We start from the raw sequence: 72,089 nt of genomic DNA on the forward strand, positions 1-72,089 counted from the left end.
TCTTAGCGTCCCTGTATCTATGAGTACATGATCCATGAGGGGTCGAGAAGGGTTTTGTAAAACTTATGTATGGCGATGTTGTGATGGCTTTATATATACTAGTAAGTAGCACGTGCTTTGCACGTTGCGACATATACAATTCTAAAATATATTTCCATATTCATTTATAATTATTTAGTGTGCGAGACGTTGATACCTTTTTTTTTTGCCAAAATTTGTCGCAAAGAGTGAAGTTTTGGGTTTCAAAAAATAAAACTCTCCCCATCCATAAAAAAATATGTTAGACTTTTCTAAATTTAGAAGTATCTAAACACTTGTATAGTGTCTAAATGGAGAGTAGGAGTGCATCCCATAGGAACGAATAATAACCTGAGACCGCTCCAGTCTAATGAAAGTGACACGGCTTTTTTACTTACATGCTTTACGTGCTATTTTCCACTGCATTATCTCTATATTGATGTTATACATTTTTTGAAATACATTTCTATGCCACAATTTTATAGCTGGTTTTTTTCAATCTTATTTCACACAACGTTACTTGTTTTTATCCAATCTTCTTTCCACTTATTTGTTCAATATACATGCTACAGTTCCACCTGGTAAAATATGTTTGTCAATGGTCCGCCTATAGTCGTCTCTGCATCTCTCTCTTGGGAAAAAGCAACTAAGAAAAATCCCCTTATCTATGTCTAGCAGACTGTGGCTAATTTCCAAATCTGTTGGCTCTCCCGTGCATCTCCAAAGATTGACGGGCCATGCTCTTGGAGGCGTGGCTTGACCAAAGCGGAGCAGCGGATATGGCGTTGCCCACGAGCAGGGCCGCAAGTCGCCGGAAGTCACCTTCGTTTATTGGAGTGGTTGGAGAGACCTTTCTGGTTGTGGCCGCCGCTGCGGTGGTGCATGGTGGCTGGCAGCTCGGCCAGCGTAGCCGAGCGCGCCTGCTCTGCTAGCAGGTCAATCTAAAGATTGCTCGTGGCGCCACCGGCTGTTTCCCAGCAAGCCTTCTCCTTGATTCCTTTGGGGAGGAAGGAGAACTTCACGAGGTGCGGGCCCTCTTTTTCCGCAGAATAGCGATAGGATGGTTCTACAATGACGCAAAGGCAGAATAGGACAGGATGGTTCTAGAATGGCATAGAGGCAGAATAGCGACAAGATGGTTCTAGAATGGTGCTGCCAGCTGTCCCCCTACAATCTACTGTTCATGCGAATCCCTTCAATCTTAGCCATTAGATTTAAAAGATCAACGGTTAAAAGTGATGCTCCAGTTTCAATTCAAAACTGGTGCATTATAGTAGTAGAGATAAAGGTGGACAAAGGGCCTTATGTTAAAGAAAAAGCCGGTGAGAGTATTAACTAATAAGTAAACGTGATCGATTACAACTAATTGAATGGTGCATACCCTACCTGCAATAGTGACCGTGCAGAGAGTATCACTATCGATGTCTGCACCGACAGAGAGGGCATGCGTGCGTTTCCATATAGGGCAATCGATCTCTCTTGTTCTTCAAGAGTCCCGGCCAGCAGGCAGCAGCTGCCTTCCATGTAAAGAATCCTTCTCACGGCAGCTAGCCTAGCTTCACAAGTTTTAGCAAGAAACACGTACATCCAGTTGATGATTAACAAAGATGATTGCTGCTGGGCGTTCACTGTTTGCTGCTACTCATATCACTACGTATCAATCACCTGGTGAATTGAAACTTCCTCCTCCAACGTACAAGCCACCTTTTGCGATGGATGCGACAATGGACAAACTTTATTTGGTGTTCCCTTCCTCCACACACAGCGGCATAAAGCTCAATTGACCCAGACAAACGGCCGGGCAGCGCCGTGCCTTGCCTGAGTCTCTGCGTGCGTGTGTGTACGCGTGAGAGTCTGAGAGAGATAGAGGAGGAGGAGGAGGAGGAGGAGGAGGAGGAGAAGGGCGAGTAGGCTAGCTAGGTCAGGCACAGGCGGCCATGGGGCACCACTGCTGCAGCAAGCAGAAGGTCAAGCGGGGGCTGTGGTCGCCGGAGGAGGACGAGAAGCTCCTCAGGTACATCACGGCCAACGGACACAGCTGCTGGAGCGCCGTCCCCAAGAACGCCGGTACGTCGTCCCTGAACCTTGATTACCCAGCTACGTCAATCCATCTATCTCGATCGCGGAGATCTGACGAATCGACGATTCTTCTCCTGACGGTCGTGTCGGTTCAGGGCTGCAGCGGTGCGGCAAGAGCTGCCGGCTCCGCTGGATCAACTACCTCCGCCCTGACCTCAAGCGCGGCACCTTCACGGAGCAGGAGGAGCGCACCATCCTCGACGTCCACCGCATCCTCGGCAACAGGTAATACTACATGTGTCTGCATGAATTATTCAGCTTGGTGCTAGCTTGAAACGCGGAGACAATTGAATTGACCCGACTGGTCGATCGCATGATCCATGGCATGGCAGGTGGGCACAGATCGCCAAGCACCTTCCGGGGCGCACGGACAACGAGGTCAAGAACTTCTGGAACTCCTGCATCAAGAAGAAGCTCATCGCGCAGGGCCTCGACCCCAAGACACACAACCTGCTCCCGGCCTCCAAGAACCTCCTCCATGCCCATGGCGGCAGCGGCACCGCCAACAACCCTAGCAACAATCATGCTGCCTCCCAGTTTCACTCCTCCAACGGAAACGACACGCCGCCGTTCACCATCAGCTCCCCGACCAAAGCGCCTGCCACGGTTGCGGTGCCGCCATCCATGGTGCCACCGCCGGGATTGTACGACGTCCCTAACCCTGGCATGGCGAATGGGCAGCATGACGAGCACGCTCACCACCATGCCGCGGTGGCGATGCAGCAGGGCTACCCGTACAACGACCACACCAACAACGGTGCTTTGCTCATGAGCTTTACGGATCAGAACAGCGCCGGCGTCCACGCCTCCATGGACTTCCTGAATGGCTCCTCTAATTCGTCCTCTTCCATGGAGCACGCCGCCGGCATGCCTAACGCCGGCAACGGCTTCAACCAGGGCATGGGAATGTCGGCGTTCATGGACGAGACGGCAGCAATGTGGGCAACCGTCGTTGAGCCTGATGGAATGGGTGGAGGGATCGAAATGTCGCACCAGCACCTGCAGCAGCAAGGGTTGGGGCAGGAGGAGGTGGTTGGGCCGCCGGCGCCAATCATGATGAACGGCGGTGCGGCAGCTGCCAAGGGCGTGGATATGATGGACGTCTCTTCGGCGGTGTACGGATCCGCCGTTGCCACCACGGCCTTCGACCTGGAGCTGATGGAGTCGTGCGGGATGTTTTACAGCGGCTCCGGCCATGGCATCGGCATAGACCAGCTGCAATGGGATTGCTAAGTCAGTTAGCTCGTTATCCTCAGTTCCTCTCACCCCCTAATTCGTTCGATCATTTCCATGTTTTAATTCGAGGCGTTCTAAATTCCTTTTTTGATGTGCACTTCCTGTCTTTTTGATCCAGAATTTGGTATATCGTACTTATTTTCGAGCAAGAAATGCATGCTAAGCTAAATTTCGAATTTGACTCAGATTTAATTGCTATATCAACGAATAAATATATTTATTTAAGTTTTTCCTATCTACAATACACATCGTCAGTATGTTGCATAAGGTATGTTCATTGTTTCATCCCAAAGATGATTCCACGCGGTACAAATAACGGTACATGTCTTAGCAAAGATAATTAATCCATTTAATTAACCAGATCCTTCTGCACACCCTTTTCTTGCAGTATTGCCAATCTTAATTCTCATGTGAACGAACAAGTTTGTCAGTTACTATAGCTTGCAGGCATGCACAAGCCCATACGTTTCACTCTTTGTAGTGCAAGACAAGTATTCAGCTTTGTCAATTTATGCAGAAGTAGACAAGTTTCTTCAACAAACACTGCACACTTGCATGCTTGCACAATATAACGCCTTTTGTCTATCTCAGAGAGGATAATCATGCCATCTGCAAAATAAAATCTCTCAAGCAATCTCCAACATATACTTTGCACAAACTTGTAGCTAGTAATTACACCTTTTGTCTTTAAGTTTACAAGAAAGAAAATCTTTCAGATCATGCACACGTGCATAGGGTAGTAGCAGGGGAACCAGTCCTATTTTGTGCCGAGAAGATATCCAATTTAGGAATTAAGCGGGGCAGATTAAAAGTATATTCTCATGCTAATTGCACCCTCTGTCCGGAATTACCCTGCATTCTAGGTTTGATCAAAGTTAAACTTTGTAAAGTTTGACTAAGCATATAGAAAAATACATCAATATTTATGGTAGTGGATACATGTAATCTGAAAATATATTTTATGATAATTCTAACAATATTTTTTACATATTTTGGGTATTGATTTTCTTTCTAAATGTTTAGTTAAAGTTACCAAATTTGACTTCATCTAAACCCGGAATGAAGGGTAATTATTGACTGAGGGATATCTCATCTCTTTTACTACCACAATTTAAAATATATTTATTTCAAGGGAGCATATAAAGAACATAAAATAATGCATATTTAATCGCGTGTAAGTTAGTAATATGACTACTATTGGATTGATGTACTAACCAAGTTTTCCAAAAGTACGAACTATTGGAAAGGGCTAGGCTATATATTTTAACATTCCCCCTCACGTTTAGGCTGGACAAGCGGGAAGACACTAGACATGGGTAATCACAGGTCGCAAGTATTTGGAGTAAATTAAGTAGTGCGTTGGGTAGGATTTGACCCCGAGACCTTGTGGCTCTGATACCATATTAGATTGATGCACTAACCAAGTTTTTCAAAAATCTGAACTGTTGGAAAGAGTTATCCTATATATTTTAACAACTACTAGTAGTAGACTACTCACAATGTGAGCAACTAAGGTAGTAACATGTAATAACTAGATGCATTGTCAATTAGACATTTTAATGGCATAACATATCATTAAATGAAGAGAGATGATTATGGTAACTAGCTACTACTTTGTAGACTTTTTCATGGAGGGGGGGGGGGGATATATATTCCACTTTGTTAACTTAATGCATATGACTATATGTAATCCGATATAATTTATTTCCATATATTAGAATTCCTTGTGCATAAATATATGTCCATGCGAACATATATACATGCATACGACATACACATATTGCAATGTTCGAGAATATACATGGACAAAAAATTATTTCTTGTAATTCATAGTAAGTGTTGTGGTTTTAGTATTTGAACGATTGGAGGGAGTATTTCAAACGATAACCTAGACGTGGAGGCTGAACAACTTACAAAAGAGCACACATGATTATCTTATCACAAGAAAACAGCAATCCAACACATACATACAAGAGAGCACACATGCTTCTAGTCAAACATTGTCAACAAAGATAGGGGTCAGAATCACTTTAGAATCATTTCAAAGAAAGTGATTCTAACTCAGAGGGTGATGTTGGTAAGATGATCATAGAGATGATCAAAAAGATAGAGGGTGGATATGGAATCTTCAAATAGATTTGGAGGCTGAGTTGATCACACAAATAAATAGACCAGATCTTGTTTTTGTCGTTGTGCATTGAAAAGTTGATTATAGCCAAGTGGGTTTTTGAATTAAAGATGTTACAATGGCATATATAAATCTTGGGTAATATCCCCATAATTTCTGAAGACAAGAATAACAGCAAAAAGATATTTTCCAATTTCTGGTGTTTTTTAAAAGAAGGAAAACGTTTATGAAAATACTTTTATAAAGTCATTTCTGAAATAAAATAGTGCACACATAGAGTGGCCTCATTTCTGGTATTTGACCTTGTGCTTTGAAAATTAATACGCCTTTCATAAGAGATAGACTTTTGGGGATTACAAAGGGTAAAACATTTAGAGGAAATTTTTATTTGTAGGAGTAGACAAAAAAACACTTTTGTAAACATGTCCCCACTTACTATAATATAAAGAGTTTGGTTTCAGTAGATTGGGACCATATGTCCACTTGTAGATCATAGTTACACAAACAACTCAATCACAGTCAAACAGAGTCACTTAAAGTCAACTCATCATATAGAGTCAATCAAGTCAATACCAACAGCTATCCAACATTTCAAGAAGCAACTGCCGAACAAGTGTTCAAAGTTGATCATGCCAGGGTAAAGTATTAACAAGGGCTTTAAGTAAGGAAGTAAAGCTTTTGTAGGTTTTATAGGAAATAGCTGAGATAGGAGCCTCTCTTTTTCTTAAAGCCTTTAAGAGGAGTTTGAAATCTAGTTATAAATGTTTTGTAAAATGATAGTTTTGCAAAATAGTGGGATCATACCAACTTATAGATCCATATAGATTTTATAGATACTTAGTTTAAATCCCTTTTCCAAAATAAATCTTGGCCCTATAGTTTTTTGGGGGGAAAGCCAAAATCAGTTGAATTAAGAGAGGTTTCAAAGATAATAGTTTTTGCAAATAGATAGTAGTGTTTTTATTGACATGATCACAGGGGCACAAGGCTTGCATTGGTTTACAATCTTGTTCAACAATCAACTCAAACTGACATGCAGATAAAAAAAATTCAAACAGACATGATTACCCAATAGTCAAGACAAACATGCATTAACACACTATCTCATGAGGTTAACACACACAAAATGGTGGCCCTCATTTTCGCATCATTAAACTCTTCTAAAATAAGGTTACAAAAGTTGGGGTATTACAATGTTTCAGTACTACATTAAAATAAGATTTAGGGTAAAGGGTCTGAGCTAGCATCACCATGACTACTACCATCACCACCGCATAGATTACAGGGGGTGTTAGTGGCGCAAACCTTAGCCGTTGCTTCGGACCTCCACCTCCACTCCCACTCCTCTCGCATCAACGGTGGCACCATGCAAACCTCTTGTAAGAAGTGGGTGTTGGCCCTAACCGATCTTTCTATGTAATGAGCATGTCTGGCGGCTACATGCTAGGGAAAGGGCTGAGGCCGCGTTGCGCTGGATCCTTCTCGATGCAGTGGGTAATGATAGCGGCGCAGCGATATATGAGGTGTGGCCTACTCATGATCTGATGTCGGCTTTAGTGGCGGTGGACTAGGACCAAGAGGTCAAGGATTATCCTCCTTTTAAATAATAATAAATATTTAGATGTGTGCATCAACCGATATAGGGCTCTAGCATTATCCTCCATTTAAAAAAAAAGAGCATCAACACGACATTTTCCTGGGTTGATGATTTTTCCTCCTATAGCCTACTTGAGGTAATTGAAACCAAAAATGAAAAACCCCGAACAACTAATTGATGAGTTTTCCTCCTAGAGCCTACACTAGTAGAAACCAGGGCATTAGCACCAGTTTGTAAGTCCCATTTGCACCGGTTGCCCAACCGGTGCAAAGGAATCGGGACTAAAGCCTCCCCCCTTTAATTAGCATCGGTTGTGTGGCGAACCGGTGCTAAAGGGGTTTCACGGGGGTCCGGGTCATGTGCTGCGCCTGGAGGACCCTTTAGCACCGGTTTGAGCCCCGAACCGGTGCTAAAGGTCTGGTAGAATTTCCACTATAAATTTTGGAAACAAAATTTTAAAAATTGATTTTTTTCCGGAATTTTTTAATTTCTCTATTTTCGGATATTTGAATTGTTTGACACTTTCCTCTCTAATCTCTAATCACCCATATTCTCATGTCAAAGAACATACTCATGGCAAAGTTCTCAATCGATCACCCATCCTCACACTGCTCTGCCCTTAGCACGCTTAACTTCTCCATTTATTCCCTACACACTTCGAAGACTGCACTCGCAACTCCTAATAGTATGCTACGAATTGTATTAACCCATATACTTTCATAACATATGATTTTATTTTTTGAATTCCAAATAATTTAAAAATAAGCAACAATGATTAATTAATAATAAGCAACAATGATTAATTAATAATAAGCAACAATGAATTTCAAATAATCTTTATGCATAATTCAATTATTAATTAAAAACTAGAAATATTTCAAAAAACAATAAAAAAAATTCAAAAACACTTACAATTTTGAAAAATTCCAAAATAACGTGAAACATTCGAAATAATAAAAAACTGAAATAATCAAAAAAAGGAATTCTAAAATTAAAAAAATCATTTTACTTTTTCTTTACAAAATCTAAAATCTTTCTGCTTTCATATTCCCTTTCGAATTTTGAGAAGCAGGATTTTGTGCGTAGATAGTTTTACGGATGTAACATTTCCGGACAACTTTTTTTGCAAAAAGGGTATCAAAATTCAAATTTTTCCTAAAATTTGGTTACGTGAGGTACATGCATGTCAAAGGATTTCCAAAGTTGAACTTTTTATCATTTTTTTGACGTATTTTCTACGTGGGGGTAGGCATGAGAGGAAAAAATGGGCGTCAACCCTTACGAACCGGTGCTAAAGGCCTGCGGGTTTCCTACGACGTCCTGGCCGCTCGAACCGGTGCTAGTACACCCTTTAGTCTGAGTTCGTAACCTAACCGGTGCTAAAGCTCCGGACAGCTCCAAACATAAGCCTTGTTTTCTACTAATGTACTTGAGGTTCCAACGATGAAGCTGCAAGAAACATCCTGCCATAGGCAGCTAGAGGAGGGTGAGGATGTGCAAAATAATCCTTACACCTCGCCAGCCAGCTAAAATTAGCTGTTCTGATTACACTCTTCCCTTCAGCTTGGTTAGGCGAGTTAATTATTTAAACCGCAGTTTACTGGAGGCCGATCACAGAGCCAGAGCTGAGAGCGACTCAAGATGTAAATAACCAAGAGCTAATCAGTAATTTGTAAGGGTATTGCCGAACACAGCTTAACATATATTAGGTAGGTTGGGATATCTCAATCCAAATGTTATAACCGGAGATGCAGCTGGATATTGCCATACATGCATTGCATGCAAGTGAAAATAAAAGTGTCAGTTGTAACTTAGTAGAAATGTGCATAAGAGTAGCTTGTGGAAGGCGAGCAATACAGACATCTTAACAACCTTGAAGTGAAACGTCTCGCCGTCGTTAGTTACCGACCGATTGCGAAAAGGGTGACGACTGCATCAAGGCCTAAAAAAGGAACGAAGAATCATGGATGTGATGCACCGACGATATTTTTTCTTTCTCAGGAGGAAAAAGAAAGATGGCTAGTAATCGTTTGGAAACTGCACTGTGTGACCTAGCTTGTTATTATGTTTCAAACCCTGCTCTTATGGGATTTTATCCCCTGCTTCATGAGTATGTATTTTGTGAATTATTGCTCAATTCCATGACCTAGCTTGTTGAGGGCCTTGTTAATTCAAAGTCGGACTCGTCGAAGTATGTGTACATTAGTTGCTGGTTAAATAATTAATTATTGATAGCTGTTCACTGTTGTTTTCTGATACTTTCCCAAGTGAGTACGTGCAAAAGCATACCTTCCTGCCACAAAATATGCAAGGTCCATGTACTTCTAGGTCCTCAATTTTGCCAACCAAATAAGTGTTACATGTGAAAATTTGATATCGATCATTGGATTCATATTTTAAAAAAAGTTCATAATAGTATTCTTTTTGGCATATAACCCAATTTTCTTGGCCAAATTTCAGACCTAGAAAATAACGTAGGGGCATTTTATAAGACCATAAAGTTGTTCATAAAGTGTGCTTATACCCAAATAACATCAATTCTACGATTGTCTGCATCTACCTCTTCAGCACAACCCTCCGTCCTCTAAATTCGATGCTCCAGATTCACCTGGTGATGTATCAACTAAAAAAACGTGTCACCCTCTCATTGTCTGCTTCGAAAATCTTGCTCGCAAACCACACTATAAAATGTTGCTCGCAAAGCGCTATGAAAAAATCATATTGGGTAAAACAAAAGGCTTTAAAGCACTACCTCTAACCCGTGTCGCCTCTGGAGCAAACCAATATAGCGAGTGCCCACACCATGTCCTTCACATCTCTGGCCTCATCGACACATGAGAAATCTCATGAGATCCCACTGCGCAACCGAGGATGGCAACGACAAGGCATTTCTCCTATATGGTGTGCCGTGGGGGTGATAGCATGTCTGTGCACCTTTGGTTATGACTAATTAAGCAGCGACTACAAGTGATGTGTGGTGGCATCAGCGCTAAGCTTTAGTGTAGCACGGTGCTCCGTGGAGGCATAGGTTGTGTGACCTAGCCACTTCCCACCCCCACCACCTCTCCTCACTGGCCTCGTCAACATATGAGAAAACTTGTGAGATCCCACTACACTATTAAGGACATCGATGATGAGGCATTGCTCATGTGGTGCGTTCTGGATGGGGGAGGGGTGCCAACAGGCCCATGTGGCTTTGGTTCTGACTAGCAGCGACTACGGTCGGTGTGTTGTGGCCACAGCGCTAACCTTTTGTGTAGGGAGATGGTGCATCATTGCAGGGGTAAGGGATTGAAGGGGGGGGGGGAATCCGGGCCTACATAGGGACGACCCCATGCACAAGTACATGTGGTGTCTCAGAGGAGGGAGAGGGTTGGTTGGATGCTAGAATGGTGACTCCGTGATAATAGGTTCACATAATAGTCCAAGTCCCATCAAAAATAAATATCTGGAACTTTGCCCAAGATATGGAAGAAGCCCCTATGTGCCGCTTATTATGCGAAATATGAAGGAATTACAAAATAAATAATCAATTTGGTAACTATGAAAATGCTCATTGTCGTGGTTTTAATCACGATAAATGCTACAGGGTGTAGCACTTCGTTGGTACGAGGCAAGGAGGATGAAGTCCTCTGCGGAGCCAGATTGCGCGAGAGCATGATTTTACCCAGGTTCAGCCCCTTTGGAGAGTAATAGGCCTATGTCCTGCTAGTTTCTATTGATCTTGAGGTTTATAGTGGGGGTGCTCGGCGAGTCGGATGAGGGCGATTGCGAGGTAGGGTGTTACAATGACGGCAAAATTGGATCCCTTCTAGGGTTTTGCCCGAGGGTTTATATGCGCACCCTTGGTTACCGTTTTACAAGGATAAGCATCGGGATTGGCACAAGCTAATAGGCCGGATGGGCCCTAACCTACTCTCCAAGGCAACTGACGCCATGGATCCTGGGCAAGTCGGCCGAGTGAACTCTTCCTGGACTTTGTCTCTTGAGCGAGTGAGCTTGGTGATGGGCCCCCAAGGGCATATCCCATCACTCATGTGTTGGAAAAGAGTTCAATAAATAATCACACATTCCACAATATGTTTGCATGTATCAAAAATATTGTCATGTAACTTTTAAAAAAAAATCATTGTATGTAAAAAAATCATTGCAAAAACAAAAATATCTTCACATACAACAAAAAAATCTTGAATTATTACACACAAAAATTCTGTTGTTTTTATTATAAAAATATGTTAATATTTTGAAAAAAAAATGTTGTCAAGTTCCCAAAAATAAGTGTTCAAGAGTCTCATAACAATTCACATGTTTCAAAAAAAATTCCATGATTCTCATAAAAGTGTCCATATATTTACCAAGAAAGAATAAAATAAAAAAATATGCTCATCTAAATATCTTCATGTGCTAAATATATATATATATATATATATATATATGTGGTCATGTATTTATCTTAAAAAATCAGAGAATGAAATAGAAGCAGAAAAATAGTGAAGACTAAAAATAAAAACGAAAAGGAAAAGGAGAAATATGAATGGGCCGGCCCAGCCTAGCACGCACGCAGGCGACCCTGACGGACTGCTGCTCGCAATAAGCGAGTACCCTCGGCTTCGTCTCCCTTCTGCCTTTCCGTATTTGGCCTCGTCGATCTCCCAATTCCCCATTCCAGCCTGCAGCTCTGCGCTAAAACCCTACACGGCCACTACCAATCAGGCCTCGCCGGAGCTCCCTCCCTTCCCTCGCCGCAAGGCTAGGCCCGCCATGTCGCCCGCCGCCACGGCCTCCGCCTCCGCGATCATCGCCGAGACGGCGAGCGGGTACCACCACCTCAAGATCCACGGCTACTCAAGCCTCACGGCCCTCCCCGTCGGTCATCGCCTCAGCTCCTGCCCTTTCACCGTCGGGGGCCATCTCTGGAGGATCGACTACTACCCCAACGGCGACCGCGAGGACAGCGCGGGCCACATCTCCGTCTACCTCGTCCTCCACGACAACGTCACCAACAATGTCACGGCGCAGTTCCGATTTGGTTTCGAGCCCAGCAAGAAGCGCGCGCTCTTCTTCCTCAACAACAACCACAACAAGGTCAAGCCACCGCCGCCCGCAACACCTTCGTACAGCTTCGCCAGCCAGGGTGCTCTGGGCTACCCAAAGTTCGTGCAGCTCGGCGCCTTGGAGAATTCCAAGTTTCTCAAGAACGATTCCTTCACGATCAGGTGCGACGTCGTCGTCATCGACAGGGTCCGCGTCGAGGGCAAGGGGAGCGCCGACAAAAAAGAAATTCCCGAGTTCGTCAAGGTGCCCCCGCCCGACCTGAGCCGCCACCTCGCCGGCCTCCTCCTCGCCGAAAGGGGCGCCGACGTGGTGTTCGAGGCCGGCGGCGAGACCTTCGCCGCGCACCGCTGCGTGCTCGCGGCCCGGTCGCCGGTCTTCAGCGCGGAGCTCTTCGGCTCGATGAAGGAGGGCAACACCGCCAACGGACTCGGCTCGGTCGTCCGCGTACACGATATGGAGGCGCAGGTCTTCAAGGCCTTGCTCTGTTTCGTGTACACCGACTCGTTGCCGGAGATGGAAAAGGAAGAGGAAGATGTCATGTGCCAGCACCTGCTTGTCGCGGCTGACAAGTACGCCATGGAGAGGATGAAGCTGGTTTGTGAAGACAGGCTGTGCAAGTACATCCATGTCAACACCGTGGCCAACATCCTGGCATTAGCTCAGATGCACAGCTGCGCTGGGCTCAAGAGTGCGTGCGTCCATTTTCTCACCTCTCCAGGGAATCTCAGGGCAGCCATGGACAGCGATGGCTTCCACCATCTTACCACAACCTGCCCCTCGCTCCTCAAAGAGCTCATCACCATGTCAGTTCCAAACTAGTGTGCAGCACCATGGTGCTATCCTCATGGTATATATATGAGTATATGACTACTATATATCTAATTATCTATACTAAATCTCCAAGGAGTCATCAGACATTACTTTTACTTTCCGTCGCCATCATTGCATATGCGCAATCTTGCCAAGAATCAGGAACGATACTCTTCATGTTACAGTTTGCTGGTTTAAACTCTACTATTAGACCTGCAATTTATCTGTCTCATGAGTAATGCAAAGCACCTGTGCCTCAACTGTTTCATCAGGAGATCATATTTATTTCATGTTGTTCATGGCATATCTACATGTATGCATCTTAATTCCAAGAAATGCTGTGTTCACAGATAGAAACTCCTGATATAGGGTAGTCCCTAGTGTTCAAGACGCTGCTTCATTTAGGGTAACCTCCCATGTCAAAACCCAGAATTTACATACCACAGCTGAAGAAAACTGAGATATCTTATTGACATTGCTTCTTAAGAGGGTCTGGAGGAGGATGTGGTGATTTAAAAATGGGGAGTATCATATCCCTTGTGCTGTTCATTACAACCTGACCCTCGGTCGTGAAAGAGTTGATCACCATGTTCTCAGCTCCGTAGTTCAGTAATGTGCAGCAATGGTATCCTAGACGTCGCTTATTTTATCCTACATTTCTGAGGAGTTGGAAATTAGTTTTACTTTCCGTCTCCATCATTGCATATGTGTGATCTTGCCAAGAATCAGGAATGATGCTGTTCAGGTTATTAGTTTGCTGCTTAAAACTCTATTAGACCTGCAATTTATCTCTCTGGTGAGTAATGCAAAGCAGTTGCGCGTGCATGAACTGTTTCATCAGGAGATCCTATTTGCTTTCATGTTGTTCATAGCATATCTACATGTATATATGCATGTTAATTCCAAGAAATATTTTGTTGACGGCTAGTTTATATTTGTTCTTTACATCTCGTTAGGCTTTTTCTTGATTCTTTGTCCCCTGTGTCGAAACCTAGAATTCACATATTACAGCTGGAGAAACAGAGATATCTTATTTCCATTACTTATTGAGAGGGTTTGGAGGAGGATGTGGACTGTGGTGATTTGAAATGGGAAGTGTCAGGGAAACACCCCGTTAAAAGTATTGCGCTTCTAGGATCATCCCTTGGGGTGTTCATATCCACTTAACTTCCTTAGGTTAACTTGATACGTGATCGGACAAGACACATAGCAAGTTTAGCCAAAATAGTATCTCTACTACTTAAAAAGATTAAAGTGGTTCCTTATTCTGCCATCCCCAATACGTCAAACATTTCGTCGTCCTCCGATACGTCAACCGCGCCCCTCGCTCTGGACCCACTCGCGCACGGCTGCCCCACCATCCTGTCTCTCCCTCGCACACAGACGCCCTCCTCTCCCTCCACCTCAGTGATGCCCCTCTCCCCCGCACCCGGTGCCCCACACACCTCCTCCGAGGCCTCCTCACAATGCCGCCGGATCCGGCCGCCACCTCCTCCACCACAGGGATCCGCTCCCCACCGCACGGATCCAGCCGTCACCGTTCCTTTCCTCCACCGCACATCTCGAGGGTCATGGAGGTCCAACGCCCTCCCCAGATCAAGGGGAAGCACAGTAGGATGGAGTCTTCGATCTAGGCATGGAGGCCCGGATCTGACCTTCCCCACTTGATCTTCATTTTCTTCGTGACCTCCCCGCTCGGTAACATACTTCACCAAGCCTCTCTTCTCCTCTAGATCTCAAGTTCAGTTGGAGATGCCAGCAACTCAAGCCCCACCCCCAGACCCATTCAGTTGATGTCTCCTACAATCTATATTTACAGAAGTTAGTACTCTGAATTTTAAAACATGCCGTGAGTTTTTTTTGCATGAGATATCAGACATGGGAGAACTTATTGAGCTGTGATGTCAGATTCCATAAAATTTGCACCAACAAAAAGCGTACTTGTGCAAATGTTGCATAGAGTGAAGTTTTCAGTTCTAAGACTATAGTCAGCTAAGTGCTAAATGATAACCACTCGTTGAAGGATAACCAAACACCAGGTATGGCAATTGAAACTTTATATGAAGTAAGCACTGAATTAACGTCAGAATTTGAAACAGAAGCAGGTTCCGTGAGAACCTAGCTGCTGTTGTTATTAGATGTATTTGCTAGATGATTGCTGGCTGCTGCTCTTACATATACAAAAAATTGACTAAATTTTGCTACATGATTGCTTGCGTGATGGACAACTCACAACTGGAATTCTGCTACACGATTGCTTGCATAGTACTAAATTTTGTTAGACGGTTGCTAAGCTTGTACTAAATTTTGTTCGACGGTTCCTTGTATGGAGTACTAAATTTTGACCCGTTGTTTAATTCTTCTGCAGATGGACAACTCACAACTGGAAAACAATGGATTTTTAAAGTTGATGAGTGTGGATTTCAAATACATGAATTAAAGTGGCATAAACAGATTATAGCCCAATAGGAGAAAAACAGACGAGGCCAAAAAAATTCTAGATATGCAAAACCAAGAGGAGAAAATTTGGTTGGCGCCAAGGACGACGGGCGTGCTAAAGTTTATCACTTATGCAACATGTCTCAAAGAGCCTTTCTATGCGTATGACTATGATTCGATGCAGACTTGTGTCTAATTTGGCATTCCTTGTTTATCTTTCAGTTCATCATTTGGCGATCAACTCTTTGTTGAATTGTACTGTAATGTATGATTGGTGATCAACTCTTCCAAGCGAAAGGCTTCAGGCATCACTCACTTAGGTGTAAAGAGGTGCCTCCTGATGAAGGCTGATACATGTTGGTTTTTATTTGCTACTTTGTACCTCCATTCGGGTAAATTTGTGTAGATTCGGTAGAACACGAGCGGCAAAAGCTGATTGACATTCATTTCCTCTATGCTGAAAAACATGCATCCCTGTAACAGATAAACTCACATTCTTTCTATAAGTTTGTGATCTTTCATGCCTTTTGCAGATGGAATAAATAAATAAAAAGAATTGAATTCACAGCCTCTCTAGGTAGCAGAATTTGCTGCAAGCTGTTGGCCATCGTGGCCCAAAGCACCAGGTACAAATATAGCCTAGAGAGTTAGTATTAGGTACGAAAGACTGGATAAATGAATTTGCATTAAGCCTTTCCATGATGTTTTCTGTAGGTGAAACAAGAAGCTTGGTGGTTGGTCATGGGGAATGTTGCAGGCTCGTAGCTATATGGTCTGAAGAGAATTAGTTTTGCAGATTGTGTGCTTAACACTCGCATGCAATTGCCATATACGTGCAATGCCCAGGAAATAATGCCTCCCGCATGTGAATGAAGTTTGATAAGCGAACCTTAACATGACTATATTGTTATGCTCTTGGGTGACTTTATGTTGTGCCCGAGATTTGTCTAAACTTTTACTTAAACAACAATGATAATTGAGTAGCGAACTAAATGTCAGTCTTCAGTATGCTCGAGCCAACACCAAATTGCCAATATATTATTTCCAGATTTTTATTGTTTCTTGCCTATGTTGTTGGGCTAGCTGTTCAATATGGCTGTTGTTATAATACTTTAGAGTCTGTCATTGAGCTTCTCAAAACACTAGCTGATGAGGGAAGCAGGGGTAGATGGATGCTAGGATGGAGGCAACAGAGAATTGTTCTGGAAGGTAGTTTCAGATTATCCCAATTGTTTTAACCCATCTCTAATGTTACTTTTGCGGAGCTTTAATATGATGAGCTGTCATTTTAATTTTATCATATAGTCTCAACTTGTAACCAGAATACTATTATTAGTTCGTACTTCATAGGCATGGATGGTTGCGGCCTTTGGAGTCTATACCTGAACCTGTAACAATTGAAAGAATGTTTCTTGGGTTATCTACGAAGTATACCTTTAGCCGAAAGGTTACAACATGAATGCTCATGCTGGCAGAATCACTATTGCAGGTGTAAAGGCGACAAGCAGAGGCCACCCGGAGCGCTGCCAGGGCGCCTGCTATCTTGTTTCTAGAGAATGAGATGTACATCAATTTGATAGACTAGAATCACAAAACATGGCATACTGAACTGCGTGTCTCAGGGGGCAGTACTTGGAGAGCAGGTAACACCCAAAGATACACAAACACTGCCGATTTACCCTTTTTTGTGTCATGACTGAAATCTTGGCATCAATTTGAATAAAAGTCCTCTCGCACAGAAGTCTGTTACCTTCTCATGTCTTCTCTTCTTTTTTCTTTTGCTGGAACTCTATATTGACTGTTTTGTTCTTTGTACCGTCACATTGTTCCTGCATTTTCAGTCAATTTGTGTGTTCTCAATGTGCCCTCTTCTCCATCTTTGCATGACGCATCGATGGGTTTGTTTGGCGGCCACCAGCGGGTTGTTGTGTGCGAAGGATATGCAGAGGTGATGACGATGATGGCTCAAAGCACGCCACCATGACCAGATCGTTTCTCCACAACAGCAAGGCAGATAATGCTTTAGCCCAGTTGGCTCTGTTTTTAATTTTCTTGGTATGGTTGGCTCTGGTTTTAAGCTCTCCAAAGGTATGGTCTTCTTTTGTTATATATTGTTGTTTGCTTCTTTAGTCTTTCATTGTCTTAGCTAGGCCTATGTTACTGATTAAATAAAACTTAGGTGCTGGTGTTTGGACCATTTATAGTGGTGAGGTGCACTTATTGCACTTAATATTCAAATGCTTATGAATTGCGATTTCTTGTTTTTTGTATGCATTTTCCTTACTGGAGAGCTTAAGCGCAGACAGTTTTCCAGATAGTGCCGTTTGTTTAGCTGCTTGAGATGATCCCTTTCAGTCTATCATGTTTTAATTAAGAAGCTCAAGAAAACTAGGACCTTCGAAATTTCAATAATCAGTTGAGGCATTATAGTCTAGGTTTATATAGTTTGTAATTTTCTACTACACTGAATTCATAAGTATGTAGATTCAAATGGCTGACCTACTAGGTACTAGCAGAATTTTTGGCATGTGCACATTTGTTCCAATAACATGCTAGCTAGGTTTGCATGAACTAACTTCGATATTCTTATATTGATATGTTGGGACGGTTCTTGCAGATTATGAGTTGTCCTTAGTCATAAATTTGTACAGTTGTATTGTACCGGATGACGCCCTTATTTGGAAAATACAGATAATCTGAGCAAGATCAATTCTCTGTATTTGGTTTAAGTTGTACATGTATAGCTCAACGAAATAATGCACAACTCTGTTCATATTGGGGCAGCAAGTACACCTTCAGTATAAAAACTCGTGTACAGTTCAGCCGTGCTTTGGGTACTAATATGATTTGGTTAATTCGTGCACAGCTGGGTGCTTTGTCTTGCCTGTTTCTATCTTTTTATATGCTTTCTCATGCATTTCCCTACTTTTATACTATGATTAAAGAAATATTGTTTTAAATGAAAGTGTCAACTGCTCTACCGCATGTACTATACATTTACTATCATTTGTTCGATACAGAATTGTTGAACTTGTGTTTGAAAGTGTTCTTTCCATGGCTGCGATACCAGAAATGACAATGTAGTGAGCTGCTATCCTGCACTTATCCTTTTGTTGTGATGCTTGTTTGTCCTTTGTTTGCTGTAAATATGATTTTCCCTCTTTGTTTCATGTATTGAAGACAGAGAAGTCCATCATTCGGAAGGAGAAGCAGTGAACTACTGAAGCAACCTGGAGTACAATGGCGAGGCGGATGACGGTAACGACGAGGCCATCTACAAGATCAAGGTTGTGGCCAAAAAGGTGAAGGATTTTTTTTGGCATTTCTTTTAGTGGTTATAAACTGTTCTGGTTGATTGCTTTCACGTGTGATGTTTGCTTGGTAACACTAGCTAAATTACTCCGTGGAAGATGATACATATTAAATTAGATGGATGTGGTACATGTTTGCATCCTGATGGGGACATATCATTGTTACTAGCAACTTATGTTCTGCTATAGTACTTTACGGAGATTAGCCTCCTTGCATGTACTAATTGGTGTGCATCATGCGTTCTTAATCTTGGTGAACAGATTCTGTTTATGATGTGTTCTTATTTTTTATTTTTTTTACTTCTGTAAAAAGTCTGTTTGTACTGGTGAAAAGCTAATTAACTATAAAGTTATTTTCCCCACTGCCGTTTGAAGCCGTGATTTCCTGTGTGCGAGACATTCAGCATAATAAGTTTTGTTTTCTCTTAAGATCTGCATATAGGAAGAGTCTAGGTTGTGTATTGTATGTCAGGATTAAAGTAGTTGAACTTTAACGGTTTCATGTAGCACATCGTAGTGAGTGTGATAGTCCACATTGGTATGTTGATGGGGAATGACATCTACTAGATCCACCACTAGGACATGTTGAGAAATTTTATTTTTCTTACAAAAGATGTGAACAATCGGAGGGTGATCTAAGTGTTTTTGTGGGTAATCTTAATTGTTTACTGCCGTTTCCCTACTTTCGACAGTAGCGGCTCAAGAGTTTCGATTGGGAGGCGTGGAGGGAAAGCTGCCGGTCGCCTGCCGTGTGCTGGTGCTCTCCAGTCGACCACGTCCATGAGTTGCTGCCGCCGGAGATGTTCCTGGCCTGATGTTGGCCACCTGCACAACCTGCTGCTTCCCCGGTAATTTTCCTCTCATTCTCCATGTATTTTTTTCTAAAAATTGTTTCCCTGATCCTGTTGAGTGTGCAGGCAGTAGAGAAAGAACACATGCATGTATGAAAATTTGTTTCACTGGATAAAAAAATCCTACATGTATAATATGATCCAGGTACACAACATCAATCCAATTACCTGCTTCTATCACTACAAGAATTATTTTGCTTGAACATTTATAAAGTATATTTTGGTGGCTTTCATAATCATGTACGTGTATTGCCTCTAAGAATCCCATTTGTTATTGCAGTCGTTGCCAAAGTAGTCATGGACACAGGAAGCCCTTGCAGTTGTTGACCACCACGGCGAGCAGCATCACTGCGCCGTTCACAAACAAGAATGGCATGCTCCCGGATGTCCGTGCTCTTCTTCCATGTGACATGTCTTCCGCTGCTGGATGTACAAGCTATAGACGAATTGATTCATGCCACGCTTCAAGACTCCTTGTGTATGTCAATTTTGGGTTAAGGGTACATTGAACTCATATATAGACGTTTTGGAGGCTATTTTTCTTGTCCATCCTCACTGCTCATTTATGTTGGATGCAAATGAAGGCTCCATACAAAATCAAGCAATCCAAGTTTTTGACTAACTAAATGGTTTGTAATTGTGCAAATTTGATACTACTATAAAAACTCGGTAGTTTTATTCTTTCTCCAGTATGTTCAGTTTTTTCATTGGGAGGTTATCTGGATCTTCTAATAATTTTGTTATTCGTTTCAAAAATGGAGTACACATGTACTCTTTGAGCGACCAGTTCATAGAGATGATCGAGGACGTCTCCATGATGCCAGAGTTTGCTTGATGCTCAGAAAATAATACATGGAAATCTTGCTCCCCAGTCTCCTCTGTCGGGGCGCAAAACAAGAGGCAACGAGCAGGGGAAGGAGGGATGGCAACATATCGATTTCACTTGCTAAAAGATAATATTCTGCATGTTAAAACCAGAATTATGCTTATGGGACCAATATAGAGAAAGGAGTTCATGAGAAGGTCTACATTGAGAATTAGTACTTTTATAAATACAACCTTGCCTATAGTTGAGACCTACCAAGAACTTCGCATAATTCCATTGGTGAGGACTTGCTATTAGTTTAGTTAGGAATGTATAGACGAGGCCGCGGTGAGTGGTGAGTGGTGAGTTTGAACCTGCACTAATATTTGGGCATCATTTTAACATATGGATGGGGATGCTATTGTAATTTCAGATAAGTCAGCAAAGTATATGTACGATACACTACTTGGAATCTAGATGATATATGAGAATGCATAAGAAAAAAATAGTGCGCTTGGTATTGAAAGTCAACAGCCACTGGACCAATCATATCGTCTTATTTAGTATGGATATCTGGACACTAGCTCTAATGCTACTTACTGATCTCATAATCTCTCTTAACACAAGTAAATGATCAATGTCTAATTACCACAGTGCATGACTAATTGTAGAGATATATAATTTGAAGTGTTAAATTTTTTTGTTATAGTGTTTTTTAATAATGTATTCCACAATATATATAAAACCTAGATTACTGGGAGTCATGTTCCAGTAATTTTGGTGGCTTGCATAATCAGGTTAGTCGCTATACTTATATTACCTTTGTAAGAATTCCATTTGGAGGGTAAAATTAAATATTTCTTTTGGAAGGTAAAATCGTTCTCTTCGCAAATACCTCTTGATATTCATTAAATTTGGAGAGCATGAAGGTTTGAGGTAACATATTTTTACAGTAGTTTATGCTATCTTCATCACAAAATGTCTTCGGTTTAGCATCTTTACGGGGCAAGAAAAACCCAGCAACACACGACTTTAAAAAAATTCTGACAATTGTTTCTAGAAAATAATCGATACTCTTCTACATAAAATTTACTTCATTCGAAAACTGGTTTGTAGTTAGAAAACTGTGCAATATCCATCAACACTTGTAATTTCGGTATATATGTATATATGTTAGATCCGTATATACACTTAGTTAGAAAATAAGGGAGGGATAAAGGAACAAGCAAAAGAGTAATCCGTAAAAGAATATGACAAATTGCAAAAAAAGTAGCTATCAAAATTCTAAAAAGTAAAATATCTTATTCACCAAAACTCAAAAATAAAACAAGAGAATAAGAAGAAATTATTGAAATCTACCGAATTAAAAAATTAACTTTTTTTAACGATTGCTCTTTCTTCGGTTTTTTACCCTAGCTATTATTGAAGATTTGCAAGCCCATTTTGTATGTTACACAGAAGGCTATGATCCAAGGTTGTTTTCAAATATTTATGAGTATAAAAGTGTTGTTTGGACTAATTAAAAAAGTATTTCTTCAGTTATACCCGTATTTCGAGCACCCTCGTTTTATGAGACAATAATAAATTCAAATGGAGAGGTTGTTGAGTTGACAATTATGACAACACAGAACACATGTGTGAAACTTACCACAGAAGAGTAACAATAAGAACTAGAAACGGAAACCACGCAGATCAATAAAAATGATGTCTTGTTATTGCGTTCGGTATTATCATGCTATAGTAAATTATGATATTTTTGATTTATTATGATTTTTTATAGTGACTTGTGAATTATATATGTGAGTTGAGAAATAAATTTGAGGACCCGTAGCAACGCACGGGCATTTGTACTAGTAGACTTAAAAGCCGAGAAAGTTATGCTCCCTCCCTCCGTTAAACTTATCTGAAATTTATATAAATTTAGATGTATCTAGACACTATTTAATTTGTATAAATTTAGATGTATCTAGACACTAAATAGTACGTATCTAGATACATCCGAATTTTGAAAAAAAAATCAACATGTTTCATGAGACGGAGGGGGTATTTAAGTAATATCTATCAAGGAATATGACGAGGGACTTTGTTTCATGGAATTTCAATATGACGAGGGACTTTGTTTCATGGAATTTCAATAGAAAGTGGGATCACCAACATGGCCCAAAACTAAGGACAATTTTTGGTTCCTCGTGTACGTGGCCGGTGTGGAAAACAATTTGGTTATTGAGGACTCGAGTGAAAATAAAGATCCAGTGTTGGCGGTCACTCCTTGACGCTATACCTCGCAATGGGGTTTTGGTAAATAGACGCATTATGTATGTTTCCCAATGTCCTTTATGCATGCTAGACTCTGAGTATCAGACATGCATATTTTTCAAAGCTCGCGGGTAAAAGAAATCTTAGAGCATCTCGGTATTTCGATGGTGATTCAAAATGCATGCACTATGGACCGGAAGGCTCCTTCGGTACTAGTTGACCTTCTTCTTACGCAGACATGGTGAGATGATCCGTCAAAAGGTTCATAAACCCATGAACCTTCTTTTCTTTTGTGGGGGGAATGGAGAACCCAGGAACTTGAATTCTCCATATGAACCCATCGTGTCAGCATACATTGGGCGTTCGTGTGGATGGAATAGTGGAATCAGGATCTTGAAGGGCATGTGTGGACGCTTGAGGATGGACCCAACCAAGCTGTGCATGTCATAAGAGGAAAAATGATAAAGATTCACCTCGGTAGGTACCAAACCAGTGGAATTGGTGGGAGCAAGAGGCCACAATCGAATAGAAAAAAACAAGTGAAGGACTTCGCCCAGATCAGAACCTGACAGTACGATCATCCAAGATAAGCAGTACATATTAGTTCCACATACTGGTGATGATAACAACCTTGTCCAGTCCATGTTTTGAAAAGGTATAAGGTAAATAAATGCCACTTTGCTGGGTTTTTTGCTTGTACAGACAAGCCATTGGTTCAGTGCGTGCTTCGAAAGGTTTAAATGTCATTTGTTGGGCTTTCGACACAAGTTAAGCACGCTTCCCGTGACAGGTCATGTGCTTTTCCCGTAAAGGTCAATGGATCCTATTTGAAACCTTGGATTGTCACTGGATTCTCTTGCACGTAGAAACCGAAACCTGCCAGAGGTGAGCAAAACCGTTTTAGGTGCAAGGAAAAAAATATAACGCACCCCATCTATACCAGCCAATATTATAGAGCCTACCGAAATGCATTTGCCGTGTAGCTCTTGTCAACAGCAAATGATTTCCTACAGAAACGGCTTTCAAACATTACAGAACTCCGAGGATCAATAGTGCTCCAGGTAGATCCTCCATCTGCGCTCCCTTCGAGAACCCTGCAACATAACATTTTAAGTCACTTGGAGAATATTTTCGACAATCCAAAATCCTCAGAATATCACCAGTTCGAAAATTAAAAGCTGGCACAGTTTGTAACATATCTGACATCGACTTCAATTAACAATGTGAAAATCTTAAGTAGCAAGCAACACTTTTTTCTTAACAACTTAATTTAACAATCTTGTCAGTGAAACAGCAATTAAAAATGACAGAAACAGATTGGATTATTCTCTGATTAATTGAGAACGGATATGTGCTCTCCTTTTTTATAAGGGATGGCAAGGGGTCATTATCTTATATAAGCAGGCTATCTCTAACTTATGGTATTTAATATGATTTAAATATAATCTAATTCTAGCAAATCCTAAGGATATGTGTCTGTAGTTGAGATGGGACCCCACCTTGGCCTGGTGACCCCTACAGGGCTATGGGCCAACAGGAAAGCATGAGTTATTTTGCATGCATAACATAAAGGATAAAGCTTGATTATCATCAGACAAAAAAAAATCACATCAGACAACCAAGCAAATTTAACTTGGAAGTTCACATGCAATGGTAGATAAAGTGCGGGTACAAATGTCAAACTTTAATACAAACTGTATTTGTATCCTGCAAGGTACCAAAGTATTAAGGAACAGGTGTTTTTGTTATCATACCAGTCCATTGGATCCCTCCCTGGAACATCATTAGCTGACATCAAATCATATGACTCCAACTCGCAAGTTTGGCCATCATCCAATTTATATATTAGCCAACATCCTGCATAATGATTTTGTTAGCCAATATAGCAAATCAATAAAATTTCACATTTGTAAGCATTTGGAACAATTTCACTGACGTTCTTTAATACAGCATGAAAATTCTGCAGAACATCAGCACAACAATCGACCAGAGTACCCGACACTACTACCAAAAGTTGATGATATTGGTGGTGAGGAACTTAGGAGCAAAAGGTTTTGCCATCTAGCACTTGTTGATGGACATTAATGAAATTCCGCAACGGTTTTTTAGAATAAACTCGAGACAGGTACATTCTAACTGACCCCATAAGGTCAGTTCCAAAGTTCCAATCTAGCAAATGGATATATCCATCTGGGAAACAAATAGGTTTGAAAGTAATGGAAATCATTCAGATGTCAAACTTCTTCAGTTATCATGATTGACAAAAAAAATATATGACTCCACCTAGGTAATAAGGCCCCTCATGGTTGCGCACTACCGTTTTCATCAGATCATGTTAAGATTGAGTGTGCACAAAAAGTAATGTTGCTATAACCAAATTACCTTTGGCTCCGTCAGGTTCTTCCCATTTGGACAAGCGAATTCCGTCAAATGCCGCTGTGGCCTGAAATGATTTTACTATTTTAGGGCAAATCATGAGGAAGATATACATATATATAGAAATGATTAGCAGATTTGCAAGACATACAATTCCAACTGGGAGTTGCTCACTACTTGCAAGGACTGAACCTGAGCAGAGCCTATTGCCTCTTGGGAATTGATGACCTTTCGTGTAAAAGATATTGTTCTTATAGTTACTCAGTATCTCATCAACTGCATCTAGTGCTACTGGTAATGCCAAGGATGTGTGTATTAGATTTCCATCTGTAGCCACAGATAGATCTCCATCAGTGCCTAATTCCATTTTCAAAGAAATAGCAGAAAGCAATCTTTCAGCAAAGGGAAGTATATCCTCAAAAAGTTGTTGTGATTTTTGGTCCAATGTAACTCTCCTGCTTCTGAAGTTGGCATCTTTAAGATTTTGCATCAAGCTCCTCAATGTGTCAAAAACTTCAATGATTCTTCCTTTAGGGATGTTTGTATCACAAAAATGAGAAAGAACCGCTGAAAGAGCATCATATATTTTTGAAACATGAGCATCCACGCATTTCCGAACAGGACATGATGAGCAACTGAGTGAGTCTCCTTGGCCCAATTCTAACCTTGCTGTTCTCCACTCCACAGAACCACTTTGCCTTCCAGGTAAAGATATGCTGTTGTTGACTTCAAGATATGCAGCTTTGGTAAGCTCCTCAGACTCTTGAATGTCACGGTTTTCTATGCCTGAGAGTTCATCAGTTGACAATCCACTACGACACTTCCCAGTTATATTCAGTAGAACAGCTGAAACTGTATCCTCTGAAGTAATTGTTCGCCTAGAGAGAACCTGAAATGTAAAGGTGTGTGACACGAGATAAAAAATGAAAACAATTTATAACAAACAACAAAGGTTACCCACCCCCAAAACAGGCCCTAACCAAGCGAAAAACTATACCTCGTGCCACTTTCTGGTGTAGCGTTTTGTTACATCGCGTACTCCATCTTTTGAAATAGCAATGGCATAATCTAACTTCTTGCTCCACCTAGAAAATCCATGCAACACCACATCAGTATGCAGTGAAAATTAGACAAATTATCAGATTAATTGTATGGCAAATTGATCTGCAGAAATCACTTGGGCAGAATTATAGTACCCTTTCTCATACAACAATGGATTATCATAGACTCCTTCGCATGGATCTAGGTGCATCCATCTAAACATTCCAGAGGTGTGGCATTAATAAGGATAACAGAATACTGCAATAGAAGGAGCAGAAGGTTAAACTAACCTCCCATACAAGTTTGAATAACATTCTGTCCACACATGATCAGTGAAATCCAGAATCTGTAAAGTAAACAGTAAGCATGTTCAATTTATTGGCCACAGTAGAACTAAACAGTTACAGATTCGTTGTTGCTCTACGCAGAACTGTAGCAGAACTTAAATTGCCTTTACAAAAAAAAGCATATTTGATTGAACTTGACTAAGAGGAAGGACTAGTCACCAGTGGACCATATAAACTCAGGACTACTAACACACATACAAGAGTGGCAGCAATACAGAGATAGAACGAGCACTCGAATAAATGCTTTTTGGAGAAAACTAAAGCAACTGTGTTATGTGCATGACTATAATAGGCAGTATTTAAATAAATAAAGCATATTATTTAAGTAGAAAATTCAAGAGAGTTAAAGATAAATTTCTTTCTTGAGGGTCATGTTATTTCCCTTTCTATAAGGCGCACCCCCATATACAAATCAATCTGCCAAGTTAATCAATAAGAACAGTTATCAATTTCTCCTCCCTTCTTTGTCATCCCTAATCTATGTTCTATTGCCAAGGATGCTTACAAACTGAATGATGAAACAGAACTCACAAGAAACAGAGACTGGAACCATTTTCACGAGACATAAATCAGTCACGAGTCTAGCCTAGTGTTCAGTATTTCAGTGGCACATATAATGATAAAAAAGAAATTAGCTCCATACTCCATCATCATGGTCCTATGATGAAGAACAGATTGTAGTAGTGGAAAGACTAGAAAGATACCTACCCGATTTTTTTAGTTTAATATTATCAAAAGTGTATTAGCTGGAGAGTCCAAAACAGACCTCATGTGGAGAAGTCTAGTTCTTAATGAAACAGGTCTGATCCTCTAAAATAAAACCGTTTTTATCTTCTAACATGATTCAGGTCCTATTAATCAAACATGCTGCAGAAAATACATATCTTGATTTATCATATTCAAATGTGTAATCTGGAATTTAGGATAGAAAATCTAAAAATAATGGCATCCATATTTTATTAATAGGATCCGCATAAGATTCAAAGCATTGCAGAAACAGTTATTTGGATGGGGAATCTGAGCCATATTTTTCGTGCCGACAAATTTAGTGAACAAATAGTGTGTAATATGTAAGACGTGAAAGGCACAGACAGGGAAAGACAAAAGGGTGGACCCATTTGACAAATATGGAATCACTATGCTGAAACTATAATCCTTTATAGCTAAGATGAATTTATGAGCTTCATAAAACTAACCAAACGAGCTTCATATCCAAAAGCTCGGCAGTAGAATGTGAAGCAATTTGCCCATTCTCCACAACGCCCTTTCCTAGTTTGTATAAGCTTCAAAGCAAGAAATATCAATTCCCAGTTTGGTTAAAAAAAACACTCAACCTGGATCACAAGAGACTGGGTCAGCTCACTCATACCTTATATGGATCATTGTACCTTGGGAAACGGGTGATACTAGAACAATGGTTGCACCTAAAAATAGAATATGTCAGTACATGCAAATGAAGTTCTAAGAATATTGATCGTGTAGCATCAGCTGAGAAAGGAGATAGAGTTAGGATACAAGTACATTCATTCTGGTATTATAGGATCTTATGATACCGCAATCCTGTGGGGCCATTTCAGTCCAGATACTAAGTAGGATCTAACTCAGGACCATACGGAAGTGATCTAGTAGAGCCAATGATCTTTATAATCACAATTTTCTAATTACCACCCTATCATACTCATAAATCCTGACAATATCAGCTTGAAAACTATCCTCCCTAGGATCCTGATCCTGAGAGCCTTTATTTGTTCAGATAGAGATGGCATTTGGAAGTGCATCGAGGATTTGTCTTATGCTGCAGTTACAGTCCCAGAGTAAAGAATTTTCCGGAATGATGCTTGACAAAGGCCAAACTGAAGCAGATGAAGTTACACCTTATAAATAATAACATAGACATGGAGCGGGAAAATGGTAGCAACATAACCAGGGGTCAACTTGGGCACTACCACCCATTTAAATTAGATCTAGCAGGATGGAGGTCCAAAACAATACAACATTGACACAAGATGCATCTGCCATGGAACAAAATTCCAGATCTGCATGGTCCGCACATCAAGAGAACAAAGAAGACAGATCCTGGCATGAATAGTGACGGATTCTAATGACAAGCTTCCAATCATACTAAAAAGCAGATTTTGTTTTGTTTTTCGTTTCTCAGCATGTGTGACAAATTTGGATCTGAAATCATGGTTAATGCATACTATGTGAATGTTGCTAGAGAATATTGGAAATTTCCATTACTTTCTGTTCCTGTAACATAAGTTGTCTCACAGATTACACCTAAAGGGATAATCTTGCCAGAGTAGCTCCAACAGTAAACAAGCTTCAGTTACTAGAATTAGATTTACTTGTATGTCTAATTGCATGCTGTTGAAGGAAACATGAACCTTCTAAATTAAATTCGAATTAAGATATTAAATAAAATTCAACTGCTACCTATAGATCTCGACACGTGAGGCACCAAATTCAATCTCCGAGGGAAGTGGGTTGCCCATTCCAACCATAGATGTCTCACGATCACAGCTGTCACAAGGTGCGGCATTAACCCATCTGCAAAGATAAGCATCACTGTTAGATAATGAAACGTATGAGCTCCACTGTAGGCTATTCCATCACATGCACAGACTGTGCACTGTGTACGGAGCATCATGAAAGTGTAGAAATCCAAGTACAGACACTCAGAAAGATAGCTTCAATTTTGTCTTTGCTTGAAGATTAGATAAGGATAAGGCAATATTTTGGTTTGTCGGTGTTGGTTTTTGTTCTGGTTTAGCCTCTGTTTTGATCTTATCTGCATTTATTGGTCATCCCACCGTTAGTGAGTTGTAAGTTGTTCTTTCTCGGCATTCTTCTACTGATAAGAAATGACAGGTATTTCACAACGTGTTCAGGAAAAAAAAACTATCTTCCATAAGCTAAAGTGGATCCATGCAAATACCACCAGAGTTATTCATTAGGGGCGTAGTGATCATTCAGTCATGTTCTTCTTTGATTGACTCCTTTGACGGCACTGTTTAATATTTCAAATAGCTAATTTTCAGAGAATGAATTCAAGGTCCCTCTTTATATGTTTCAAAACGGAGAAAGTAAAGCCAAAGAGTATACATGATAGCAGATACACAACACTCATCATTTGAAGAAAGCAATGACTGAAAGCTGGGACATGAGAGTGTTTCAGTAACCTGAATGATTGCTTAAACCAGAAAAGCAATTGCAACAGAAAGGCATGATCCTCTTCATTTTTCGAAGGACTGAAGGTCCCTTCCTACTAAAAAATCTTGTGTAAGAATTTCTGTCAACACATCTATTCAAACATAGAATGTAACATAGCAATCAACATAATTACAATAACAAAATATCAAGACGCAGCCATGGTGTTAAAATCTGCAAGAGAGCAGTAAAATACAACAACCTTGGAGCCAAACTTGTAACCAACAAAGATATTCTTTATCAATAAATTCAACAAAACCTGACCATGTTGAAAATATTGAGAAAATCAAGCTGAAAACATAAGAATAAACTAACAGAAGGTCAGAAGCAGAAATGGAAACCTTGGCCAGTGAGATCAGCGCCTTCTCCTTAAGTTCATCTACTGGAACAGTTTTCAGTGCTGCTTCCTGACGCATTGGATCCTCATACTACATCCAAAAAAAAGTGTCAAGAGACAAGAACCAGAAACAGCCAGAATATAATGAAATGCTTTGCAAACGAAACAAAATCCTGTTACATACCTTCAGAACCTGGCGCAGGTATGGCTCAACTCTTTCTCTGAACATCTCTCCTCCGTCATTTTGTATGCTGTACTGCTGTAGCAGAAGTGCCTCTTCTTCCGCCTAGGAAATTTTCAAGAAATAAGCATAGTTGGAATGTTGAAACTGGTTACGACATTTCAGATTGAAGGATTTTCAAAAGAATTCTGCATATCTAACCCGTAATGAATTTTTTCTATAGATGCCTTTTGGTTCAAAGGAGTGAAACCTTCAAAATCCCTAAGGCATTGTTTAGTGTTTTTGTAGGGATCGGTCGCATGAAATCCCCATTACACAAGGGAGCGGTGGTGTATTGGGTCTTGAGGAAAATACACTGAGGTCTGAGGAAAAGTGGGAATAGCACCGACCCAATACAATAGAGCCAAAAGGGCTTTTGGGGACACGTCGGGATTTGGGATTAGACCGGGATAATTCACACAAATTCCTAAAAATACACTAGTACCAAACAAGGCCCAAGGGTTTATTTCCTACACCCAAATCCATAAAGCTCCTCACCGAGTGAGGAGCTTGTGAGGAGCACAGGATTGCTAAAGTTGTAGTTATCTGGGCATGCACTCGGTCTCTATAGAAAAAAAATTCATGTGCTATCCTGTTGTGCAACCAGATAACTATTAGCAATTCCTGTGGCATGTCATGACATTCCATTCCTACATTCCGAAATGCCCTAGTTGGACTTATCTCTCGGTTCCCCTGGGCAAAGTAGTTGAACAAGGAATTGCTTCATTTCATTGTCATCCGCGCAATACAGCTATTCAAGTTTGAACAGGCGCAGCTAGACTCCACCAAAATAAAGCATGCCTCTGCTCATTTTCAATGGCCAATCGAACAAAACCGATCTCGAACAACTGTAAACAGTACAACAAAACCCATTAAGGCCATCCAAACCGCAGTGTCCATGTTTCACCAAACTTCATGCTTCTTGCTCCACCTCAGTATCTCACCTGCTCTTCCCCCAGTAGGATAACAACACTTAAACGTCCTATTTCCACCTAACAACCTGGATGGGGGCAAGTTACTCGACAGATGAATTCCCACCTGGTTTAAAGTAAACCTGAGCTAAATCTAACCAAATTATGAAGACCAACAATCCTGTAACAGCTAAACCAGAATGTGACCAAATGCAGCTAATTTGACACCCGTTTCCTCAGCAAAACCAAGTCACCCTACCCCCCAAATTATCACTGGTCAACTCCTAGTCCAATTTTGAATCGCACAAGACAATCAGCTACTGCAAAGGATGTCAACTAACCTGAAACATCCTCGCGAGCTCCTCGTCGGACTTCTCCTGCGCCCTTGCCGCCGCCGCCGCGGCGTCCGCGTCGTTCCCCTCGTCGATGGATACGAGGCGGAGGCCCTCGGAAATGGACTCCAGGTCGGTGCCGTCGTCCACCACGGATCCATCCGCCTCCACCACGATCTGCACGGGCATCACACCGCATCAGAGAAGAGCGCCAGGATGATCGCGGGGTGTGTGCGTGGTCGGGGCGGCGAACAAACCTTCTGGAGGTCGGGCGGGACGGAGGTGAGGGAGAAGATCTGGAAGCGGAGGACGTCGAGGCCGTCCTCCGTGTCGTACTCGACGGCGTGCTCCTCGCCGGCGGGGGCCTGCCGGACCAGGAACCTGCGAGACACCATGTCCTTGTCTCTCCGTGCGTGGACCACGTTGAGGTGGAGTCCAACTCTCAAACGGGTTTGCGTGACAGGTGGGAGGCACTAAAGGCGTCGGAAATCACAAAAGCAAGCATCGCATCTCCAATCCGAGGACCCAAATCATACGGCTAAAATGGCGTGCGCTTCCATTTGCATTGACACGGAAATACAGTTTGGTTGTTCACTAAAATTAACAGGTTGAAAGTAATTATTTATTACATCTAAATATTTCAAAGTATGCATGAAAATGAGGTGATATTAACGACTACTTAATATCTTTATGGTCACCCAATGCCACTGATGCTCAACCAAATCCTTCTGCAACTGTTTGAACATATTATCGTCGTTGACTTCAACATTCATATGCAGATACTACTGCTAGCTTCATGCCCCAGGACTTGGCGCAACTAGTTCACCCTAGAAATTTCATATGTGCTCATTGCAGCCATCAGGACGCTCATGCTCAACCACGGGTGGAGCCACCACTGGGTCGAGCCGGGTCGTTCGACCCCCCTCAGATTTTGGCAAAAAAAAGACCTCCCCCAACCCCAATCGGTATCGAGCGACACAGTGCCACAGCCTCGGGGCCAAGCGACGGGGCGAGCGCAAGAGCAAAACCTAGCCCCGCCGCCGCCAGGCCTCGCTCCGGCGGCTCACCCCGCCGCGTTTCCCCGCCGCTCCACCGTGTTTCCCCGGCCCGCCGCCGCCTTTCCCTGCCCCGCCCCGCCCTGCCGCATTTCCCCTTCCACGGCTGGCTTCTTCGATGGACGGCGACGGCAATGAGGAATCGCGCAAGAGGGCACGCTGCTAGGTTGATTTCCCCCCCCCCCCCGTCTTGAGTTTTGGTACTTGATTGCATCATTACAAGGTAGAAATCACGGGTAATTTTTAGTTTCCCTTTTCAATGTTGTAGGCAAATGTTCCTTAAATTTTTTATCTAGCAAATGTGGTTGCCGATCCTGGAATTCGGAGACCAATTGAGTCATTTGGTACCCCTAAAATCAGAGACAAAATGAGATGGGCATATTTGTCGAGAGGCCTTACTCATTTAGATGGTCATAATTTTCTCAAAGGTCCGGATAAGCGGTCAATTCTAAGTGCATGGTATGACAAGTTTAGATGGGAGCCTCTATTGCTTGTTGCTACTAACTTTTGTGGTGGAAGAAATATTACAGTACCAAATATGGATGATAACATTGCAGCTAGGGGTTACCCAAAGAGCTCACGCAAGATGGTTACTTGCTTGTATCATTACAAGGTAGAAATGTTTAATGATGTGCTTGATAGAAACATAGTTGAGATGAATCATAGATTTTCTGAATCTTTTACACGCCTATCATTGTGCACTGCATGCCTTGATCCTAGAGACTCATTCAGCAACTTTGATAATAATATACTAGTTGAGCTTGCAACCATGTACTCTGCTAATTTCTCTTCACGTGATTATTCTCTATTGGTTGGTGAACTGGACATATATGTTGATGTGATGAAGAGAAGTCCTGATTTCATAGCTTGTGATAGTTTGAGTGATCTTGCTCTCAAGTTAGTTCAGAAGAGATACCATGAGACCTTTCCATTGGTCTACCGCCTTATTACACTTGATTTGACATTACTTGTGGCAACAACATCAGTTGAGAGGGTTTTCTCGGCGATGAATATTATAAAATCATCTCTTCGAAACAAGATAGGGGATGATTGGCTCAATAATTTTATGATTTGCTATGTTGAGAAAGATATATTTGCCAAAATTGATGACAAGAAGATTATGCTACGTTTCCATTCCTACAATAACCGTAGAGGTCATCTTCCGCGGGGCTTTCGTCTTCTAAGCGTAGATGCAACTTAATGGTATGATACTATCTTATCAAAATGTAGCTCTATTTTGGTGTTCTTGTTTTTTATAGTCATTTTGTTGTTGTACTTGATGAAATATGCAAATTGAATCCATTTGAACCTATTTTGTTGAATACATGTGCTCTTTTCTGTCAAAAAAATTAGAGCTTGGTTTCGACCCCCCTCAGTTAAATTCCTGGCTCCGCCACTATGCTCAACGATCATGTTGTGCATGATCACGCAGCAGGTTATCACCTCATGCATGGTCTTCTGCGAGCATGTTCTAGCCAGGTGATGAAGAATTGTCCACCGAGTTTGGACCACACCAAATTCCCGCTTCACATCTTTCCTGGTAGCTTCTTTCATCTTGGCAAATGATGCGTGCAGTTGACACACATCCGTTGGGAACCCCAAGAGGAAGGTGTGATGCAGACAGTAGCAAGTTTTCCCTCAGAAAGAAACCAAGGTTTATCGAACCAGTAGGAGCCAAGAAGCACGTTGAAGGTTGATGGCGGCGAAGTGTAGTGCGGCGCAACACCAGGGATTCCGGCGTCAACGTGGAACCTGCACAACACAATCAAAGTACTTTGCCCCAACGTAACAGTGAGGTTGTCAATCTCACCGGCTTGCTGTAACAAAGGATTAGATGTATAGTGTGGAAGATGATGTTTGCGAAAAACAGTAAAGAACAATTGCAGTAGATTGTATTTCAGATGTAAAGAATGGACCGGGGTCCACAGTTCACTAGTGGTGTCTCTCCCATAAGATAAATAGCATGTTGGATGAACGAATTACAGTTAGGCAATTGACAAATAAAGAAGGCATAACAATGCACATACATATATCATGATGAGTACTATGAGATTTAATCAGGGCATTACGACAAAGTACATAGACCGCTATCCAGCATGCATCTATGCCTAAAAAGTCCACTTTCAGGTTATCATCCGAACCCCTTCCGGTATTAAGTTGCAAGCAACAGACAATTGCATTAAGTATGGTGCGTAATGTAATCAACACAAATATCCTTAGACAAAGCATCGATGTTTTATCCCTAGTGGCAACAGCACATCCACAACCTTAGAACTTTCTATCACTGTCCCAGATTCAATGGAGGCATGAACCCACTATCGAGCATAAATACTCCCTCTTGGAGTTACAAGTATCAACTTGGCCAGAGCCTCTACTAACAACGGAGAGCATGCAAGAACATAAACAACATATATGATAGATTGATAATCAACTTGACATAGTATTCAATATTCATCGGATCCCAACAAACACAACATGTAGCATTACAAATAGATGATCTTGATCATGATAGGCAGCTCACAAGATCTAACATGATAGCACAATGAGGAGAAGATGACCATCTAGCTACTGCTATGGACCCATAGTCCAGGGGTGAACTACTCACACATCGATCCGGAGGCGATCATGGCGATGAAGAGTCCTCCGGGAGATGATCCCCTCTCCGGCAAGGTGCCGGAGGCGATCTCCTGAATCCCCCGAGATGGGATTGGCGGCGGCTGCGTCTCTGGAAGGTTTTCCGTATCGTGGCTCTCGGTACAGAGGGTTTCGCGACGAAGGCTTTAAGTAGGCGGAAGGGCGGAGTCGGAGGAGTCACGGGGGCCCCACACGCTAGGGCCGTGCGGGCCCCCTCTAGGCCGCGCCGTGAAGGAGATATGCCCTAGAGGCAATAATAAAGTGGTTATTATTTATATCTTTATGTTTATGATAAATGTTTATATATCATGCTAGAATTGTATTAACCGAAACATTAGTACATGTGTGATATGTAGACAAACAAGAAGTCCCTAGTATGCCTCTTAAACTAGCTTGTTGATTAATGGATGATTAGTTTCATAATCATGAACATTGGATGTTATTAATAACAAGGTTATGTCATTGTGTGAATGATATAATGGACACACCCAATTAAGCGTAGCATAAGATCTCGTCATTAAGTTATTTGCTATAAGCTTTCGATACATAGTTACCTAGTCCTTATGACCATGAGATCATGTAAATCACTTATACCGGAAAGGTACTTTGATTACACCAAACACCACTGCGTAAATGGGTGGCTATAAAGGTGGGATTAAGTATCCGGAAAGTATGAGTTGAGGCATATGGATCAACAGTGGGATTTGTCCATCCCGATGACGGATAGATATACTCTGGGCCCTCTCGGTGGAATGTCGTCTAATGTCTTGCAAGCATATGAATGAGTTCATAAGAGACCACATACCACGGTACGAGTAAAGAGTACTTGTCAGGAGACGAGGTTGAACAAGGTATAGAGTGATACCGAAGATCAAACCTCGGACAAGTAAAATATCGCGAGACAAAGGGAATTGGTAATATATGTGTATGGTTCATTCGATCACTAAAGTCATCGTTGAATATGTGGGAGCCATTATGGATCTCCAGATCCCGCTGTTGGTTATTGGTCGGAGTGAGTACTCAACCATGTCCGCATAGTTCTCGAACCGTAGGGTGACACACTTAAAGTTGGATGTTGAAATGGTAGCACTTGAATTATGGAATGGAGTTCGAATATTTGTTCGGAGTCCCGGATGAGATCCCGGACATCACGAGGAGTTCCGTAATGGTCCGGAGAATAAGATTCATATATAGGATGTCATTTTATGTGAAATAAAATGTCGCGGAAGGTTCTATGGAAGGTTCTAGAAGGTTCTAGAAAAGTCCGGAAGAAACCACCAAGGAAGGTGGAGTCCACAAGGGACTCCACCTCCATGGCCGGCCAGCCCTAGATGGGGTGGAGTCCCAAGTGGACTCCACCATAGGGGCCGTCCACCCCACACATGGGAGGTGGGAATCCCACCTTTGGGTGGGAGTCCTAGTTGGGGTAGGTTGCCGCCTCATATGTTAGGTTTTTGTTTCGGGTCTTATTCGATGACTGGGACACCATCACTTGGGATCAACCAAAATAATGTGGGGCCAAGGGACGGGGCCGGCCACCCCAAGACCATAGCTTGGCCGCCCTTGAGTGGCCGGCCACCCTCCCAAACCCTAGCTTTGCTCCTCCACTTCATATTGCCCGCGTAGCTTAGCGAAGCTCCGCCGGACTTCTACACCGCCACCGACACCACGCCGTCGTGCCGTCGGATTCAAGAGGAGCTACTACTTCCGCTGCCCGCCGGAACGGGAGGTGGACGTCGTCTTCATCAACAACCGAACGTGTGACCGAGTACGGAGGTGCCGCCCGTTCGTGGCGCCGGAACCGATCGTGATCAAGATCTTCTACGCGCTTTTGCAAGCGGCAAGTGATCGTCTACCGCAGCAACAAGAGCCTCATCTTGTAGGCTTTGGAATCTCTTCAAGGGTGAGACTCGATACCCCTCGTTGCTACCGTCTTCTAGATTGCATCTTGGCTTGGATTGCGTGTTCGCCGTAGGAAAATTTTTGTTTTCTATGCAACGTTATCCTACGTGGTATCGAGCCGTGTCTATGCATAGATGGTTGCACGAGTAGAACACAATGGTTTGTGGGCGTTGATGCTCTTGTTATCTTTAGTTTGAGTACTTTGCATCTTTATGGCATAGTGGGATGAAGCGGCTCGGACTAACTTTACATGACCGCGTTCATGAGACTTGTTCCTCGTTCGACATGCAACTTGTATTGCATAAGAGGCTTTGCGGGTGTCTGTCTCTCCTACTATAGTAAAGATTCAATTTACTCTTCTATTGAAAACATTAGTATCAACGTTGTGGTTCATGTTCGTAGGTAGATTAGATCTCTCAAAACCCTAAACCACGTAAAATATGCAAACCAAATTAGAGACGTCTAACTTGTTTTTGCAGGGTTTGGTGATGTGATATGGCCATAATGTGATGATGAATATGTATGAGATGATCATTATTGTATTGTGGCAACCGGCAGGAGCCTTATGGTTGTCTTTAAATTTCATGTTGAGTAGTATTTCAAAGTAGTTGTAATAGTTGCTACATGGAGGACAATCATGAAGACGGCGCCATTGACCTTGACGCTACGCCGACGATGATGGAGATCATGCCCGAAGATGATGGAGATCATATCCGTGCTTTGGAGATGAAGATCAAAGGCGCAAGAACAAAAGGGCCATATCATATCACATATGAACTGCATGTGATGTTAATCCTTTTTATGCATCTTATTTTGCTTAGATCGCGACGGTAGCATTATAAGATGATCCCTCACTAAAATATCAAGATAATAAAGTGTTCATCCTTAGTAGCACCGTTGCCAAGTCTTGTCGTTTGAAGCACCTCGTGATGATCGGGTGTGATAGATTCAATAAGTACATATAACGGGTGCAAGACAGTTTTGCACATGCGGATACTAAGGTGGCCTTGACGAGCCTAGCATGTACAGACATGGTCTCGGAACACGTGATACCGAAAGGTAGAGCATGAATCATATGGTTGATATGATGAACACTTTGAGTGTTCGCCATTGAAATCACACCTTTTCTCGTGATGATCGGGTTTAGGTGCGGTGGATTTGGTTCGTGTGATCACTAAGACAATGCGAGGGATATTGTTTTGAGTGGGAGTTCACTTAGGTTTTTAATTATGTTGAATTAAAATTTGAACTCAATTTGTCATAAACTTAGTCTAAACTATTGCAAATATATGTTGTAGAGATGGCGTCCCCAATCAATTTTAATCAGTTCCTAGAGAAAGAGAAACTTAAGAGCAACGGTAGCAACTTCACCGATTGGTTCCGTCATGTGAGGATCTTCCTCTCGGCGGAAATCTGCAATTTGTGCTTGATGCACCGCTAGGTGACCCTCCTGCAGAAAATGAATCCGATGAAGTAAAAGCTGTTTACGCGACTCGGAAAACTCGGTACTCTCAAGTTCGGTGTGCCATCCCGTGCGATGCGGAATCCGATCTTCAAAAACGTTTTGAGCACCATGATCCTCATGAGTTGATGAATGAGCTGAAAGCTATATTCGAGACTCATGCGGCAGTGGAATGCTATGAAGCATCGAAACATTTCTTCAGCTGTATGATGGAAGAAGGCAGCTCCGTTAGTGAGCACATGCTCGCCATGACCGGGCATGCGAAGAAACTCGATGACTTGGGAATAGTGATTCCTAACAGATCGGGGATTAATCGTGTCCTTCAATCACCGCCACCAAGTTACAAGAACTTTGTGATGAACTACAATATGCAGTAACATGAACAAGGAGTTACCTGAACTTTTTGGCATGCTAAAAGCTGCTGAGATTGAGATCAAGAAAGAGCATCAAGTGTTGATGGTCAACAAGACCACCGAGTTTCAAGAAACAGGGCAAGTCTAAGGGAAAATTCAAGAAGGGTGGCAAGAAAGCTGCCACGCCTCCTATGAAACCTAAGAACGGCCCTAAGCCTGATGCCGAGTGCTATTACTGCAAGGAGAAGGGACACTGGAAGCGTAATTGCTCCAAGTATCTGGCTGATCTGAAGAGCGGCCTTGTCAAGAAGAAGAAAGAAGGTATATTTGATATACATGTTATAGATGTTCATTTCACTGGTTCTCGTTCTAGTACCTGGGTATTTGATACTGGTTCGGTTGCTCATATTTGTAACTCGAAACAGAACTAAAGAATAAACGACAACCGCTGAAAGATGAAGTGACGATGCGCGTTGGAAACGGATCCAAGGTCAATGTGATCGCAATCGGCACACTTCCTCTACATCTACCTTCGGGATTAGTTTTAAGCCTAAATAATTGCTATTATGTACTGCGTTGAGCATGAACATTATATCTGGATCTTGTTGAATGCAAGACGGTTATTCATTCAAGTTCGAGAATAATGGTTGTTCTATTTTTATGAATAATATCTTTTATGGTCGAGCACCACAAAAGAATGGCTTATTTCTATTAGATCTCGATAGTAGTGATACGCATATACATAACATTGATGCTAAGCGAATTAAACTTAATGATAATTCTACTTATATGTGGCACTATCGTCTTGGTCATATTGGAGTGAAACGCATGAAGAAACTCCATACTGATGGATTACTTGAATCACTTGACTTTGAGTCACTTGATAGATGCGAAGCATGTCTAATGGGTAAAATGACAAAGACTCCATTTTCTGGTATGATGGAGCGAGCTACTGACTTATTGGAAATCATACATACAGATGTATGTGGACCAATGAGCGTAGCATCGCGCGGTGGTTATCGTTATGTTCTAACCTTCACAGATGATCTGAGTAGATATGGGTATATCTATTTCATGAAACATAAATCCGAAACATTCGAGAAGTTTAAGGAATTTCAAAGTGAAGTAGAAAATCAACGTAACAAGAAGATCAAATTTCTACGATCTGATCGTGGAGGTGAATATCTGAGTTATGAGTTTGGCATGCATTTAAAGAAATGCGGAATACTTTCACAATTGACACCGCCGGAACACCTCAACGAAACGGTGTGTCCGAACGTCGTAATCGAACTCTCTTAGATATGGTTCGTAGTATGATGTCTCTTACAGATTTGCCGTTATCATTTTGGAGTTATGCATTAGAGACAGCCGCATTCACTTTAAATAGAGCACCATCAAAATCCGTAGAAACGACACCGTATGAATTATTGTTTAATAAGAAACCTAATCTGTCGTTCCTGAAAGTTTGGGGTTGCGAAGCCTATGTAAAGAAGTTACAACCGGACAAGCTAGAACCCAAAGCGGAGAAATGCGTCTTCATAGGATACCCTAAGGAAACTATAGGGTACACTTTCTATCACAAATCCGAAGGCAAAATCTTTGTTGCTAAGAACGGAACCTTTCTTGAGAAAGAATTTCTCACTAAAGAAGTGACTGGAAGAAAAGTAGAACTCGATGAGATTGATGAATCTATACTCGTTGATCAGAGTAGCAAGATCGGAAGTTGTACACTGTACCGCCTACACGGCAACAGAGGAAGCTAATGATAATGATCATGAAACTTCGAACGAGGAAACTATCGAACCTCGCAGATCGACAAGGGAACGTGCCACTCCTGATTGGTATGATCCTTGTCTAAATGTCATGATTGTAGATAACAATGATGAGGACCCTGCGACGTATGAAGAAGCGATGATGAGCCCAGATTCCAACAAATGGCAAGAAGCCATGAAATCCGAAATGGGATCCATGTATGATAACAAAGTATGGACTTTGGTAGACTTACCTGATAGCCGAAAGGCTGTCGAGAATAAATGGATCTTCAAGAGAAAAACAGATCTTGATGGTAATATTACTGTCTATAAAGCTCGACTTGTCGCAAAGGGTTTCCGACAAATTCAAGGAGTTGACTACGATGAGACTTTCTCACCGTAGCGAAGCTAAAATCTGTGAGGATTTTGTTAGCAATAGCTGCATTTTTCGATTATGAGATTTGGCGAGATGGATGTCAAAACGGCGTTCCTTAATGGAGACATTGAGGAAGAGTTGTATATGGTACAACCCAAAGGTTTTGTCGATCCTAAAAATGCCGACAAAGTATGCAAACTTCAGCGTTCAATTTATGGACCGAAGCAAGCATCAAGAAGTTGGAACCGACGCTTTGATAAGGTGATCAAAGACTTCGGGTTTATACAAAGGTCATGGAGAGGCCTGTATTTACAAGAAAGTGAGTGGGAGCTCTGTAGCATTCCCGATATTATATGTAGATGACATATTATTGATCGGGAATGATATAGAACTATTAAGCAATGTTAAGGGTTATTTGAATAATAGTTTTTCAATGAAAGACCTTGGTGAAGCATCATATATATTAGGCATCAAGATTTATAGAGATAGATCAAGACGCCTAATAGGGCTATCACAGAGTACATATCTGGACAAGATTCTAAAGAAGTTTAGAATGGACGAAAGTAAGAAAGGGTTCTTACCAATGTTACTGTGCAAGGTATTGAGTAAAACTCAAGGACCGGCTACGGCAGAAGAAAGAGAAAGGATGTGTAACATCCCCTATGCCTCGGCAGTAGGATCTATCATGTATGCCATGCTATGTACTAGACCGGATATAGCACATGCCTGTTAGTTTGACTAGCAGATATCAAAGTGATCCAGGAATGGAACACTGGACAGCGGTCAAGAATATCCTGAAGTACTTGAAAAGAACTAAGGATATGTTTCTTTGTTATGGAGGTGACCAAGAGCTCGTTGTAAACGGTTACACCGATGCAAGTTGGAACACCGATCCCGATGACTCTAAGTCACAATCTGGGTACGTGTTTATATTGAATGGTGCTGCAGTAAGCTGGGCAAGCTCGAAGCGTGCACGGTGGCGAAGTCTTCAACAGAATCGAGTACATAGCGGCTCGGAGGCTTCATCGAAGCGGTATGGATGAAGAGGTTCATTGTAGAGCTCGGTGTGGTTCCTAGTGCATTGGACCCATTAATCATTTACTGTGATAACATGGGTGCCATCGCCAATGCACAAGAGCCAAGGTCACACAAGAGGCTGAAGCATATCAAGCTGCGTTACCACTCGATTCGCGAGTACATCGAAGATGGAGAAGTAAAGATTTGCAAAGTACACACCGATCCGAATGTAGCAGATCCGTTGACTAAAGCTCTCCCTAGGGCAAAGCATGACCAACACCAGAATGCCATGGGTGTTAGGTATATTACAATGTTATCTAGATTATTGACTCTAGTGCAAGTGGGAGACTAAAGGAGATATGCCCTAGAGGCAATAATAAAGTGGTTATTATTTATATCTTTATGTTTATGATAAATGTTTATATATCATGCTAGAATTGTATTAACCGAAACATTAGTACATGTGTGATATGTAGACAAACAAGAAGTCCCTAGTATGCCTCTTAAACTAGCTTGTTGATTAATGGATGATTAGTTTCATAATCATGAACATTGGATGTTATTAATAACAAGGTTATGTCATTGTGTGAATGATATAATGGACACACCCAATTAAGCGTAGCATAAGATCTCGTCATTAAGTTATTTGCTATAAGCTTTCGATACATAGTTACCTAGTCCTTATGACCATGAGATCATGTAAATCACTTATACCGGAAAGGTACTTTGATTACACCAAACACCACTGCGTAAATGGGTGGCTATAAAGGTGGGATTAAGTATCCGGAAAGTATGAGTTGAGGCATATGGATCAACAAAGTGGGATTTGTCCATCCCGATGACGGATAGATATACTGGGCCCTCTCGGTGGAATGTCGTCTAATGTCTTGCAAGCATATGAATGAGTTCATAAGAGACCACATACCACGGTATTTAGTAAAGAGTACTTGTCGGAGACGAGGTTGAACAAGGTATAGAGTGATACCGAAGATCAAACCTCGGACAAGTAAAATATCGCGAGACAAAGGGAATTGGTAATATATGTGTATGGTTCATTCGATCACTAAAGTCATCGTTGAATATGTGGGAGCCATTATGGATCTCCAGATCCCACTGTTGGTTATTGGTCGGAGTGAGTACTCAACCATGTCCGCATAGTTCTCGAACCGTAGGGTGACACACTTAAAGTTGGATGTTGAAATGGTAGCACTTGAATTATGGAATGGAGTTCGAATATTTGTTCGGAGTCCCGGATGAGATCCCGGACATCACGAGGAGTTCCGGAATGGTCCGGAGAATAAGATTCATATATAGGATGTCATTTTATGTGAAATAAAATGTCGCGGAAGGTTCTATGGAAGGTTCTAGAAGGTTCTAGAAAAGTCCGGAAGAAACCACCAAGGAAGGTGGAGTCCACAAGGGACTCCACCTCCATGGCCGGCCAGCCCTAGATGGGGTGGAGTCCCAAGTGGACTCCACCATAGGGGGCCGGCCACCCCCCACATGGGAGGTGGGAATCCCACCTTTGGGTGGGAGTCCTAGTTGGGCTAGGTTTCCCCCTCCTATGGAAGGTTTTTGTTTCGGGTCTTATTCGAAGACTTGGACACCAACACTTGGGATCCACCTATATAATGAGGGGCCAAGGGAGGGGGCCGGCCACCCCCAAGACCATAGCTTGGCCGCCCCCCTTGAGTGGCCGGCCACCCCCTCCCAAACCCTAGCTTTGCTCCTCCACTTCATATTGCCCGCGTAGCTTAGCGAAGCTCCGCTGGACTTCTACACCGCCACCGACACCACGCCGTCGTGCTGTCGGATTCAAGAGGAGCTACTACTTCCGCTGCCCGCTGGAACGGGGAGGTGGACGTCGTCTTCATCAACAACCGAACGTGTGACCGAGTACGGAGGTGCTGCCCGTTCGTGGCGCCGGAACCGAACGTGATCAAGATCTTCTACGCGCTTTTGCAAGCGGCAAGTGATCGTCTACCGCAGCAACAAGAGCCTCATCTTGTAGGCTTTGGAATCTCTTCAAGGGTGAGACTCGATACCCCCTCGTTGCTACCGTCTTCTAGATTGCATCTTGGCTTGGATTGCGTGTTCGCCGTAGGAAAATTTTTGTTTTCTATGCAACGTTATCCTACACGCCGCCCTAGTGTGGCGGCGCCCCGTGGCCCCACTTCGTATCTCCCTCGGTCTTCTGGAAGCTTCGTGGAAAAATAAGCCCCTGGGCGTTGATTTCGTCCAATTCCGAGAATATTTCCTTACTAGGATTTCTGAAACCAAAAACAGCAGAAAACAAAGAATCGGCTCTTCGGCATCTAGTCAATAGGTTAGTGCCGGAAAATGCATAATAATGACATATAATGTGTATAAAACATGTGAGTATCATCATAAAAGTAGCATGGAACATAAGAAATTATAGATACATTTGAGACGTATCAAGCATCCCCAAGCTTAGTTCCTACTCGCCCTCGAGTAGGTAAACGATAACAAGGATAATTTCTGAAGTGACATGCTATCATAATCTTGATCAATACTATTGTAAAGCACATGAGATGAATGCATCGATTCGAAGCAATGATGAAGACAATGAGTAAACAATTGAATCATATAGCAAATACTTTTCATGAATAATACTTTCAAGACAAGCATCAATAAGACTTGCATAACAGTTAACTCATAAGCAATAAATTCTTAGTAGAAAGCTTTGAAACAACACAAAGGAAGATATAAGTTTTAGTGGTTGCTTTCAACTTCAACATGTATATCTCATGGATAATTGTCAACACAAAGTAATATAACAAGTGCAATAGGTAAACATGTAAGAATCAATGCACACAGTTTACACAAGTGTTTGCTTCTAAGATAGAAAGAATAGGTAAACTGACTCAACAATAAAGTAGAAGAATGGCCCTTCGCAGAGGGAAGCATGGATTACTATTTTTGTGCTAGAGCTTTTCATTTTGAAAAAACATAGAAACAATTTTTTCAACGGTAGTAATAAATCATATGTGTTATGTATAAGACATCTTATAAGTTGCAAGCCTCATGCATAGAATACTAATAGTGCCCGCACCTTGTCCTAATTAGCTTGGGTTAACACGGATTATCATTGCATAACATATGTTTCAACCAAGTGTCACAAAGGGGTACCTCTATGTTGCCGCCTGTACAAGGGTCTAAGGAGAAGGTTCGCATTGGATTTCTCGCTTTTGATCATTCTCAACTTAGACACCCATACCGGGACAACATAGACAACAGATAATGGACTCCTCTTTTAATGCTTAAGCATTCAACAACAGGTAATATTCTCATAAGAGATTGAGGTTTTGTGTCCAAACTGAAACTTCCACCATGATTCATGGCTTTAGTTAGCGGCCCAATGTTCTTCTCTAACAATATGCATACTCAAACCATTTGATCATGAAAATCTCCCTTACTTCAGACAAGACGAACATGCATAGCAACTCACATGATATTCAACAAAGGTAAAAGTTGATGGCGTCCCCAGAAACATGGTTACCGCTCAACAAGCAACTTATTAAGAAATAAGATACATAAGTACATATTCTTCACCACAATAGTTTTTAAGGCTATTTTCCCATGAGCTATATATTGTAAAGGCAAAGAATAGAAGTTTAAAGGTAGCACTCAAGTAATGTACTTTGGAATGGCAGAGAAATACCATGTGGTAGGTAGGTATGGTGGACACAATTGGCATAATTTTTGGCTCAAGGATTTGGATGCACGAGAAGAATCCCTCTCAATACAAGGCTAGGCTAGCAAGGTTGTTTGAAGCAAACTCAAGTATAAAATGGTGCAGCAAGACTCACATATGAACATATTGTAAGCATTATAAGACTTTACATCGTCTCCTTGTTGTTCAAACACCTCAACCAGAAAATATATAGACTTAGAGAGACCAATCATGCAAACAAAATTTTAACAAGCTCTATGTAGTTCTTCATTAATAGGTGCAAAGTACATGATGCAAGAGCTTAAACATGATCTATATGAGCACAACAATTGCCAAGTATCAAATTATTCAAGACATTATACCAATTACCACATGCGGCATTTTTCGTTTCCAACCATATATCAATGAACGAGGTAGTTCAACCTTCGCAATGAACACTAAGAATAAAGCTAAGAACATATGTGTTCATACGAAACAGCGGAGCGTGTCTCTCTCCCACACAAAGAATGCTAGGATCCGATTTTATTCAAACAAAAACAAAAATAAACAAACAAACAGACGCTCCAAGCAAAGCACATAAGATGTCACTGAATAAAAATATAGTTTCACTAGAGGTGACCTGATAAGTTGTCGATGAAGAAGGGGATGCCTTGGGCATCCCCAAGCTTAGATGCTTGAGTATTCTTAAAATATGCAGGGATGAACCACGGGGGCATCCCCAAGCTTAGACTTTTCACTCTTCTTGATCATATTGTATCATCCTCCTCTCTTGACCCTTGAAAACTTCCTCCACACCAAACTCAAAACAAACTCATTAGAGGGTTAGTGCATAATTGAAAATTCATATATTCAGAGGTGACATAATCATTCTTAACACTTCTGGACATTGCACAAAGCTACTGAAAGTTAATGGAACAAATAAATCCATCAAACATAGCAAAACAGGCAATGCGAAATAAAAGGCAGAATCTGTCAAAACAGAACAGTCCGTAAAAACGAATTTTCCAGGGGCACTTAACTTGCTTAGATGAAAATGCTCAAATTGAATGAAAGTTGCGTACATATCTGAGGATCACGCACGTAAATTGGCAGATTTTTCTGAGTTACCTACAGAGAACCCTGCCCAAATTCGTGACAGCAAGAAATCTGTTTCTGCGCAGTAATCCAAATGGTTCATGTTAGATTTATAAGGACATGGGGATCATGCTTTATCAATATCAAGCTAAACTAATCTACGATAGTCTAGGGTTTTCACCGTATAATCGGAACATCCTATGCGTAGTTGAGCCTAACAGATACGCAAGATAATGGAAAACCAGCCCTAAAGAGGCCTAAAAACCAACGTGAAGTTGATCCCCGGAACAATCCCTCTAGAGCTTAATAAACCACACCTTACGCACTACCGGATTGTTCAACCCGTTTATAAGGCCTAACCATACAGATATCAAACCAATCCTTGAAGAACAAGGAGCAACTATAACGGATTAGATCTACTAAATAAAGAACAAGCAAGATGCTGCCCCTACACCTAAAATAGGTGTAAGGGCAGCTAGATGTCGAGGGGTAGCGTAGCTAAACAAGTGCATCGTGAAAGCATTGTGATCAACCCCAAAACACCTAAGATAAGGGTGTTGCCCGCCATCAAAAAGGCTTCAGCACGAGCAACACCAATAACGAATAAACTGATACTGCCTAGATCGCAAGATGCGATCTAGGCAGCATGTTGCTTACCCGGGAGAAACCCTCGAAACAAGGGGTGGTGATGCGCCTAGATTGATTTGTTGTGAACGTGTTCGTCCTCCTTCTCAATAACCCTAGATACATATTTATAGTTCGTAGACTTTCTAATGCGGGAATAAACTAACCCGTGTACGAGCTAGACTCTATCTCTTCATTCTAACCGACACGTACCCTACTATATTTACAGATACACGGGCAATCTTGCCCAAACTTCTTGTACAAGGCCGGTTCGGGAGTATCTTCCATGTATATCTTCTAAACCCATTTAATCACGGCCCATCTCCAGACTTGGTTAAATTCTGGTGATAACACATGCCCCCCTGGTTTTGGCAATGATAATTTCAAAACCACTCTGTTTTTCCTTCGTAGGGTCATGTCGTGGCAGAGCAGAACCGCCGCAGTATCCTTCATCATGATGCCTTGCCTTCTCAACTTCTCTGCACGATTTGACAGTTTTTGGCACCACTTCCTCGGAAACTGCTGTAACATTAACTCTCCCCCATATCCCTTTATTTAACCGCGCCGAGCAGTTCGCCTCTTCACCCTCTTGCTCCATACTAGCCATCGGCAAAAAACCCCCTTCCTTGTAGCCATGTCTTCCTCCTCCTCCTCTGCCTCATCAGGTCTTTCCGACGTATCTTCTCCCTTCCGTGAGCCCACGCCGGAGTGGGACCCGGTGGCAGCGTACAACCGCCGCGCCCCGGAGGAGTGGGACATCTGGTCCGAGGACGACAAGTCTTTGACCGACGGAGAGGACGACTTCCAGTTCCTCGTCGACGGGGAGCTGGAGGCGGGGAGCGAAGATGATCGCTTCTCGTGGGACGGCTACACCTCCTCCGACGAGGAGGACGAAGAGGAGGACGACGAGTCCTCCGACGAATATCCCCCGGTGAAGCGCTTCCGCGCCGGGTCGGACGACGACAGCGACGACGACGATGAGGAGGACGAGGCTCCCGTAGAGGGCTACGAGAGCAGCGACGAGGAGCCCACCAGCAGCTGCGCCGGCGGCAGCGATGATGACGACGAGGGCAGCAATGGCCCTTAGATTAGGGGCTACTAGTATAGGACTAGTAGTAGTAGTAATCGGCTTTTGTTCTTTCTTCCTTAAGCAATCGGCTCTTCTCTGTAAAAGCCCTTTTATTAATGAAGAAAATATTTCTAAGCCGATTTTGCCTTTTTACCAGTTTTGCCAATTGTCAAAGCAAGTCAACACACCAAGAGCCGATGGCAGCGCATCGGCCCTTGCCATAAAACGCGAGCAAAGCCAGCTCTGTTGCCTATTCAAACGGTAACCTGCAACTTATCCGAAAGAGCAATACTCAGATCCCCAAATCGCCGCTCGAACAGATCCCACTCACGGCCACACGAACCTCAGATCTCAATCGTGCAGGCTCGAACCCGCAGCGGATCCAATGGCGGAATCATCCAATGCCAACGCTATGGTCTCCGGCCTGAAGGTAATCCTCAACCGCTCCTCGCTGTCCGAACATGGTGCTAGAATTAACAACAAACATCTGAATTAATGCTTCGTTCCGTCATTAATTTCTAGGTATCAGACATTCTACTGCCACATCCTTCTCTTCCAAATTCTCTCTGTCTTGGCCCTCGTTCTACCGAGAGTCCTGCCCATCTGATTTCATGCGAGGCAAATAGAATTCCCTTCGTGAACCAAAACCTAGATCTGACTTCTTGGGCCGACTGCTTACGAGCCTGGCCTAATCCTCCTGAAGATTGGGTTTCATGGTACAATAGAGTCTCCAAAACTCACCACGCCACTTGGAAACCGCAGGAATAGCCGATGCTTTAGCTTTATCACTGTCTCCCCTTGAGAAACATGAAAACCTTCTGAAAACCATCGGCTATTTTTGGTCTGATGCCATGAATTGCTTCACGTTTGGTCATGGCCCCATGACACCAACCTTACTAGATGTGGCCATGATCACTGGTTTAGACATTGCATCCCCAAGCCCATCTGCCTTTAGGCTGCCAAAGGTCCCCTTCGCGCTTTCTTCCAAGACAGAGTGCACAAACTGGGGTGCTTACCTTCGGCGCCATATGAAAAACAAAGGCCCAGTAACAGAGAAAGAACACACGGCCTTCCTGAATTTCTGGTTGGAACACTTCATATTTTGTGGTCCTTCACTTGCTCCAACCAAGAATTATCTTTCCCTGGCCTATGAACTTGCCAGAGGCACTCAGCTTGGCATTGGCAAACTGTTTCTTGGAGAGGTCTATAGATATCTCCAGCTAATGTCTGCTAAACTGTTCTCCCAAAAGACAGTCAAAACTGGAGGTCCCTGGTGGTTTATTCAGCTCTGGGCTCAGCTGTACTTCCAAAACAAGATCCCAAACCTTCCACCCTTGGCCACTTGCACCTTCCCAGATACCAACGGGAGGCAGATCCGATGCACTAGCTACGGCCAAGCTCTATACAGCCTCCCAGGCAGCAAACTGACCTCTAAGGGAACATGAGAGTGGTTCAGGACTTTCTACCAAGGCCTGGACGACCCTCTCTTCTTTCCTTATACGGAGTCTGAAAATTTTGAAAATCCAGTCTCCTTCAGGTTAGATAGTTTTGCCGATGATGCTGACACTCGGCAGTTGTATTCCATCATGATCCATCCCTGCTTCCTTCCCGTTGGCATGAGCACCTCAAACAGGATCATCAAACCTGGTTATGAGTCTTATCAGCCGGTCGTGGCAGCCCGGCAACTTGGTCTTGGACAGGTATCTCCTCACTTCTTTCTGCACCACCTAACAGAGAGCAGAGCTGATCTACCTGATGTCCTCACCAGTCAAAGGTGTTATTCCTTCTTTGACGCTTGATGCGTGTAGTTGACACGTCCGTTGGGAACCCCAAGAGGAAGGTGTGATGCGCACAGCGGCAAGTTTCCCTCAGTAAGAAACCAAGGTTTAATCGAACCAGTAGGAGTCAAGAAGCACGTTGAAGGTTGATGGCGGCGGGATGTAGTGCGGCGCAACACCAGAGATTCCGGCGCCAACGTGGAACCTGCACAACACAACCAAAGTACTTTGCCCCAACGAAACAGTGAGGTTGTCAATCTCACCGGCTTGCTGTAACAAAGGATTAACCGTATTGTGTGGAAGATGATTGTTTGCAGAAAACAGTAAAACAAGTATTGCAGTAGATTGTATTTCAGTATAGAGAATTGGACCGGGGTCCACAGTTCACTAGAGGTGTCTCTCCCATAAGATAAACAGCATGTTGGGTGAACAAATTACAGTTGGGCAATTGACAAATAAAGAGGGCATGACCATGCACATACATATTATGATGAGTACTGTGAGATTTAATTGGGCATTACGACAAAGTACATAGACCGCTATCCAGCATGCATCTATGCCTAAAAAGTCCACCTTCAGGTTATCATCCGAACCCCCTCCAGTATTAAGTTGCTAACAACAGACAATTGCATTAAGTATTGCGCGTAATGTAATCAGTGACTACATCCTCGAACATAGCACCAATGTTTTATCCCTATTGGCAACAGCACATCCATAATCTTAGAGGTTTCTCTCACTCCCCCAGATTCACGGAGACATGAACCCACTATCAAGCATAAATACTCCCTCTTGGAGTTACTAGCATCAACTTGGCCAGAGCATCTACTAATAACGGAGAGCATGCAAGATCATAAACAACACATAGGCATAACTTTGATAATCAACATAACAAGTATTCTCTATTCATCGGATCCCAACAAACGCAACATATAGAATTACAGATAGATGATCTTGATCATGTTAGGCAGCTCACAAGACCCGACAACTAAGCACAATGGGGAGAAGACAACCATCTAGCTACTGCCATGGACCCATAGTCCAGGGGTAGACTACTCACTCATCACTCCGGAGGCGACCATGGCGGCGTAGAGTCCTCCGGGAGATGAATCCCCTCTCCGGCAGGGTGCCGGAGGCGATCTCCTGAATCCCCCGAGATGGGATTGGCAGCGGCGGCGTCTCTGGAAGGTTTTCCGTATCGTGGCTCTCGGTACTGGGGGTTTCGCGACGGAGGCTTTAAGTAGGCGAAAGGGCAGGTCAGGGGGCCACACGAGGGCCCCACACCACAGGTCGGCGCGGCCAAGGGCCAGGCCGCGCCGCCCTAGGGTTTGGCCGCCTCGTGGCCCCACTTCGTCTCCTCTTCGGTCTTCTGGAAGCTTCGTGGCAAAATAGGACCCTGGGCGTTGATTTCGTCCAATTCCGAGAATATTTCGTTACTAGGATTTCTGAAACCAAAAATAGCAGAAAACAAAGAATCGGCACTTCGGCATCTTGTTAATAGGTTAGTTCCAGAAAATGCACGAATATGACATAAAGTGTGCATAAAACATGTAGATATCATCAATAATGTGGCATGGAACATAAGAAATTATCGATACGTCGGAGACGTATCAACGCTCTAGCCGCTCCAATTCCTCACAACCTCTCTTTTACCTCATCAACCGATGGTTTTGAGACTTGGTGGTCAATGTGGAAGACTCATGCCTTCAGGAGAGCTCTGGGATCATTGCTGAAACAACTTGACGCTGAATATGACATCCCTGCAGAACAGGTACCACTACTCACAATTTATTTTGAAGTGGCTTGCAATGATTTCCTTTTATAACATTGCTTTGCCTCCTTGCAGCAACAAGACGGTCCGGATCCTGTAGATGATGACAGCTCCCCTTTCAGATTTCTCCCACCAGCTCCGGTGGTCCTCTTCTGCAAAAACTCACCATCTTTGAAAAAGGTTATGATGCAGAGCCAGCCGATGACACCAACATCGGCTTCCAAAAGCAGAGTGTCTTCCAGGTCAGCTGCCCCCCGAGCCTCAGTCAAGGCGAGAACAGCAGTGAGGAAAGTAGCTGCGAGGAAGACTCTGAAGCGCCAAAGCCCTGCTCTGGCCCAAGAAAGTTTGCACGTAAGTTGACCCATGCTTTGGCTGATTTCATTCACTCTTCTAGGCTTCTGCAGCATACTTGTATTTCTTTTACAGACCTCCACTGAAGAAAACTCCAGTGAGGGCACACAGTCCAGTCGAAGGGACTCGAGCTCAGGCAACTCTGAGAAGACCCCCACGCAGAGCCAGCCAGACTTGCCACCGTCGGCTTCCAAGAAAAGATCAGCCCCTGAACCTGCTGACTCCGAAACTCCCACCAAAGCAGGGCAGGGCAGTCTACGGACAAAAAGTCGATGCATCAAGAGAGCTCGCAAGGAACCGCAAGCCTCTCCATCAAACCAGGAGATATCAAACGTAATCCCCTCCATACTCTCCTTGGCTCATTTTCCATGCTGGCCCATTGTTGTTCTCATCGGCTAACCATTCCCTTTGCAGACTGATGACACCTCTAGTGGGGAAGTTGAGGAGGTACCAATGCCATCCGCCACCCTGGACCTAGCAACTTCTAAGAGTGTAGCTGACAAGGTGGCCAGCTTGGCCAAACCGACAGCTGAAACACCAGAGCCGATCACCTCTTCATCGGCTGTTCCTCTGGTCTTAGGAGAGGTACAATCCTTCCCCTTAGCTCTACCTTACTCCTTTGCTGTCTCCTGACGTTTTTCTTGTTGTTTTCAGGGTTATGACCTTTCAAGCTTGCTAACATTTGACCCCGAATCCATCGAGCCGGCCACTGCTAAAACAAGCGAAGTGCCAGGACCCAGCACTACACATGGTCAACTCCAGCATCTCAAGGCCCTGCTCTCCTCCTCCATCGAGACATTGGTTGAAGACTTCGAGGCAGTGAAGAACATTTTGGAAGATATCCAGCCTCATCTTCCGGTGACGCTGCAGGTGAAACTTTGGCCAGTCGTAACTCTGTCTGCCTACAGGTCAAGAGTGGCATCGGCTCGTCAGAGAATCGACCTGCGCCACGCCCAGCTTCCGTTGAAAGCCGATATTGCAGACAAATGCCAACGGCTTAATGAGAAAAAGGCTGCCTTGGACGCCAAAACTGACACATCCGACAGCACGGCTGAACTGGCGACCTTGCGCAAAGAATTGGAGGCCCTTGAAGAAAAGGTTCGGGCAACAAAACAGCTCATTGAGGCTAAGGAAGCTCTTATCGCCCACTCCCTCGAGGAAGCAGAAGGTCTCAAAGCTGAACTGAAGAATGATCTGGCCGAAATCTGCGCCTTGAACAAGCAGCTGGTAGCAGGCAAAGACGAAGATGATGAGGCCGAGATCGCCGAGGTGGATCATGTTCGTGCTGATGCCCTCCATGCCCTTGAGATGTTCCTTCAGTAGAGTCTCCCTGTGTAATCTGAGAGACAAGTTTGTACTCCAGAGTCGATGGCTGGGCATCGGCTTTGTTCCCTAGTTCTAAATTTTTTTTGGCCGATTTCGTGCATCGGTCTACATATGTTATCGTCCATTATTCCATATTATGTGCCCCCCGAGCCGAATCTTTCAAGTGATTGAAGATATCGGCTCTTGCTGATGCATGTTGGTCGTAGCTTATCCCACGGACCAATGTAAATCTCTTCTAGCTCATCAGCTGACGTAAACCCATACCCTAGCTTTCCGTCGCCTGTTAGATCGACGTTGAACACAGGCAGAACATATGGCGAGGATAATTTTGGCCGATTGCTAGAATCGGCCTCCATGTTGATTAAGTTGCTCAATGAAGGTTTGCAACTTGTATGCGCTCCCTTGCAGGAGGAAGCCTCCTTACCACGACTACGTGACATGTTTGAAGAAGGATCCTTGCCTTTTATTTTTTGGGGCGGATCACAGGGATCGGCCTTGCCACGTATGTCGATGGATGCTGCTCTTATTACTCTATCAGGCCGGTGGATAAGACCAGCCTCACCCCGTTTTTTGACACCTTGATGCGATCACAGCCGTCCAAACTGATTCCAGAGAGTGGCTCTTGGTCTGCCGAGCCCCAAATGTTCATGCCGGCTATCGAGACGTCGATCGAGTCATCTGCATGCACGACTTCTACGTCGTCTCCATCCCACTGTATCAGGCATTGGTGCATTGTAGATGGAATGCAGCAGTTAGCGTGAATCCAATCCCTTCCTAGCAGGGCAGCGTAGGTGCTCTTGCTGTCAACGATGAAGAATGCGTTGGGATCGTCTTTCGGCCTATGGTTAGATCCACGTTCAGGACACCTTGCGTCCCCGATGCTTGGCCGTTGAAGTCATTGAGCGTGACGTTGGTCTTGATCAGATCGGCACTGGAGCGTCCCAAACGCCGTAGCATGGAATATGGCATTATATTCACCGCTGCTCCTGTGTCAACCAACATCCTACCGACGGGCTGCCCATTGATATAACCCTTTTGGTACAGGGCCTTCATGTGTTTGTATCCCTTCTCCCGTGGCTTTTCGAAGATGACGGGCTGTGGACCGCAGTCAAACTATGCTATTGGCGCTTCTTCAGTTCCTGGGGCACGAAACTCTGATGGAAGGAAGAACACCATGTTTGTGCCAGCCGATGTTCCCACATCGGCTTTTTCTTGCTTGGGCCGCCAAACCTTCTTTGGTGGATGACTCTCTTCGTCCAAAGTCTGCTGAATTTTCACGGCCAGATCGGGCCGCGCTTTCCTCAACGTGTGCAAGTATCGCGCTTCGGCTTGCTCCAAGCTACGCAGTCGCTGAACCCTACGCTTTTGGGAGTGGCTGAGTCCATCGGGGCACCACCTTGGCCGGCGGTACCTATCCTCTTCTTCATCTTCTGACTCCTCAAAGTCTTCATCTTGAGAGGACTCAGCACGTTTGTTCTGTGGTGGGAGAGGTCCTAGACGCTTGAAAACTGAAACTTCCCCTGCATCCTCCTTCCGGCGTCTACACTCCGGGCAGTTGTCGATTGTAGGCAATCGGCTCATCCCTGAGTCCCAGCAGTGTTTAAAGAAGGGACAGTCCCAGTGTCTATCCATGTCTTCCTGCTCCCTTGACCTCTCCTTAGCGCGGTGCTCGCGTCCTTCGTTGTCTCTGTCGTGCCGACGGTACCTTCCTTTATCTTCGTCGGACCGATTGTATCTCTCGTCGTTTCTGTCGTACTGCCGACGTCGGTCATACTGATATTCATATTTGTTGAGGAGGTGCGTGGAAAGTGGTTTTTGGTATCGCACGCTTCTCACTTGTTCCTTGGTGAGGTACCGCTTGTCATCACATCGGGGCCAGTCGCGTGGATCGGCCTCCTCCTTTTCCTTGCTGCGGGAGTGACTGCTTTCCTCTTTATCCTTGCCATGGTGGCGCTCAGGCCCTGCCATGTTAACATCGAACGAGAAATCCAGTCGACGCCTCGTGGAGTGGTTAGGTTCCACCATGTTGACGCCAGGGAACGGATGTGTGTCCACTTTCATGGCAAACTGTCCGAAGAGCAATTGGCCTTGTTCTATCGCCATTTGGATCTGCTGACGAAACACCTTGCAGTCATTGGTGGTATGGGTGAACGAGTGATGCCATTTGCAGTACGGCCTCCCGTTCAGTTCTTGTGCTGTAGGGATTTTATGGCCTTCGGGTAACTTCAGCTGTTTTTCCTTAAGCAATAGATCGAAAATCTGCTCAGCTTTGCTCACATCGAAGTCAAACCCTTTTGCAGGCCCTTGTGGTTTTACCCATTTGCAGGACACGGGGTTTGCCCCCCGAGCCCATTCAGCTACAGCCACCTCCAGGTCTGGTGCAGGATCTTCAGTTTCTTCCATCTCAACCAGGCCTATCGGACGCTTGAACTTGTCTTGGTACAATTCAGGGTGTCGCTGCTCATATGATGTGAGTTTCTGCACCATGTGCGACAATGAACTGTACTCTGCTTGGGAAGTCAGGTCCTTGATCGGCGTTGCGAGACCCAAGATCTTGCCGATCGATCGCTTCCTTCTCGGATAAACGAACCGAATAACATCGGTTCCCCGATCTGAAACGTTGGATGTATTCAGACATCTGTTTCTCCCGCTTCGCGCACTTTGTGTTAGATCGGCAATGCCAGCCTCGGTAGCTTCTGAGTGATATTGCACGTGAAACTGCTCTTCTAGCTGCTTCCATGTGCGGACTGAGTTTGGTGGCAACGAGGTGTACCATCCAAAGGCTGATCCCGTAAGAGATTGTGCGAAAAACCTCACACGTAAAGGGTCTGATATTGAAATCAAGCCCAGCTGTTCCAAATATCGGCTTACGTGCTCTATTGAGCTAGCTCCTTCTGCTCCATTGAATTTTGAGAATTCAGGGAGCCGATACTTGGGTGGCAGCGGGATCAGATCATACTCGTCAGGGTACGGCTTGGAATAGCCGATTGCTTTCCTCTTCGGCAAGATGCCGAACTGGTCTCTCAATAAAGTGCTGATCTGCTCCATGGTATTAGCTGTAGGGACCGAACCTTCATGACTCGTTCCAGTAGCATATTTAGCCAGCCATGCTTGTTTGTCAGCATCTACGCCAGAGATCCCTGTTGGTGCGATCTGGCTTGTGCGCGCCAAAGCATTGCAGTCCGGCATGTATGTGCACACGTATCCATGTGGGATCTCCTTGGACGGCTCATATAGGAATTGGCAATCGCTAGGATCGCCTCCAACCTTGTAGACAACGTACGCCGGTGAACCCGGCGGTTCTGGTGCTGTGAGCGCGAATGGCAGCGGCGGTCTAATCTGGAGTGGTATCTCTCGCTGGTGAGTTCCCAGGGTAGGTCCTGACGGAGAGTACTGATGTTTCATGATCTCTTGCACCACTCGGACCGCAACGCGCTCAAAAGCGTTCACCAAGCTCTCAGAATGGCGGTGTAGGGAATGAGCTACCATGTAATTAATCTCCTGGCGTAGAGCTCTGGTGCGTTCTTCTGAAGAGGTAGAGAGGTCTACTTCATCGAGGGCACCTTCAGAGGAGAACCCTTTCCATCTGATGCCATGTGAACGGGTCTTCATGAAAGAGCCGATGAGATCGGCTTCTAAGATGGCTTTCATCTCATCGTACTTCTTCTTGTGTTCTTCCGGCAGATCTGCGTACGTGACTGGTTCGCCCACCACCTCATCCGCGGCTTTTGACATGGTTGCTGCAGATGTCGACGTAGTGGTTGCTGTAGAGTGTCCCACCGGGCGTGCCAGAATGTGTTGCGGTCAGAAACCCACCGGCGAGCAGCGACGGGCAACACAGTAGAGCCGGGAGGCTCCCAGGATTGCGGCTGACCCTGGTCCCTCGGGCGACGGCCCGCAATGCCTTCTGGCACACGCATCCTGGTGCTTACGAGGGCGTGCCACCTGACCTATACCTGGTCAGGAAGGTGATGGATTGCTTCGACTAGTTTCCTGCATGGCAAACACGTAAACATTAAATACGAGCCCCAATCGGCTCTTAAATTGTTCTGTGGATCGGCTCAAAGAGCCGATTGCCCCATGGTTCATGTTAGATTTATAAGGACATGGGGATCATGCTTTATCAATATCAAGCTAAACTAATCTACGATAGTCTAGGGTTTTCACCGTATAATCGGAACATCCTATGCGTAGTTGAGCCTAACAGATACGCAAGATAATGGAAAACCAGCCCTAAAGAGGCCTAAAAACCAACGTGAAGTTGATCCCCGGAACAATCCCTCTAGAGCTTAATAAACCACACCTTACGCACTACCGGATTGTTCAACCCGTTTATAAGGCCTAACCATACAGATATCAAACCAATCCTTGAAGAACAAGGAGCAACTATAACGGATTAGATCTACTAAATAAAGAACAAGCAAGATGCTGCCCCTACACCTAAAATAGGTGTAAGGGCAGCTAGATGTCGAGGGGTAGCGTAGCTAAACAAGTGCATCGTGAAAGCATTGTGATCAACCCCAAAACACCTAAGATAAGGGTGTTGCCCGCCATCAAAAAGGCTTCAGCACGAGCAACACCAATAACGAATAAACTGATACTGCCTAGATCGCAAGATGCGATCTAGGCAGCATGTTGCTTACCCGGGAGAAACCCTCGAAACAAGGGGTGGCGATGCGCCTAGATTGATTTGTTGTGAACGTGTTCGTCCTCCTTCTCAATAACCCTAGATACATATTTATAGTCCGTAGACTTTCTAATGCGGGAATAAACTAACCCGTGTACGGGCTAGACTCTATCTCTTCATTCTAACCGACACGTACCCTACTATATTTACAGATACACGGGCAATCTTGCCCAAACTTCTTGTACAAGGCCGGTTCGGGAGTATCTTCCATGTATATCTTCTAAACCCATTTAATCACGGCCCATCTCCAGACTTGGTTAAATTCTGGTGATAACAATTATCTCTTCCAATGATAGACCCTTGTCCTACCGGTATTTTTTTCAGAGTGAACTTAGGAGGAAACATGATGAAATAAACAAAAGGTAAATAAAGTAAATGCAAGTAACTAATTTTTTTTGTGTTTTTGATATAGAGAACGCAAACAAGATAGTAAATAAAGTAAAGCTAGCAACTAATTTTTTTGTATTTTGTTTTAGTGCAGCAAACAAAGTAGTAAATAAAATAAAGCAAGATAAAAACAAAGTAAAGAGATTGGAAGTGGAGACTCCCCTTGCAGCGTGTCTTGATCTCCCCGGCAACGGCGCCAGAAAAAGAGCTTGATGCGTGCAGTTGACACACGTCCGTTGGGAACCCCAAGAGGAAGGTGTGATGCAGACAGTAGCAAGTTTTCCCTCATAAAGAAACCAAGGTTTATCGAACCAGTAGGAGACAAGAAGCACATTGAAAGTTGATGGCGGCGAAGTGTAGTGCAGCGCAACACCAGGGATTCCGGCGCCAACGTGGAACCTGCACAACACAATCAAAGTACTTTGCCCCAACGTAACAGTGAGGTTGTCAATCTCACCGGCTTGCTGTAACAAAGGATTAGATGTATAGTGTGGAAGATGATGTTTGCGAAAAACAGTAAAGAACAATTGCAGTAGATTGTATTTCAGATGTAAAGAATGGACCGGGGTCCACAGTTCACTAGTGGTGTCTCTCCCATAAGATAAATAGCATGTTGGGTGAACGAATTACAGTTGGGCAATTGACAAATAAAGAAGGCATAACAATGCACATACATATATCATGATGAGTACTATGAGATTTAATCAGGGCATTACGACAAAGTACATAGACCGCTATCCAGCATGCATCTATGCCTAAAAAGTCCACTTTCAGGTTATCATCCGAACCCCTTCCGGTATTAAGTTGCAAGCAACAGACAATTGCATTAAGTATGGTGCGTAATGTAATCAACACAAATATCCTTAGACAAAGCATCGATGTTTTATCCCTAGTGGCAACAACACATCCACAACCTTAGAACTTTCTCACCGTCCCGCATTCAATGGAGGCATGAACCCACTATCGAGCATAAATACTCCCTCTTGGAGTTACAAGTATCAACTTGGCCAGAGCCTCTACTAGCAACGGAGAGCATGCAAGAACATAAACAACATATATGATAGATTGATAATCAACTTGACATAGTATTCAATATTCATCGGATCCCAACAAACACAACATGTAGCATTACAAATAGATGATCTTGATCATGATAGGAAGCTCACAAGATCTAACATGATAGCACAATGAGGAGAAGATGACCATCTAGCTACTGCTATGGACCCATAGTCCAGGGGTGAACTACTCACACATCGATCCGGAGGCGATCATGGCGATGAAGAGTCCTCCGGGAGATGATTCCCCTCTCCGGCAGGGTGCCGGAGGCGATCTCCTGAATCCCCCGAGATGGGATTGGCGGCGGCTGCGTCTCTGGAAGGTTTTCCGTATCGTGGCTCTCGGTACAGAGGGTTTCGCGACGAAGGCTTTAAGTAGGCGGAAGGGCGGAGTCGTAGGAGTCACGGGGGCCCCACACGCTAGGGCCGCGCGGGCCCCCTCTAGGCCGCGCCGCCCTAGTGTGGCGGCGCCCCGTGGCCCCACTTCGTATCTCCCTCGGTCTTCTGGAAGCTTCGTGGAAAAATAAGCCCCTGGGCGTTGATTTCGTCCAATTCCGAGAATATTTCCTTACTAGGATTTCTGAAACCAAAAACAAAGAAACAAAGAATCGGCTCTTCGGCATCTCGTCAATAGGTTAGTGCCGGAAAATGCATAATAATGACATATAATGTGTATAAAACATGTGAGTATCATCATAAAAGTAGCATGGAACATAAGAAATTATAGATACGTTTGAGACGTATCAGCAAACTTCTTTGTTTTTCTGTATTTGTATTACGAACAGTACTTACCAGTGTGGTCCGGTCAGGATAGATGCCATAAGCAAGAAATATGGCTTGTCATATTCATTTACATTGATCCCGTAGCGCACCTGAGGAGCTTTGCCTTCCATAAGCCGGTTAAAATCGCAGAGCGGTGCAACACGTTGATGTCATTGTTGGAACTTTTCATGCCAAAAAAATGAATGTAAAATCCATAAATCTTACGATGTCACTGCTTCAAGAATAACAGTGCATCCCTCAGAATGGCCGATAAACCGACTCTGCCATCCAAATGGACAGTTCTTCCACTCCCAATGCATTCAATCTATGTTGCCAATCATATCTGGGAACCATCTAGACTCGCGGATAGACAACAACCGTCTTATGTCCTCAGCAGTTGACTCCCTCAAGTAATATTCTCCGAACACGGCAATCACGGCTCGGCAAAACCAGTACATGATGTCAAGGCAGGTGCTCTCACCCATTCGAAGATACTCATCGGAGATATCAGCAGTTATTCCATACGATAGCATGCGAATAGTTGTAGAACATTTTTTGTAGGTGATGAAACCTAGCGCACTTGTGGCATCAGGCCTGCATTAAAACTACGGGGTGTAACCTCTGACGCCCCATAGAATGATCATGAACAGGTTCCTTAACATCCGATACCGCCGCCAGAATATTTATTCCGGGTTACACCGGATTGGTGCGGTCAAAGTAGTCCTTGTAGAGCCGGAGGTGCCCACCCACTCCGTCGCGCGACAGGCGAATGTGTGATTTTGGTAATTAATGATAATCCCTATGGACTAACGTTTCTATTGGGTCATATGTGTAAGGAGTTGTCCATGGGTAATACTTGACCCATATGTTGGATTCAAGGATGCAATAATAGGATAATGAAGAAATGAGGTGCAAGTTCAATATGAGCCACCTTGAAGAGATCATAGGCTTGAAGATTGCCATTCATATGGTGTTCATGGATATGTGAATATGCACCGAAGAAGGAGTTTTCCCATAGTGTAGTGTGGGGGGAATCCGCAATGCTTCATCAAGCAACACAATCAATAAAGGTGTTACATCTTGTTACGGCCAAGATCGTTATCATCAAGCTCAAGTGAAATGCGCAAGGTTAAGGTTTGGTCTTGATAGGGTTTATTTATTACCGTTCTTGTGGTTTAGTTGGGATACCCTGTTGTAGGTTAGTTGGCGCACTATCAAGGGGATCTCGAGTGAGTAACTCAATCGTATCATTCAGAGAGAGCACAAACCTCTACATCATTGCATCATCTTTTTTTGTTATTATTTGGATCTTATACATATGGTGTTTTAGAGCTTGTGCTTATTCTCATGACAAGCTCTAGTTCATCGAAAACGGATTCCACATAAAAATACTTATTGCGTTTCGATATTGGAGTTTTTCCCGGTTCTTTGTATTGAGAGGTTTCACCTCTAAATTCATGGAAACATCTATCCTACATGTTATTAAAATTTTATCTCCTTGTGGGCTAGCTCTTGTCATCCTCTTTCCAACAAATTTGGTTTCACCTAAATCCGAGTTTCCTAACTCAAGTTATTGCATTTTCCCTATTGGAGATGAGACCGGTTTGGCTCTTATAAATAGGTTAAACCTTTCCCCATTTGATATTTTTATTCGTTGTTGTATTATGATGTTTCTTTGCATTATCTTGTAGAGATCTTTCTTGTGATTAAAACGAGCCCAAGTTCATCGAAATCGAAGTTCGTATTTGAAAATAGCGACATTTTTGATGTGCGGTACGCTGCCGGCCAAAGTGGTCCAGCCACAGGTCAGACTCGGTCCGGCCGGATTACTGGGAGCACGAAAATTATGCCCGGAATGGTCCGGGCTTGGCCGAACAAGTCCGGCCGGCTGGAGTGGTCCGGCCATGGTCAGAAGGTCCGGTTGGGGCTATTTTTGAGTGCGTTTTCAACGGTTAGATTCCATTTTGGATGTCATATATAACCCCCTTCTTCTTCATTGAGCTGGTTGCCTCTCCTACTCTCTATCTACTCCATTGTTGACTTTGAGAATTTTCCTCTCCCTATAATCCCTCCATAATTCTTGCTCATATTTGAGGAAAAGATAAAGGAGTTCTAGATCTACATCTTGACCAAACAAATCCCTCTCTTTGTGAGGGAAATCCACTAGATCTAGATCTTGGAGAAATTTGGTGTTCCTCCTCCTATTTATACTTCCTCTCTTATTACCTCAATATCTTTTGTAGATTTGTTGGAATTTGGGAGAGAGTACTTGAGCATCTTCGTGGTGTTCTTGCCATTGGATTTGGTGCATCGGTTTGACTTCTCCATGGTGCTACGTGAAGGTGAAAGTTCGTGAGATATTCACTTCGGGAACTTATTTCTCTTGGGTATTTTGACCCTAGACGGCTTAGTGGTATTTGTGGTGTTCTTGGGGACTTCAATTAAGTTGTGAAGATTGTTCAAGTGCAAGGCCTTTATGGTGATTTATTGGAAGCCTACAATTAAATTGTGGAGATAGCCCCAAGCTTTATGCGTGTTGTGTGTATACTTCATGGGTATACCATCGACGGTGGCTAGATCCGGCAAGCCCGGGTGGCCCATAGACGGTGACGATGGTGTATGGCCCATCGGGCGGCCCAGTTGTTGTTGATCAAGATGGAGGAAGTCCAGCCCAGGAACAAGGAGCTGGATCTACCAACCTACCTTGGAAGTTGGATCCGGTCTGACCCATCAAGGGTAGCCGGATCCAATACGGCGTATAAGGAAAGGCGGATCCTTGACGTGCACGGCAATGTAATATACCGTAGTTAGGCAACTTGTATTTTGGCTAGTACTCTCTGTGTAAACCCTAGATCTTGGCGCCTTTATAAGCCAGATTCCGGGAGCCCTAGAGGCACAACCACAACTCATTGTAACAACGCGGAAGCGCCCAGATAATTCCAGACAGGCAGCAGTAGGCCCTGTCATCGTGCAGGTGTTCTGAAGCTGGGTAAATAGAGTACCACCATCCCGAGGACTCTCCGCCCGATGGCCCCTACTTCTTCTCCCCCTCGTGAGGATCCCTCCTCTGAGGTACCGTCGAATAGGCAACGACATTGCGGGTTCGGTGGCCACCCTCAAGGTTCCATAGTGGATCGAGGACATCTCTTTTGGTGGGAATTCGCGAGGAGAATGCGGTGAGACCTTCGTGGCGTTTGGAGTGACTTGTCCTCCACACCGCTCCAACAGAGAGTAGCACTCGCAAGAGTGTGAACTTCGGGATACATCGTTGTCTCCGCGTCACCTCGGTTATCCCTATACCGAGCTCTTTATTTATGCATTTTACTTTATCATATCCTTCGTGCTTGAAGTTATATATCTTGCTATCACATAGTTACTTGTATTGATTAGCATAAGTTGTTGGTGCACATAGGTGAACCCTAGTTATATAGGATTTTGTGGTTGACAAATTAAACGCTAGTTTTATTCGCCATTTGTTAAGCCATAATCGTAAAAGTTTTAAACCGCCTATTCACCCCCTCTATGCGGCATCCGTGTCCTTTCAGCAGGTTTTTTGAGCGGCCCTTCACACAGCCCCGGTACACCGGCATCTGGATGTCATTGTGCTGATGGAGGATTGAGGCTGCAGCAAAAGCCATGGCTGCTTGCATCGCTTGCTCGAACTCGTCATCAGAAGAGGAGTCAGTGACCTCACTGCCGAACTTGTCGAGCAATTTCCACATATCCATCTGCGTGGGTAGCAAATGCGGATCAATGGTGGCCTACAATAGCGCCTAAAAATAAATTAGGGAAGCTACCGACGCAATTGACAGAACACGTCCTCGGCGGCGAGGCTGGCCGACGCAACCGGCAGATGTGTGGCCACCAAAGACGTGACAAATGCGGTCAAGATTTTACCCCGGATCCGATCCTGTTCTCCGGCGCGGCGAGGCCCGAACATACGTTGGGTACTACGACGGTGCGGCGGGGTGGCGGCGTCTCTCTAGAGAAGCAAAGTAGGGAAGGAGGAAGCAATTCCGTGTGGTCGATTTCGCTATCCCTAACATGCGGGGACAGGTTATAATACTAGATCACTCGGCGCGACCGCGTAGTGTTCGCGTATATGCAAACGCAACGCATAATTAGACCGTGCTTGCACAGCCCAATCATTATGTGTCGGGCCGCTGAGCCTAGATGTATTCACATTTTTCGACCGCGCGGTCGCAAACGAACGCGAGCATCGCCCTGTTCGAGATGCCCTGAGCAAACGCATACATATCCTCTGCCATCTAACAAGCCTTTGGGCGATTTTTGATCGCATGGTTCTTTTTCAGTTTGTGGGTTTTGGCACGTCCGGCTGCTGCGTGAGAAGAAATGAAGGACCTGAGTTGTTTTTCTACTATGATTAGAGTATCTCGAGCTACGTCCCTCAAAGTGTGTCTGAATTGACCACCGGATTTAAGTGTTTGGGAACTCTGTTGCTAGTTGGCGCTTTTAGGTCGCGCCTGTTTCCAGCCGCGTCCCCCAAATTTTTAACTATTTTATTTGAATATCAAATAAATATGTTTGGTAATATTGTTTTTAAATTAAACGTTAACAAACAAGAAAGCAAACAAATAGAAGTTGCGCTATATCAAGGCATCGGAGCAGTTGATGCCTCTCATTTGAGCCTCCATAGATGCGCTACGAGATCATATTGGAGCCGAGCGTGAACAGTGTTATCACGAATTTTCGAATGCATGATGAGAAAATCGGCAAACTCTGTAGGCACCTGGTGATCAACCTCCGCAAGAGATCCCTGACACTCGTAGGGACCAACATGCATGACTCGAGTGTTGCGGACATTCTTGATGATTATGTTACGCATGATCACACAAGTTTGGATCGCTTTCCTCAGTTTGTCATGAGACGAGGAAAAATCATGATACCAAACAATAGCTAATTGAGCTTGAAGCACACCAAATGCTCCCTTGACTTCCTTCCGGCGGCTCTCCTGGCGCTTAGCAAAGTGGCAATTCTTCTGATCCGTTGGCGCGGATATTTTCTTGACAAATGCCGCCCATTGAACTCTGTGTATGCCGGCAAGGCCGTTTTGAACTATCTTATTGTACTAATTTTTGATTATTTGCTATGTTTTTGCTTTTATTAATCAATTGAAATGTGGACATGAAAATGCCTAATTCACGAGGTCGTGAACCAAATGTGGTCCGCCGTTGGGGTCACAACCAGGCGAAAATTGACATGTGCCTCCTCGGTGTCCACCAACCACCGCATACGAACCAAAATGAACATAATGGTTGTCTGAAATGCGGTGGCCCGTTGGAGGTGACCTAAATAGTGATGAACAAATGACAATAGTTTGTATAGTTTTGAACAATAATTTAAACCATATTACATACTATTAACTTAATATTAAATCTCTGGCACTTAATGCAAACCACTCAAAATTTAATTCTCTATCATAATAAAATATGAGATGGAATTTTTGAGACAAATGAAGTTGAGCCATAATTAAATTCAAAGCATAATGAATTAATAAAAATCATTAATAATAAACTCCATATTTTTAATGATTAAATAAGCCCATAAATTATTTTGGACTTAAACAAATCTTGGCAATACTCCAAGATATTATTTTCACTCTTAAGGAGTACTCTTAAATTGTTCTTATTTAGCCACCTCTGACATTAAATTATAAAACATCGGGAAGGGGGGGAACCAAACTCTAAAAAACGAAAGCATGCATATTTGAATCTTTAACCATTGCCCTTATCGGACAATTATACTATCTTTCAGAAACAGAGGACCAGGGTCAGTCCAAACAATCCAACTACACTACATTGCAGTCGCCGGGCAAGTTCATCGCTTGCTCATGTTACTTTGAGTATTTTACCAAATTACTTGCAAAGTACTATACTTATCACTCTTGCATGAAAAGCAAAATTGCTATTTCCATAAGTATGAATATGACCATGTGGTTAGCAATGGAACTATGGCATGAGTATGGTGGAGGTTTCATTGCCAGGGTTTGTATCCATCTAGGATTAAACAACCAATGTCGTCCAGTGATTCTTGTGCCGTAATACCCATGTTAACCATAAGATCTGGAGTGGGACGGAGTAGTCAACTGTGTTTCTTCCTCTCGTTCATCAACGGATGCGCTTACCGTAGTCACTTGAATCCCGAGGGACAAGTGGAGTGGTTGGGGAGCCCTAAGTCCCCACGGTAATGCGGTCTATGATGGGTTGCAACGACCGGCGAAGGAATTAGGTCGAGAACCTGATTGTTGTCGAGGTCGGAAGGTATCCAAAGGGGTACGCTGACCGGCGAGGACCCAAGGTCGGAATTGCAACAAAGGGTGGGTGTGTGAGGTCGCGGAGGAATGCAATATTGACTAGGACCTTATACCGGGCCTCACACCACAGAAGTGTGGACGGGAAAGCTGCCCAGTTGGCACCAAGGTTAAGATCTCTTATGGGTAAAGCAACACACCTCTGCAGAGTGTAATGAATCGTGACCTGTCACTCCCTGTTCCGGGATTTGGAACTGCGAACGCTGCCGGAAAGGAACTCCATGAAGTTCTAGTAAACCGGTGAAGTCTCGCAGACATAGTTCTTCTGAATAAAAGCAACCATTTGAAGAAATGATTATGAAAACCTACATTGGTATTAGACTTTCTGGTCTAGTATTGTAGCTATTTCATTAAACACCTATTTCCTATAATGAACTTGTTGAGTACGCTCGTACTCATACCTCTTATAATCCCCTGCTTAGATTGTCTGAATCACCTTGAGGAGGCCAACGAAGGACAAGACGGAGCAGATGGGATCTTCTACGAAGAACCAAACCTCTCTGGAGAAGTAGAGGGGGTCGACTACCTGATAGTGTATGGGATCGGGGAGGTTCCAGAAGAACAACAAGCTTATACCACAAGAGTAGTAGTAGTAATCGAGCAGCACGAACTCTATAGTATTTAGCTGCTCGAGTCGAATAATGTTAAACTTGCTAAGACATATATATTGTAAGTTAAGTAGGGTTCACCTCGAACCTAGGAGTAAACCTCTATGGACCCAGGAGGAGCTCCGAGATGATGTATATATATGGTTTGTAATATTATGTGATTGAGTTAAAGACCAGCTATGCTTCTGTTGTACTACTCTGAGGGATGTAATATTTGCGGATTGGTACTTCGCACATGTTATGTCAACGACTGACATACTACAACATGCAGTGGTATGCAGGGTCACCACAAACTAGCATTGTTGTCTTAGGTGTTGTGTGTGTGATGGTTTATGTGGTTGTTGCCCTGATGACAAAGGGATTTGTTTGACAAATCATGTACTCAATGTAGCTATGTAATCCATGTTGTTCTATGCAATTTGAATAAATAAATTCAAGAATACTTGTCATTTTAATTATTGTATTGCAATGCTATATTGTTCAGATAGAAACAAGTGAAGATTGAAATTTGCAGCACAATACTTAATTATGTTCACAAAAATAGGACAAAAAATGGCAGAATTCCTGGCAACATTGTCTCACAAGAATTGTCAGGATTACATGCATTTTGGCAAGGAAAATATGTTGGAGCTCCTCTAGACATTCCCATGTGTAGGTGCATTTTGTGAAATGGGTATTTCTTCCTCCTCTGGCAGCACTGCATTCAAATCGGGCACAACATTTCGACCTTGCTGTTCATCACCAACCAGCAACCAGTAAGCACTTCCTGGCCCCGTTCTGTAGTTCCTTCTTCTTGATGATCCTCTAGGTGTTGCAGCTGTTGTACCAGATGTTGTAGCAACATCTGCTGCCACTCTTTTCCTTGATGTGCTCCTAGATGTGCTCCTTCCTCTGCCCCCTCTTCTGGTTGCTGCACATTTCCTCTTCCTCTCAGGCTGGCAGTTGTAAGTCTTACTCCTGGTTGTGGAATTTCTTCTCTTGCACCAGCAACAAATGCACTTTCAGGTAAAGGCTGAGCTGTTCTTGGTGGCAGGTCATGTATTCTTTGCTGCAAGATAAATAAATTCAGTGCAATAAGTAACAAATTGTAACAAATTCAGTGCATTAAGTAATAAAATCATATAAATTCAGTACCTCTTGCTCCAGCCTGAAAATCATGCTAGAAGGGCAGTGTACTGGATCCAATTGTGGCACTAGGTGTTGAGGAATAATGTGTTCAAGAATGCTTGGGTCATCTACATGTTGCTCTTCTTGGCCCTCTGCATCCTCTGCTTCAACTCTTCTTTCCTCTTGCTCTGCCATCTGGCTTAGAATCCAATTATCATGTCCCTTTTTGTTATGATATGGTTTTCCACATATAGAGCAATGCATAGTGAGGCCATGTCTTCTAAGTGTTGGTACACCTTGTGTAATTTTCTCCTCTGGAGCTTTCTTCCTATTTTTCTTTGGCCTATGACTTTTGTATACAGAGGAGGATGCACTAACACTGCATCCACTTTTTCCCAAAATGCTCTTCCTCTCAATAGATGCAAATTTTGTGCATATGACTTCTTGTATGTCTCTATGCTGTAGCAACTATGCACAAGTGAATCTGGATTAATTCTATCAGCTCTACAACAAGCAAGGACATGGTGGCATGGAATGCCAGATAGTTGCCACCTTTTGCAGTCACAAGTTCTTGCTTATAAATCAACTGCATAAGCTTTTTCCATCTCTAGTGATGAAACTCTGTATTATCCTCCACCAGCTGATAGGACAATGCAGTTCTTGCTCCACTGTATGCTCTTCTTGGACCTCTGCATCCTCTGCTTCAACTCTTCTTTCCTCTTGCTCTGCCATCTGGCTTAGAATCCAATTATCATGTCCCTTTTTGTTGTGATTTGGTTTTCCACATATAGAGCAATGCATAGTGAGGCCATGTCTTCTAAGTGTTGGTACACCTTGTGTAATTTTCTCCTCTGGAGCTTTCTTCCTATTTTTCTTTGGCCTATGACTTTTGTATACAGAGGAGGATGCACTAACACTGCATCCACTTTTTCCCAAAATGCTCTTCCTCTCAATGGATGCAAATTTTGTGCATATGCCTTCTTGTATGTCTCTATGTTGTAGCAACTATGTACAAGTGAATCTGGATTAATTCTATCAGCTCTACAACAAGCAAGGACATGGTGGCATGGAATGCCAGATAGTTGCCACCTTTTGCAGTCACAAGTTCTTGCTTATAAATCAACTGCATAATCTTTTTCCAGCTCTAGTGATGAAACTCTGTATTCTCCTCCACCAGCTGATAGGACAATGCAGTTCTTGCTCCACTCAATGAGTTTGACTAGTTTTTTCTTTATTTTTGGACAAATAGTCCCAGTCCATTTCTCAGCTTCTTTCTGCTTGCTCACATTCATGTGCATAATCTTGTAGAACACATTCTCTAGCATGGAAAGCATGGGCATTTCTCTTGCTTCTAATATGTAGCTGTTGTACACTTCACAGTGGTTGTTCAGTAGCATGTCACACTTGGAAAATTCACTGAAAAATGCCTTGATCCAAGTGTTGGGTACAAGCTCTTCTACCCAAGCATAAGCTGCAGGGCTGTCTGCTAGGAGCTTGTCCATATTCTTCTGCCACTTGACAATTGTTGTTGATCTTGCAATTGCCCACAAGTCATTCTTCAACACCTCTCCCTTGTGGCCATCCTTTTGGTAATTTTGATGCAAGTGTCTGACACAAAACCTATGTTCTGCATCAGGGAAAACCTTTTTCACTGCATTTATTAGACCCTTTTGCTTGTCACTCATAATTGTCCATGGAGATGTATTGATAATGTTCAAATCCTCCTTAAGAGTTGTGAGAAACCACTCCCAAGAGCAAGTGCATTCCACTTCAACCAACCCCATAGCAACTGGATAAATACAATCATTTGGGTCAATTCCCATAGCAGTTAGGAGTTGCCCTTTGAATTTTGTTTTGACATGACATCCATCAATGCAAATTAGTGGCCTACATCCTTCCAAGAAATCCCTTCTGCAAGTGACGAGGGATCACCTCGGCAATGCCTACGTATTGTAGACTAGGGTTTCAGGAGAGAGCGACGATGGAGATTCCAGGAACGAGATTAGGCACACAACGTACCCAGCTTCGGGTCCCCTCGGTGGATGATCCCTACATGCTGCTAGCAATCTAGTATATGATCATAGATGTGTTTACAGGGTGCCGCCGTAGGCGGAGCTATGTTGTCTATCTATTGTCCTCTCTGTTCTCCTCTATTTCGGGTGCCCTAGCTGGCTTTATATATGCAACCAGCCTAGGGTTTTACAAGAGTCCTAGTCGACTACTTCTTCGGGTTGCCTTGTTGGGCCTTCTCCATATTGGGTCTTCTCCATATTGGGCCGAGCCAGGTATACTAATAATGGGTACCCGAAGGGTATACCCATGTCAGTAGCCCCCGAGTGTCTAGGGAAGTCGAAGACTTGCGTAGAGACTCCAAACATAATCATCTCCAAAGGCGAGGTCCCTGTCGTAGATCATGTGTAGCGTAGATGATGTCGACGATTCTTGAAATTATTTTTCTATCGGGTGCGCGGCAGCGCTCCCGATGGGAGTAGCCCCCGAGTCTATAGGTAAGTGCTTGCACTTAGGCATAGACTCAAGTTGTACTACTTGATGAAGAACTTAACTATATTTCTGGAGGACTTGATAAAATCCATGTGCTCCAGATGGGAGTAGGCTCCACTCGAATCGTAGAATCGAGTTGAGTCTACAAAGCTTGATTGTCGTAGATGTTGTCGAAGTTATTTTTCTATCGGGTGCGCGACCAGCGCTCCCGATGGGAGTAGCCCCCGAGGTTTTAATCGACACCACAATTTTTCCTCTTTCTTGTATCTTATCGGAAGGGTGAACAATACTCTCGATAAGAGTAGCCCCCAAGCCTATGGGCAGGTGCTTGCACCTGGACATAGACTCAAGTTGTACTACTCGATAAAGAACTTAACCATATTTCTGGGCGCAACCCCTCTTTTTATCGACTCCAGGCCGTTGCTATTTATGTTGTTCAGGGATAATGGTAAATGGGGCTGGTTCATCTGACGAATCAGGTACCAGTTAACTGCTCTTGTGGCAATCCCGCAAGAACCTACTTCAAGATCACGTCCCTGGACATGATCTCGGGACCTGGCGTAATTCGTCACGTGCCGCTTAAGGACTTACCATGATCCGAATTCCAGTAATGTTATCGGGTCCACAGCGCGTCCGCCGGGATATTTCTTCACATCTGTTGATGTGGAAAAAAGTAGCAGAGCGCGGTCTTTGGCGATGCCACGCCACCCAGGACGGATCCCGGGGTCTTACCTTCGCAGAGTTTTGCGGCATTCAGAGATTATTCGCGACTTTGGCGCTATGAGAATATTTTGTCAAGTGCCTTGTTCGGCTGATGCAATGACCCATTTTGCGGGTTCTTCTATTTTTCTCTGGGGCTTGATGAGATAGCTGAATATATTGGTTATTCTATATTGTCGGGTACATCACCGATGCTCTTGCTCGGAACAATATGACGAGTCAATGAACCCGAAGATTTGTCCACCTTTTTTTTTTTGGGGTTCCTCCTTGATGAAAATTTCGTCGAGTTCCTCCTTCAGGAAAATTTCTTCGGATCATCTTTGAGGACAATTCTTCG

General features: G+C 43.5%; 3 protein-coding genes and 1 long non-coding RNA gene across 7 annotated transcripts; 3 read left to right on the plus strand and 1 right to left on the minus strand.

The window, feature by feature from the left end:
• The first annotated feature begins 1,818 nt into the window (after nucleotides 1-1,818).
• LOC127333769 (uncharacterized) lies at nucleotides 1,819-3,531 on the plus strand. The gene is made up of 3 exons (XM_051360209.2): nucleotides 1,819-2,085; nucleotides 2,193-2,322; nucleotides 2,430-3,531. The coding sequence occupies exons 1-3, from the start codon at nucleotides 1,956-1,958 to the stop codon at nucleotides 3,328-3,330; spliced, it is 1,161 nt and encodes a 386-aa protein (XP_051216169.1). The 5' UTR covers nucleotides 1,819-1,955; the 3' UTR covers nucleotides 3,331-3,531.
• An 8,159-nt stretch (nucleotides 3,532-11,690) lies between these two features.
• On the plus strand, nucleotides 11,691-13,191 carry LOC127333770 (BTB/POZ and MATH domain-containing protein 1-like). The gene has a single exon (XM_051360210.2). It carries the CDS (start codon nucleotides 11,820-11,822, stop codon nucleotides 12,930-12,932), a length of 1,113 nt encoding a protein of 370 aa, XP_051216170.1. The 5' UTR covers nucleotides 11,691-11,819; the 3' UTR covers nucleotides 12,933-13,191.
• Nucleotides 13,192-14,255: 1,064 nt separating this feature from the next.
• On the plus strand, nucleotides 14,256-20,170 carry LOC127333771 (uncharacterized). Of its 4 annotated transcripts, none has more exons than XR_007871499.2 (9): nucleotides 14,256-14,621; nucleotides 15,292-15,718; nucleotides 15,896-15,988; nucleotides 16,077-17,005; nucleotides 17,281-17,417; nucleotides 18,543-18,664; nucleotides 19,366-19,521; nucleotides 19,591-19,669; nucleotides 19,805-20,170. It is a non-coding gene; the product is annotated as an uncharacterized lncRNA (long non-coding RNA). The 4 variants fall into 4 exon arrangements; XR_007871500.2 differs by having other exon boundaries at nucleotides 15,292-15,692; XR_007871498.1 differs by having other exon boundaries at nucleotides 15,292-15,988.
• Nucleotides 20,171-23,141: 2,971 nt separating this feature from the next.
• On the minus strand, nucleotides 23,142-31,832 carry LOC127333768 (peptide-N(4)-(N-acetyl-beta-glucosaminyl)asparagine amidase). Its single transcript, XM_051360208.2, has 16 exons — nucleotides 31,617-31,832; nucleotides 31,369-31,536; nucleotides 30,081-30,182; nucleotides 29,901-29,987; nucleotides 29,532-29,614; nucleotides 28,786-28,899; nucleotides 27,719-27,773; nucleotides 27,546-27,632; nucleotides 26,293-26,348; nucleotides 26,158-26,217; nucleotides 25,959-26,046; nucleotides 25,113-25,850; nucleotides 24,968-25,028; nucleotides 24,340-24,442; nucleotides 23,548-23,679; nucleotides 23,142-23,461 (listed from the first exon to the last, which is right to left on the minus strand). Exons 1-16 carry the CDS (start codon nucleotides 31,752-31,754, stop codon nucleotides 23,377-23,379), a joined length of 2,157 nt encoding a protein of 718 aa, XP_051216168.1. The 5' UTR covers nucleotides 31,755-31,832; the 3' UTR covers nucleotides 23,142-23,376.
• Between the last annotated feature and the right edge of the window lie 40,257 nt (nucleotides 31,833-72,089).

This window comes from Lolium perenne, chromosome 2 (genome assembly GCF_019359855.2).
Source record: "Lolium perenne isolate Kyuss_39 chromosome 2, Kyuss_2.0, whole genome shotgun sequence".
NCBI lineage: Eukaryota > Viridiplantae > Streptophyta > Magnoliopsida > Poales > Poaceae > Lolium > Lolium perenne.

Bases quoted from the DNA above. Each gene is read 5' to 3' on its own strand.
- LOC127333770 (XM_051360210.2), top strand. From the start codon at position 11,820: ATGTCGCCCGCCGCCACGGCCTCCGCCTCCGCGATCATCGCCGAGACG.
- LOC127333769 (XM_051360209.2), top strand. From the start codon at position 1,956: ATGGGGCACCACTGCTGCAGCAAGCAGAAGGTCAAGCGGGGGCTGTGG. The intron at 2,086-2,192 runs GTACGTCGTCCC...GTGTCGGTTCAG, and splicing joins CGCCGTCCCCAAGAACGCCG to GGCTGCAGCGGTGCGGCAAG. The intron at 2,323-2,429 runs GTAATACTACAT...ATGGCATGGCAG, and splicing joins CACCGCATCCTCGGCAACAG to GTGGGCACAGATCGCCAAGC.
- LOC127333768 (XM_051360208.2), bottom strand. From the start codon at position 31,754: ATGGTGTCTCGCAGGTTCCTGGTCCGGCAGGCCCCCGCCGGCGAGGAG. The intron at 29,615-29,900 runs GTTTCCATTTCT...ATTTTTTAGTAG, and splicing joins CGCTGATCTCACTGGCCAAG to GAAGGGACCTTCAGTCCTTC. The intron at 23,462-23,547 runs GTAGGCTCTATA...CACCTCTGGCAG, and splicing joins TACACGGCAAATGCATTTCG to GTTTCGGTTTCTACGTGCAA.